This window comes from Vicia villosa, linkage group LG2 (assembly GCF_029867415.1).
Source record: "Vicia villosa cultivar HV-30 ecotype Madison, WI linkage group LG2, Vvil1.0, whole genome shotgun sequence".
Classification (NCBI taxonomy): Eukaryota; Viridiplantae; Streptophyta; class Magnoliopsida; order Fabales; family Fabaceae; genus Vicia; species Vicia villosa.
In genome coordinates, this window is record NC_081181.1 from 204778289 (window position 1) to 204850377 (window position 72089).

General features: G+C 34.0%; 5 protein-coding genes and 1 non-coding gene across 6 annotated transcripts; 2 read left to right on the forward strand and 4 right to left on the reverse strand.

Annotated features, from left to right (window-relative positions):
• Positions 1-8644: 8644 nt before the first annotated feature.
• LOC131651127 (uncharacterized) lies at positions 8645-9274 on the reverse strand. Its single transcript, XM_058920794.1, has one exon. The coding sequence runs from the start codon at positions 9272-9274 to the stop codon at positions 8645-8647; it is 630 nt and encodes a 209-aa protein (XP_058776777.1).
• A 3067-nt stretch (positions 9275-12341) lies between these two features.
• Positions 12342-21822, forward strand: LOC131653670 (myosin-2). Its single transcript, XM_058923926.1, has 24 exons — positions 12342-13414; positions 14249-14350; positions 14449-14592; positions 14680-14830; positions 14945-14972; positions 15106-15274; positions 15641-15704; positions 15846-15859; positions 15949-16033; positions 16247-16350; positions 16461-16599; positions 16830-16948; positions 17337-17489; positions 17569-17658; positions 17762-17839; positions 18014-18172; positions 18357-18554; positions 18851-19056; positions 19132-19267; positions 19662-19791; positions 20009-20119; positions 20215-20327; positions 20784-20996; positions 21075-21822. The coding sequence occupies exons 1-24, from the start codon at positions 13001-13003 to the stop codon at positions 21558-21560; spliced, it is 3606 nt and encodes a 1201-aa protein (XP_058779909.1). The 5' UTR covers positions 12342-13000; the 3' UTR covers positions 21561-21822.
• A 1903-nt stretch (positions 21823-23725) lies between these two features.
• On the forward strand, positions 23726-32444 carry LOC131653671 (uncharacterized). Its single transcript, XM_058923927.1, has 16 exons — positions 23726-23963; positions 24053-24151; positions 24321-24412; positions 24791-24891; positions 25169-25259; positions 25882-25940; positions 26064-26184; positions 26636-26704; positions 27627-27679; positions 27788-27896; positions 29248-29418; positions 29498-29656; positions 30188-30280; positions 30399-30584; positions 31004-31191; positions 31682-32444. The coding sequence occupies exons 1-16, from the start codon at positions 23831-23833 to the stop codon at positions 32046-32048; spliced, it is 2091 nt and encodes a 696-aa protein (XP_058779910.1). The 5' UTR covers positions 23726-23830; the 3' UTR covers positions 32049-32444.
• A 1010-nt stretch (positions 32445-33454) lies between these two features.
• LOC131653672 (chlorophyll a-b binding protein 13, chloroplastic) lies at positions 33455-34785 on the reverse strand. Its single transcript, XM_058923928.1, has 3 exons — positions 34594-34785; positions 34324-34485; positions 33455-34117 (listed from the first exon to the last, which is right to left on the reverse strand). The coding sequence occupies exons 1-3, from the start codon at positions 34717-34719 to the stop codon at positions 33608-33610; spliced, it is 798 nt and encodes a 265-aa protein (XP_058779911.1). The 5' UTR covers positions 34720-34785; the 3' UTR covers positions 33455-33607.
• A 3553-nt stretch (positions 34786-38338) lies between these two features.
• Positions 38339-38411, reverse strand: TRNAF-GAA (transfer RNA phenylalanine (anticodon GAA)). The gene has a single exon. It is a non-coding gene; the product is annotated as a tRNA-Phe (tRNA).
• A 1254-nt stretch (positions 38412-39665) lies between these two features.
• LOC131653673 (double-strand break repair protein MRE11) lies at positions 39666-56908 on the reverse strand. Its single transcript, XM_058923929.1, has 20 exons — positions 56463-56908; positions 56251-56341; positions 54659-54778; positions 54474-54542; positions 54301-54392; positions 51354-51456; positions 51159-51266; positions 50996-51058; positions 50457-50528; positions 50132-50209; positions 49718-49780; positions 49559-49619; positions 43721-43803; positions 42924-43037; positions 42648-42725; positions 42276-42347; positions 41908-42143; positions 41027-41147; positions 40639-40830; positions 39666-39940 (listed from the first exon to the last, which is right to left on the reverse strand). The coding sequence occupies exons 1-20, from the start codon at positions 56759-56761 to the stop codon at positions 39908-39910; spliced, it is 2148 nt and encodes a 715-aa protein (XP_058779912.1). The 5' UTR covers positions 56762-56908; the 3' UTR covers positions 39666-39907.
• Between the last annotated feature and the right edge of the window lie 15181 nt (positions 56909-72089).

Genomic DNA, 72089 nt, shown 5'->3' on the forward strand with positions numbered 1-72089 from the left:
CGAGCTAAAGTCCATTTTTCCTCTTTCATCTACATTTTCTGAAAACGAGCAAGCAAAGCAATTAAGAGCCCATGGCAAACCATGGATGCAAAGGGTGCCTTACACCTTCCCTTTGCATAAATTACCCCCCGAACTCATATTTCTTTAAAAGGTTTTTTTCTGTTTCTTTTAGCCTTTCTGAATTTATTTGGATAAAATAAAAGTCGGTGGCGACTCATGCTTAACCGCGATATTTCGATCGATAAAAAGTCAGTTCACCGTATTACAGAACTGGCGACTCTGCTGGGGATTTATTTCGATAAAAGAGGGGTTACCTTAAAAGTTTAGGATTCACCTTAAATGTTTTCTATTGTTTGCTTTGCTTGCTTTATTTTTGCAGGGTTGTTTTGGGTATCTTGATGTGTGAAAGATCCTAACCCGGATCTGAGTACCTTAGGTATATGGCATGAGATCAAGGAGACTGCACAGCGTATACTGATGTGGTTGATCTGATGGCCATCGTTAGTGTGACACATTGGTTTGTCCTGGTGTTCCTTGGGATCCGACCTGAGGAAATGCTTGGCTGCCGCGTGGTGTCATTAAGCACTAATTTGCCCTTAGAACCTTAGTCGAACTTGACTTTAGCCTATTAGAAAGTAGCGAGATGGCTGGCTTTGGTTCCGACTGAAGTTGGTTGATACTCGAAGCTACACTCATATGGACTGGACTTTCAGGACCTTTTCGATTGGCGATTCGATTGCCGAACTGAGATAAGCGCCTTCGAGAAAGGTCAATGATATGAGCTCCCTAGAACCCGATCTTTATATAGGACAGGTTTGAACCAACTAAACCTCAGGGGGAGGGTACATACCTCATGACCACGTGCAAGCCTAACCTTAAGGCTAAATTGTGTGACTTGCGTGACTTATGTGACTTGTTTGCGTTTGCTACTAACCTTTGTTTCATCGCGGGTTTTTGTTAAAAGGACTTGTTTGTCCTTACTACCCCACACTATGCCTAATGAACTGCATTCGCATAACATCATGACATCATAAGCATAACATGATTTAACTAACCCTTTTAAGGATCTTAGGAATTTAGGGCGCACAATTTCAGGTGCCCTTATCAAAGGTTGATTTCCTAATCAAGGGGCAAGAGGATTTATTTTTCTCTAGCCGTATACCTTCCAATTCAAAGACACAGTACCTAATCAAGGGGCAAGAGGATTTATTTTCCTCTAGCCATGTGCTTTCAAATTCAGAAGTATCCCGAATCAGAGGCGATGACCCACTCGATATGGTGAGCTTGATTCTCAAAGAAAGACGTTCAAAGACAAAATTCAGAATTCTTCAGACAAAGACGCGACCAAATCATTTTTTAATATTGCTAACTAAATTCCTATAGATCCTTGAAAACATTGCATTTGCATTCATAACATCGCATAACAGGTTTCTTACAATAGGTCTCTCATCCTTCCTCGCTGTTCATTTCAGCATCATGGATCTCGAGCAACCAGTTAGAAATCTTCAGGCTCAGAACAACCAGTTCCAGAAAATAATCTTTCACTTGGCCCAGGGGCAAAAAGAATTAAAGGCACTCCTATTCTTGGGGTACAATTACAATGCGAGATGCGCTTATTATTCGAACAATCCTGGTTATGGTGTAAAGGATGGTAGACCATTGAAGCGTGCGATTAAAGATTTAATCATGACACTCAAATCAGAAAAGACCACGACAACAAAGCCACGACAACTGAGTCACGATAATGGAATCACGACAACTGAGTCACGACAATGAAGTCACGACAACTGAGTCACGACAACTGAGTCACGACAACAAAGCCACGACAACTGAGTCACGATAATGGAATCACGACAACTGAGTCACGATAATGGAATCACGACAACGAAGTCACGACAACTGAGTCACGATAATGGAATCACGACAACTGAGTCACGACAACAAAGCCACGACAACTGAGTCACGATAATGGAATCACGACAACTGAGTCACGATAATGGAATCACGACAACGAAGTCACGACAACTGAGTCACGATAATGGAATCACGACAACTGAGTCACAACAATCAATTCACTCATATGATCCAGATGCTCAGGGCAATCGAGCCAACGAATTCTAACACCACCCTCCTCCCCTGTGGTGATCACCGCTCCTATGCCTAGTCATGACAAGATTGATTGACGTCTCGACGGACGAACTTTTGGATCATTAGATCTACTTTCATTTGCAAGTATCCTTTCAGTTTGTTTAAACATTTGACTCATGATAGACATTATTTGTCTTAATAATCATCATCAGTGCATTGCATATGTTTGTCTTGAATAAATTATTTCGTTATCACTCATTTTAAGTTATGTCTTTACTTTACATATGTTTTATGATATTCAACTCCTGCTAAGCTGTAAACCTTTTGAGGGAGGATGACGAAAATGATACTGCAACCTCATACAGTATGATTTTGAACGGACTGTGTTGACGATGTACAGGCATTTTTTCAATTCCTAAACAGTGGAGATATAAGGATGTTAATCCCTCGTCAACCCCTTTGAGCCTAAGAAGTAGAAGTTTCTTTTTTTGTATTAAAACCCTTGATCATAACCTGGGGCAGGGTAGTTCTCAGTTTAATTTGGCTGTGCATTCTATTTTAAGAGAATCACTCAGTACACCTTTCAACAAGGATTTCAATCACAAGCATTCATCCGCACACATCAAAGGAGTGTTGAAGATGTCAATGAAAAGACAATGATGGTTCATCAATCATCAAACAAGGCAGTCAATATCTTTCAAAAGGGAAAAAATGAAAAAACATATACACCAAGAAAAGCCTGCTAAGTCAAAAATAAAAAAGGTGACTTAGGCAAAAATCAAGGCATCCCGCTGACTGTAAGCTCAAAATAGACAGTTCAGGCAAAAGTTAGGGATATCAAAAAGACGAAAGAAGAGAAGTCAATAAATTCCTAAACAACACAATGTTGTGACTACCAAAAGGAAGAAGTGACTGCCATCTCAAAAATTTCTCTTTGCTTGTGAACCATCATCATTATCAAAGGTGCAAATCCAAAAAGTCTCTTGGAACCTGAATGCATAAGTTGAATTAGTTGAGCTTAGGACTGAAGATCATCACGAAGGGGATGGGTACAATCAAATTTTGAGCCTTTATCTTTTGTTTCTTAAACCGTGAACCAAGCCACGTTACAACCCTTAAAAGTCCTAACTGAAGCATGGTTAGTTCGAAAGCATACTGTCATCAAAAAGGTATCCTGACTCCTTAAGGTTTACCACAAATGCTGAGTTGACACTTCGTTTTTTACAAACATCAAGTTTTTATAAACATCATGCTTTTACATATCCAGTTTTAAGGTTTTTCAACAAACTCAAGACAAACGTATGCATTGCATCTCATGAATTCATTATTAAACATATTCTGCTACGTAATCTCAAATGTTAGCATCAGAATAAATTTGCACAGGGTATGGCTAATGACTGAAAGTTATCCCGACAAACAAAATCACTCCAAGAAGCCATGTCTCTTACGTATACAAGGGGCATGACATGCTTTGCCCAATCAATCTGGGGCAATCAAGTCAAGATTCGAAGAATCTCTCAAAATGCCAAAAGTCAAAGGCATTCATCCCAAGTGGACTTCAAACTATTTCCCGATCAATCTGGGGCAATCAAGTCAAGATTCCGAGAATCTCTCATGGATGCTCGAACAATCAGGGGCATACATCCAAGTATATATAAAGCTAGTCCCCAATCAACATGGGACACTGTCTTGAGCCTATGATTACTGGGGGCATATCGCCCATAGTGTACATCTCATAAAGCCCTCGCGAGGCGAATCTTTCCAAAGATCCTACTAGCAGGGGCAAATCTATGCAAGTCTAGTTTTACATCTTTATCAAATACTCAGTGGCATGTCCTAATCAAATCTAGGAATGGTAGTCACTATAATACTGGGGGAAATATTCAAGGCATCCATGCCTTCCCGCAATTCCGATTTCACAAAATCATATCCCCACAGAACAATCCTCTAGAAGATATCTTCAAACATACTCGGCCCGACAAAGACATGGCTCCCCAACAGAGTTTACATCTTCAATACCACCTGTTCTCCGACAGTTTGCTCTTCTCCAACATGATTTATTAATACCCCTAAATCAGGGTACATCAAACTACTGATCATCCCCAAGCAGAAACCATAAATCCCCAGCTGAGCATCTTCAAGACGAAATCAGATATCAAAATCACGAAGACATGGAGATTTATTTTTTCGACTAAAAATCATAATCACATACCATATGACACAAACATATTCATGCATTGCATACATAACTTCATAATAAATTCATGCATGACATACAAAATTTCTTATTTATTTTGAGAGACTCATTACATAAACACATGCATCATAACATAAGAAAACTAACCTCTACTTTTCAGGATACTACTACCTCTATTTTCAAGTATTAAGTCGACACCTTTGACGGTTCCTTAATATATCAAGAGTTAAGTCGACACCTTTGACGGTTCCTTAACAACATACTTCAGATATAAGTCGACACCTTTGACGGTTCCTTATACAATCTATCCGCATATCTGAGTCGATACCTTTGACGGTGCCTCAATGATATGCTTCAGATATAAGTCGACACCTTTGACGGTTCCTTATACAATCTATCTACATATCTGAGTCGATACCTTTGACGGTGCCTCAATGATATGCTTCAAAGTTAAGTCGACACCTTTGACGGTTCCTTAACAACCCACATCAAGAGTTAAGTCGACACCTTGGACGGTTCCTTAACGACGTATTTCAAATTTAAGTCGATACCTTTGACGGTTCCTTAAATGACCCAACACAGACTTGAGTCGACACCTTTGACGGTTCCTCAACATTCAAAAAAGGGAAGACAACAAAAGCAGAAATTTCGCAACAATCCATACTCCAACAACTACCAGATGGCATCTACAAGCCCATCTCCGACAAAAAGTCCCTACTGCAAACAGGGCAAATTTCTTAGTATTCTAGTGTTCAATCACCTTCTACCTTCAGATACCGACTGGCATACAAACCACTCTACATCTTCAGGTCTAAGATAATTGAACAGGGGCAGCTGTCATACCCCAAAATTTGCCCTCATATGTTTGCAAATGTCATTTTTATAATTGACATAACACAATTGGTAAGAATTTGGGCGTTAAAGGTACAAGAGCGAGAGGTCTCAAGTTTGAATCTCACTTCTAACTGTTTTGTTGGTTTCCAACTCAGTTTTTAATTTTTCTATTTATATTCAAAACAAAAAAAAAAGTTTTTAAGTATTTAATCTTTAATTTTTGTTTAGCACGTTAAAAAAAAATCTTTTATAGATCTAAAAAAATAAATAAAAAAGGAAGTTTAATTTTAGCATTTTTTTTTAGGGGATAAGTCAATTTCTTTGAATTATTTGATTTCTATTCAGAATAAAAACAAGTAATTTTTGGGCTTGAACTTGGTCCATAGTTTTATCTATCATTTAACCTAATTCTTTTAGTATAAATAAAACCAACAACTAACCCTGATGGGGGGACAAGGATTGGCAACCAAGGGACTGCAACCAGAATCCTATTTCCTAGAGAAAAAAAACGTGAAGAACAGTGAGTTTGCAGAGGGATTTGTAGGCCGATTCAAGCCATTCAAAGCATCAAGGAAGCATTCTCGATATCCTCAGAAACAATTCCAGTCCTCGCTCATAGCTGCAGCGCCCTAGATTGTGTTCATATCCCTCACGGTTTGACGTACTTTCTTCGAAACTCAATTTCACCAAATTATGCATCATACATGATTTTCGTTTATATATTTAGGTTTATATAACTGTTTGTAAGATTTCTGGATTGGTAATTGCGTGTTTAGTTTCAGGATAAAGGAATTGCCATGTTAGGGTTCCTACAACTCAGAATTTGGGAACCGTAAATAGAGACCGAATTAGGCGAAATTACCAGATTTTTTATGCTCAGAGTATTCCCTTTAGTCGATCTAGGTTATTATTTGCTATTGTTTGAGATTAATTTGCAGGTTTTAGAATGGGGATGCCATGGCCACGAAAAAAGCGTGGCTAAAAATGTTGTTGCTGTTTCAGAAAAAAATCCGTGAGGAAGGAGAAGGCTGGGCGCGGGTTTTGGTTTATTTAAAGTTTCTTTTTTGTGTTATATTCTAATGGATGTATATTATTGACAACTAACAAGGTTGGCACAGTTGGTTACGTCGCCTTTGGGTGACTCGATGGGGCTTCAGTTCGATCCCCAAGGTAGACAATAATTTTTGAACATATTTACACATTGATCCAATGCCATGCTCAAACGTGAGACTACTGCGCGCCGTCAACGTGAGGCCATTAGATCATCAGCGCTTTGGATCCATCACACCATGATTGAAGGACTACCATATGGACCTCCAGTTTCACCACACAGAATCCAAAGCCAAAGCTGAGTTCCTTTCTTTTTTAATTAATTAATTTCTTTTACTTTTTTTTATCATATAATTTGTTTTATTTATATTTGTTGTTTATTTATGTTTTTGATTTCTTTCAAAACCAAACTTCTCCAAAAATTCTTTATTCCATAAAAACATTAAAAGCCAAAGATATTTATTTATTTTAATAGTTTGTTCCTTAAATTGTTAATTAACTTAATTTGCTTAAATTATTTATTGGGGTTAGACAAATTAACCAGAAAGTTATTTTTTGCCGATTTAATTAATTAGGTTGAAAACCAATAATTAATTAATTCGGTTATTAATTATTATTTTATTAACCATGGTTAATTTGTGCCCTAATCAGGGTTTATGAGAATTAACCCTACACTAAATACTTCTGTTTTCTGTGTCTTTTCAGGGTTACCAATATGGTTCACTCCGACAATGCGCCCGATCAAGACTCGGAGCTAAGTACCTTATTTATTCTTTTTCTTAAAGTCTATTTGGTTTCCTTTAAATCTAGGGTTTACCCCGCCTTCATTTTTTTTTTCTGTCTGCCTTTGCCTCTTCAGGGTTAACCCCGAGGCTTCCCGCTAACCATATCATATCAAATCCGAGCTAAGTACCCTTACCTATTTAATTATTTTTTATATATATTTATTTATTCTTTATTTTAGGGTCAATCCTGTTCGCCTTTGAATTAGCCATACACTCACCCTATTTTGTTTGCCTTTTCCAGGGTTTGTCAATTGCCAAAGCTACGTTGTTGGTAACCCTAAACCCTATTTTTATTTTATGCCTTTTATTATTATTACTTATGTCAAACCCTATTAAGGGATCCGCTGGTTACAATTTCCCTCCCCCATATCTGTTTTGGTTATATTATTTAAATGCGTGGTTAGTAATCCTAGGGAGTGCAACCTTTGAATTGAACATAGAATCACTAAACTTACAAGATAAATATTATCTGAACATAACCACGTGAATGTTGCACACACGCACGCTTTTGGGTAACCTCTCTGTTGCCTTGTTGCCTGTTGCCTTGTTGCCTGTTGCCTTGTTGCCTTGTATTTTGTGCAGAATAGCCAGTCCCTCGAATACGAGGATACCTCAGTCATGTTGCCTCGATTAAAGGTCATGGTCCCTAATGATGCTGCCTTCGATACACTAACATGACCTCGACCCTCGGAAGTTGCCTACGGAAAAGGCTGAGGTATCTTCTGGTTGCCTACGAAAAAAGGCTATTCTGATCCTTCCTCTTAGACTACCTGCCCCTTTATGGCATGGGTCAATCTTTGAGCGAATGATAATTCGATGACCCTTCTACCTCCAAACGAAAGGCTTCCTGCCCTCTTATGGCAAGGACTGACCCTTTCATTCTGAAAGGCTAAAAAGAGACCTATCATCTGAGTTTAAGGTAATTGCCCCTAATTGCCTTGCCATGCTCTATTTTCTATATTCTTTCTCAAAATTCTTCAAAAACTGGCTACGCTCATTTTACGAGCTAAAGTCCATTTTTCCTCTTTCATCTACATTTTCTGAAAACGAGCAAGCAAAGCAATTAAGAGCCCATGGCAAACCATGGATGCAAAGGGTGCCTTACACCTTCCCTTTGCATAAATTACCCCCCGAACTCATATTTCTTTAAAAGGTTTTTTTCTGTTTCTTTTAGCCTTTCTGAATTTATTTGGATAAAATAAAAGTCGGTGGCGACTCATGCTTAACCGCGATATTTCGATCGATAAAAAGTCAGTTCACCGTATTACAGGCACCGATAATAGCGTTGAAATCACCGTACAGAGCCCAGGGCAGAGGAAAAGAATTCATAATACCATCCAGCTCTTTCCAAAGATCTTTTTGCTTGTATAGATTCGTGGACGCGTACACAGCAACAATAGCCATCAAACAGTTGTCTACAGAAATCGTAAAAGCCACAAATTGCTCAGAGGACAGAAGAATGCTCGGATTTAGATCCCCTTGCAGAGACACCACAAGGAAGGTTGGTCCAAAGAATTACATGAAAACAACTTAAGCCCAAGTTTAGTGAACCAAAGATGAGGTAACTTTGAAAAAGCCACTTTAGGCTCCGCAATGAAAAGAAAATCAGGGTTATGGAATTTCACCAATTGTTTCAAGGCTAATCTCGATGAGGCATTAGCCACGCCTCTGATGTTCCAAAAGATGCACTTCATAAGGACCTCTTCAAAGGTCCTGCTTGAGACCTGATGGAAAGCTTTTTCTTCAGCCTAGCCGAACGTTTATGTTTCAGATTATCGACCGCACAAGTGAAAGCCCCAACCGTGACTTCCTGGACCTCTGCAAGATTCCCCCAAGAATTAAGAAGAAATCCTTCATTGCGATCCACCAAGTCCTGTGTATTATCGACATAAGCTGACAGAGGTGAACCGGGTTCAACAGAAGGTTGAGAAGCAAAATTTTGGGGATTAGGAGTCACAACCATCTCATTGCCAATCACCCCAGGATCAATAATGTTTCTTGCACTTTCATCCCATAAGGTATGTTCGGAATCCTGCACACCTGCTTGACTACTTTGATCCGCCCCTTCCTCGACTACCGGCGAAGTAACCACCTCAGGTGGTATAGGAGCTGATTTTGGAACGAAATCAGGTTTTGGTTTTGGAATTGCCACACTGTTTCTGTTTTGTGGTCTCAGAACTTTGCAATCCTGAACCAAGTGACCAGCTTTCCTACAATGATTGCAGAATGCTGGTAATTTCTCATACTCTATGTCAGAGAAAAAGGCAAACCCTTCCCTCTCCACCAAGACATTTTGATTCAAAGGCAAGCTCAAGTCCATGTCAACTAGAACTCTAACAAATTGCCTAAAAGTTCGGTCCACCCTAGCTTTTACTGAGGCAGAGTCAATGCAAATCGGTGTCCCGACGCAGCTTGCTATAGCAAAGAGGATCCTTGGTCTCCAATACTCCTGTGCGAGCCCATAGAAACGAACCCACACCTGAGCAGATGTGTTATTTTGTATTGCCGGATTAAAATCTCTCGTCTAAGCAAACAATTTCAGAGAACCTGGGTTTAGACTAATGGAGCCAGTAGTTCGAACCCTTTGCATATCTTCCGTGTTTGAAAAAGTGAATTCGTAAAAACCCTTTCCCAAAGACTGATCGTTAATAGATTCAATAGATATTGGATTGTTTGTTGGAAACGAAAATGTATGTTGAACGATAGTTAAAATACTAGAAAACTTTATAGATTGCATAACCGATTGATATCTTACTTTCTTAAACTATTATTACAATTTCTTTTTTATATTTAAGCTTATTTGAGTTACAATAAAATTAATTTCTCAACTTCACTTAAAAATATATAAATATATATAAATGTAGTGAAGAGTTGAAGTAAACATAAAGTCCATATAATACTTTGGTAATGCATTAAAACTTTTATTACTCTCATTAAATTTTATAGAATTAATTACTTCTTTAAAAAACTTTTTATAAAATGAAAAATATGTAATAAGTATTTTTATTCAATCAATAACAATTTTTCTCTCTAAAAAAGTATACATTTAATATCCCAAAGAGTAAGTTAACAATTTTTCTCTCAAAAAAAATATACATTTAATTGTTGATAAATTCAATATCACAAATAACTTTCTCAATTCTTGTTATTTTTTTAATTTTTTTTACATTTAAAGAGTGAGTTAATAGTATTTTTAATGTTTTCTAGAATATATGACAGTACGTTTGAAAATATTCAAGATAGTCATATTTTTACTATAATTTTTTTAATAATAATATTTTAACATAATTATTAAAAATATATTTTAATAAAATTTGACATGACAAAAAAATTTAAACCGACTACATCCACCCAAAGCCGTTTTAAGTTTTAAAAAAAATTCACTTTAATAGAAACAAAGGAAGAGTGAGTTTTCCCCCCTGATAATCAAAGTCGGAGGCTGGGGCAAGACGATGATGTTTATATCATTCTGTCCATGCCTTGTCCATTTAATGTATATATTTTTATATATGTGTCTATTAATTAATTTAATATCTTATTATATATTATAAATTTTATATGGTCTGTTCGGTTACATCAAGAGGAGAGAATGAAAGAGATTTTTATTAAAGGGAGAGGAGGAGGAGGAAAGAGAAAAAAAGAGGAAGAATTTTAATTCCATACATGTTTGGCTTAAAATTTGAAATAGAGGGATATGTGAGAGATTATAAATACAAACATGTCACAAGGAGTGAGGTATTTTAAAATTAATTTATTCTTCTATCATAAAATCATGATATTTACTATTCATAAGAACATAAATTTATTAACGAAATATAATGATATTTATCATTCATATTTCAAACATAAATCCATTAATAAAATATAAATATTCAATTATAGAACATCATAAAATATTTTGTAAAAAAATAATAAAAAAAGTAATTTTAAAAGAAAATCAAATATAATAAAGTATAAAGAAAATTATTGTAAAGACAAACATTAAGATAATTAAAAAGTGTCATAAAAATTTAAAAAATAAAATAAAATATAACACATTTAATTAATAATAAGAAGAAGATATAAAACACAAGAAAATTCGTCCAACATAAATTTTTTAACATTTAAATAAATTAAGTATTATATTTAAATTAAATAAGGGTAAATAAAAATGAAAATGATGTTGATTTGAAAAAAAAGAAAAGAAAAAAAAGAAATAATCAATGCTTGTAATATATGTGATTGACTTGAGGCAAATTATAACATATGTGATTGACTTGGGGCAGAAGCAAACTAAGAAAAAAATTTAAAGGTAAAAAAAAAAAAAGAATAAGAGCAATTACAGAGAAAATCTAAAATTTAGTATTTTCACAAGGATAAATTATGATTTAAAAAAACTGAGGTTAAATTTATCAATAAAATAAGTTATATATTGTTGCATCTCTCTCATTTCCTTAAAAAAATTGATTCAAGAGAACGAAAAATCACTCTACAAAGAATTTCCACCCTCTTTATTTCACCTCAATTCCTCTTTTAAAATATTAAATAAAGAAACACTGATATGAGATAATCATACACTGTCATTTAAATATTTTTTCTCTTCCTCTCCCTTCTAAAAATCTCAAACCAAACATACTCTTCATCTTATTTAGATAGAAAATATATAGTTTCTATAATATTTTATTTTATTACCGTTTATAATAAGGATTTTATTATATTAGTTAAAACATAATATTTTTATTTTATTATTTAATATATGTAACGGAGATTGATGAAAAATAAAAAAAAAAATCGACATTCATGAAATTTTAACTCCGATAAAATATTAGTATGAAAAATAAAAGCAACTTATACCAAATACAAAAGTGAAAGACACAAAAACCATCTCCAATCCAACTTGTCATAAGTACTTAAAACAAATCTTTAGTTCAATCTCTATAGATTAGTAGTTAAAGTAACCATTAATTATGCTGACCCCATTAGCCCTTCTTGTTTTGTAATCTTCTCATCCAATTTTCCTTTTCAACCATGCAATTTCCTATTTCCCTTTCAACCATGCAATTTCCCATTCCACCAAAAGCAAACACAACAACACTACATGATCAAATCTCACCTTTGCCTCACTTCACCTCAAAGCATTACTATAGTAAATTAAACTCTAAGAAAATAATATCTTCTATTCATATTTTTCAATATTAGTTTCTCCCTATTCCTCCCATATCTAAACTACCTTTCCAACACTTTCTTAACCAACCACAACATACTAAAAAAAAAAACAATATTTAACTCATTAAATTAATATTATTCAATAAAAAATAAAAAATAAAAAAATATTAAATAAAATTAAATAAAATTACTATTATGACTATGGAGTGAGATCCAAACGGTTTTATGAAGGAAGAATCTTTATTGTTCCTTCCTTGGCCAACTCATCTGACAAAATATTCAAATTTTCCCAACAAAAAAATAAACCATCATCATCATCTTCACCACCATCACCACCAAACACTTTCAAGCTCTTTTTTTTTTTTTTGCACAATCACAAACACAGCAGAAAAAAAAGCACTTCAACAACAACAACATAAAATTCTCATTTTTTTTGGGTGTTTGGTTTTTCGTTAACATCATCATCATAATCATTATCATTATAACAATTTTCTCTTTCCTTTCTTTGAGGGAGGTTGTTTTTCGCAACAACCTCAACCTCCTCGCTTCCAACCTCGTAACTTTCGCTTTCAGTAATGGAATGCTTTTCGAGATTTGGCAAATGCATTTCTGGATTTTGTTTTTTCACTTTTTCTCCGTTTTCTATAACCACTTCATAACCATTCAAACCCTTATCCCTTTTCCTTTTTTTTTCTTCAACATTTTCCCCTTTTCATTTTCATTTGCATTTTCCTCTTAAAATCTCAAATGTGTTCTTCTTCAATTCCCCTCTTTTACACAATTCGCAACATGGGTCGGTGAAATCTTGACTTCGCCATGTCAATTTGAACAAAAAGATTCAATTTTTCTATTTGTTTGAAATTTTCCATTAAAAAAATTCATTTTTTTTGGTTTTACGAACATGATGTTATCAGCTTCACCATCTTCTCTTGCGAGAAGCTCTTTGGAAGAGATGCTTGAATCTCTTCGGCAGAGAGACGAAAGTGAGAAGCCTAAAGACCTACCTCCGGCATTGCCAGCTAGGCCGATGTCGAGAGGTAGGTTGCCGCCGGCGAGAAGGTCTTTGCCTAAAAGCTTTAAGGTGGATGGAGAAGGGCAAATGGGGCATAGGAGGAAAGGGAGTTTTGGGAACAAGAAGTTAATGTTGGATGTTGAATCTCCTTACGTGGTTGTGTCTGAAGAGAATTGTGTTAGTGAACAACCTTCACCTGTTCCTGTTTTTTCTGTTGCTGTTGATGATTCTTCTGTTGCTTCTGTGGCTCCGCCGTCACCGGAATTGGAGGAGGATGACAATGTTTCTTATTTCATCAAAAAGGTAATTGTGGACTTGAAATCTTTGTGTTGTTTGTTAATAATTGATGTTGGAACTTGCAGTGGTAACTAGGTTTTGGTTCAAGTTTTAACAGTGGTTTCTTTGTGTTAATCTGTTTCTTTTTTTTTTCCTTCATATATTTTATAGCACTTGAATTATGAAGGTTTAGATGTTTGGATTGAATGAAACTGAAAACAATTAGCATGAGTAAAATATGAAATGTAGTGCAAATAAAAACACATTCTACACATTTTAACAAGATTAAGGGTTTTGCTAAACAATGCCTTTAAGTTAAGGAACCAACATTTAAATGTATTCTACATGGCGAAAAACAACTGTAAAGTGGAAGCTCAGTTTTGTTGCTTTTGAATTTTCACGGTGGAATAGCATTCGGACGAGAAAAAACGTTGCTGGACGCAGATCCAAGAATATACTTAGATGATTAAAATTGATGCAAGGTTGTTTCTAATTTAAATTTAAAGATATCATTATACCTTGTTATTTATCTGCTGGTACATTGGTTCAGAGCCTTTATTTGGCTGATACTTCATATCGGCGGCACCCCTTAGGTTAATATTAGGCATAGGTAAATTGTGTGTCATTGATAAATCTAGTCCAACTTTCTTTCTGTTTCCGTTGTTTCCCCAAAGCCTTCCTATTGCTGGATTATGTTATTGAACTACATCAGAGTTACTTTGAACATATTATCAATTTAGTAATTTATGCATCAGTGGTATGTTTTGGTTTTGCATATTAACTATTGGCATGGATTTCAATTCGAGAGTTTGATGACATGTGTTTCTGTTAAACTTCCTTTTTGTTTTTGTTTTTCCACAGAAACTTCATGTTTGGTGTAGGCAACCAAAAGGGAAGTGGGGTCTGGGAAGAATACAATCAACTTCAGGAGAACAAGCATCGGTTTCACTCTCAAATGGAAATGTAAATTTCTAAACTATTCGTGTCATTGTAAAGTAGTATTCGATGTTGAATATGCAAGATAATAACATGCTATTTTTGTCGGCGAGTTGTTGCTGCAGGTTATGACAGTGGCTAGAACAGAGCTCCTTCCGGCTAATCCTGATATTTTAGAGGGTGTGGATGATCTTATACAGCTCAGTTATTTGAACGAGCCCTCGGTTGTTCACAATCTTCAGTTTAGATATTCTCAAAATATGATATATGTATGTCCGCTGCCATTGCTTGTTTATCTATTCAGATGATTATCTATATATGTTTTCTCATATTCTACTTTTGCGTTATGTATGCAGAGTAAAGCAGGCCCAATTTTAATTGCACTCAATCCCTTCAAAGATGTACAAATTTATGGAAACGAGTATGTCTCTGCTTATAGAAATAAGTCTCTTGATAGTCCTCACGTTTATGCTATGGTAGATGCAGCTTATAATGAGATGATAGGAGGTAAATGAAATTCCTCTTTCTTTCTCCATTTTTGAAATCGTTAGAATGTTGTTATATTGTATGATATATGATATGTTTTATAAAGGTTTTCTGTTTACTTGTTGTTCATTGCAGATGAAGTAAATCAGTCCATTATCATAAGGTCAGAACTCAATACATTAAAGGCTCTTTTTGTATATGTTCCTCAAATTGATAGCATCAAAATTTTATTGCAAAAAAGTAGACATAGTCACTTGAAAACTTGTTAATAATCTCGGTTACAAATTTGTTTGCAGTGGCGAGAGTGGAGCTGGGAAAACCGAAACAGCGAAAATTGCGATGCAATACTTAGCTGCTCTTGGTGGTGGAAGTTGTGGGATAGAAAATGAAGTTCTTCAGACAAATGTTATACTAGAAGCTTTTGGCAATGCAAAAACATCCAGGAATGACAACTCTAGCAGATTTGTGAGTTTTTTTGTTTCTTTTCATTTTGGCGAAACTTACTCCTGTTGTGTTGCTTTATTACAGTTCTGCTTGAAATTTGCAATTACGATCTTCCTGTTACTTTTCTGAATGCTGTGTAGTGCAGTGTTGTGAAATAGAAGCTATAGTAACACTAAAGCATTATAGAGTAATGGAATTAATTGCTATTATTGTCATGCGATACACTGTTTAGTATAAATTGTTGACAGATAACGACTATTGTAGTAGAATTTTAACAAACAACTATTTTCTGCAATCTACAATTGACTACATTGGCGGAAAAGTTTGTGGCTGGGGTATCTAATTTGCTGAGCAGTTTAATTATTTTTCATTTTTAATTTGCTTCAGGGGAAGTTGATTGAAATTCATTTCAGCGCAACAGGAAAAATGTGTGGGGCTAAAATTCAAACCTGTAAGCATGTTCACGTGAAATATTTTTTCCTAAAGTTTGTTCTTTTGTGATATCCATTTTTTTATTTATAAAGTCTACTGACTCGATTTATTCTAATGACTTCTTTTTCATACGCTGATTCCCATATGCGAACACAAACAGTTCTATTAGAAAAGGTAACACGTGGTTCTTATTTGAACATAAGTGTGGAACTGAAATATTTAACTTTCTCAATTTCTTATATCACGTTGTCTTCTGTCGGCAGTCAAGAGTTGTTCAATTGGCTGATGGCGAGAGGTCATATCACATATTTTATCAACTTTGTGCTGGATCTTCACCTGATATTAAAGGTGTGTTTTCTATACAACCTATTAATTAGTCGACATACTTCTATACTTTTTTCTCATCTCCTCTACTGTTTAATTTCTTACATGGAAATTCATTAACACCGATTTCCACATGCGAATGCATAGATTACATTTGCCTTTTGATTTCTTCATCATCTTAATTGAGCTAGCCTGTACGAATAATTACTCATGAAATCATATTCTTTTTCTATGCAGCTAGACTAAATCTTAGAGCAGCCAGCGAATATAAGTATCTAAATCAAAGTGACTGCATGACAATTGATGGGGTTGATGACGCGAAAAAGTTTCATAGGCTGAAGGTATATTATTTGACCCGTCATTTGTTGAATAATAACTTCAAGTTTCTTCACAGCCTCTTAAGATCTGATGTTATGTTTTTTCTCCTTCTGGCATCTGTATATTTCCCCAGAAAGCATTGGATGTCGTTCAAATGTGCAAAGAGGATCAAGAGCGAGCCTTTAAAATGATTGCTGCGGTATTGTGGCTGGGAAATATATCATTCCAAGATAATGATAATGATAATCACATTGAAGTGGTGAACGATGAAGGTAGGATAAATGTGCATAATGTTTCTAAATGGGCTATTTGCACTTTATCATATTTGTTTGTGTTAATTTGGTGGCACTGATTACTCGAACCTAGTTGGAATTGGAACTCACTTGGATTTTTACTATTGCCATATGTTGCAATTATATTTTATTTTGATTTTCCTGGACAAGGCCAAATATTATGAAAATAAATCTTAAAAGTGACTTTTGTTTATATTTTCTGTTGGCAGCTGTAAGCAACGCTGCTTCGCTGATGGGTTGCAGTTCTCAGGAGCTAATAACAGTATTATCTACACATAAAATTAAAGCTGGCAAGGATACTATCACCAAAACACTGACATTACGACAGGTCCATTTATTACTTGCCCAATTCAGTTAGGAAATGTTTGTTGCCATTTCTTTAATAAAAACCGATCACTTTTAGGAGTTTAGATCCATTTGTTACAGTTTTTTGAAGGAAAAAAGAAGAATCTGAGAAAAAAAATCTAAAGACTATTTAAAATGAGAAACTGTTTTGAGTAGCTTTTCTTGAACCTTTTTAATACATGTTTGGTTTTTATAAATTCATTATGATAATCAAACAGAAAATAGTTTCTGCTTATGTTAAAAATCTCTAAATTTTTTAATGTCTTAATACTTTTTTCATAATCTGTAACAAACACGTTGGGAATCCATTCTTTAATTTTTATAGCTAGTAGTTGTATTTCATTAGGTCTAACATCTGATTCAATATTCAGGCAATTGATGCAAGAGATGCATTAGCAAAATTCATCTATGCCAACTTATTTGACTGGCTTGTAGAACAAGTTAACAAGTCACTTGAAGTTGGTAAACGACGAACTGGGAGATCTATAAGTATCCTTGATATTTATGGGTTTGAGTCATTCCAGGTTTGCAATTTCTATTAATGGGCTTATTGTTCCTTAGATTATATGTATATGTTCTAATAATAATTTAATTTTCCTGTAGAAAAACAGCTTTGAACAGCTTTGCATAAACTATGCCAATGAGAGGCTTCAACAACATTTCAATCGGCATCTGTTTAAATTGGAGCAGCAGGTCAGTGATTATGTTAAGCTTCAATTTAAATTAAAAATTATGAAATAGATGGCATTCTTGAGTAGGCTTGATATGCACCACAACTTATATGTCTATGTTTCAGGACTATGAAATAGATGGTGTTGATTGGACCAAAGTAGACTTTGAAGACAATCAGGAGTGTTTGGATCTTTTTGAAAAGGTATTCATATGGTTTAAGCTTTCTAATTTTTTTGCCTAAGCTTGCATCCATTTTATGGACAATATGCATTTATATTTTTCAAAAAATAGTGTTCTGGTCTCAAAACTTTGACTCACGCTAACATTAGTCTGTGAATTAGTATAAACTCATTATGTACTGTTTGTAACTGTGCAGAAGCCTATTGGGCTACTCTCTCTGTTGGACGAGGAATCAAATTTCCCAAGGGCCACTGATCTAACACTTGCCAACAAACTTAGGCAGCACCTTCAAGCTAATCCCCGTTTTAAAGGGGAATGGGGAAAGGGTTTCAGTGTTTGTCATTATGCAGGAGAGGTTAGTAACTTCTCAGTACTTAAGATGCTTTGTCATTTGGTTGCTTTAAATTTTATTTGTTGCGTTATTTTTAATAGTCAAATTGATCCTTCCATTTAGTATGTATGAAATACACTTCCTCTGCTGTTTCGTTTTAACTTTCAGTTGTTATGTTTCTGATTATTCTAATCTGGTCTTCAATCAGGTCGTGTATGATACAAATGGCTTTCTAGAAAAGAACAGAGATCCAATGCCTTCTGATTCTATTCAACTACTATCGTCATGTAGTTGTAAACTGCTGCAGTCGTTCACCAAGTCGCTTAACCAGTCTCAGAAGCAATCAAATTCTCAGCATGTAGGTGCTTTAGATTCACAAAAGCAGAGTGTTGGCACAAAGTTCAAGGTATTCTTATAGCAACTCTTGACCTAGCTTTACATCTTTAATATTTCCAAAGAAATGATTTTGACATTGTTGATTTGTTGGTTATAACTGTGGATGCTGAACTTAGATAAATGACATTGATAAATAAGAAAAATGGCATAACTTGAGGTGAATTAGGACCAAAGTAGCACCGACAAATGTAGTTAAATTCAAACACTTATATTTTCTTATATTATTATCAGTCTATGTGCCGATGTCAATGCCGTGCCTGGTGTCCGTGCTTTTTAGATTAGGACTGACATCTTTTTTTCTATTAGGGTCAATTATTCAAGTTGATGCATCAGTTGGAGAGCACGACGCCTCACTTTATTCGCTGTATAAAGCCAAATGCTAAGCAACTTCCTGGCATATATGATGAAGATCTTGTTATCCAGCAGCTCAAGTGTTGTGGAGTTTTGGAGGTTGTTAGGATTTCAAGGGCCGGATATCCTACTCGAATGACACATCAAGAGTTTGCCGAAAGGTAATGGTGAAACCAACTATATTCTTGGATCAGCTTTAGTAGTATGCTGATATATACATTCCTGCGTATATTTAGGTATGGCTTTCTGATATATGAGGCTTACACATCTCAAGATCCGTTGAGTGTCTCGGTTGCTGTTTTGCAACAATTTAATATCCCTCCTGAAATGTACCAAGTTGGCTTCACCAAACTATATCTTCGAACGGGGCAGGTATGTCAAAGTAATTTTGTGTTTTAACGGTATATAGTGCAAAGAACCGTGGTATTGGTGGATGGTTTGTGGTTTCGCTGGCAATCAGATTTATGCATGGATTAAACTGTATGGTTTTAGCAATTTTCAGTGGACCCTAAATATAATTCATGGTTTATGGTTTTGTTTATTCATTCAAAATTTTAGTTACAATTGATTTGAGCTTATTGTTGATACGTAGGAAGTTATTAACTATTCATTTCACCACGATTATTTTGTTCTGAAATTTCATTGCTTGACTAAATCTTTAATTATATATTGACTTCAAATAGCTTTGTTTTAGCTGGTTTTTATATCAATTCCTAAAGTGGTTTCTCTGATGCGATCACTCTTGTGTTTTGGTTGATTTTTGTAGGTTGGTGCACTCGAGGATAAGAGAAAACATGTTATGCAGGGTGTACTCGGGGTTCAAAAATGTGCTCGCGGTCATCAAGCTCGCAGTCATTATAATAAACTTAAGAATGGAGCGGCAACTTTACAATCATGTAATGCATGGATATCAATATTAACTTATTTGCATCAAAAGTTTTCAGCTGGCTCTTCGTTTTATGCACTTTTTCTATTTTTTTGTACATAATTTTCTTGTTATTTTGCAAAAAGAGTAGTTAATATTAAACAAAAAGAATCGTTGGTACTTTTTTGCTTAACCTCGGTCGTAGTTTGTGTGCATATATCTTAATTGTTATTTTGATTATATTGTAGTTGTTCGTGGAGAAATTGCGAGAAGGAAATATGGTGTTATGGTGAAGTCTTCTATAACTATTTCTTCTGAAAATATTGAGGAAATACAGGCTATCATAACACTACAATCTGGTTAGTGTGTATTTTTTTGTTGTTGTTGTAAAGTTTATACCTTTGGTACACGCATGACATATGATTTTCTTAATATTCATTTTCTTTTTATGTAGTAATCCGTGGGTGGTTGGTTCGAAAGCATGATAGTAGATTTAATAAGTTCAGGAAATATCTTGAGAATGGAAAATCTAGGCGAAGATCGCGTTCGAAGATTCCAGAAGACAAGGTATTTTACTATGCATGTTATTATTTTAAAGGAAAAAAAGCAATAAACTCTAATCATATGTCCTTAAAGTTAATTTAGATAAAGTCATTGATTTGCGTCTTTTTAAGTTGATTTATACATGTAAATAGTATTCTCCTTTTTATTACCGTTCAACTAAATTGTCAATTTGGAGTTTCAATCCTAAAGTCATGTATTTTTCAGTTATTTCGAACCCATCATTTTAATAAGACAATTGTTTTTGGAAGTGTTTGATATGAAAAATCCTTTAAGGCCTGATCGGTTTCCGAAAGGGTTTTTTGTTTTGCACTTTTTCCTATTATTCAGAGATTTGTACACGAAATAGCGAAATATGAGTTCCCTGCCCTGTGTCTGGTTTGATACTGAGTATTGAGTTCCATTAGATTTTGAAATTCTCAACCTTTCAATGTGATAAATGGCTTGTTCTTTTTTTAACAGGATTCACCGAAAGATCGGGTCCAAAACCTGCCTTCGGCTTTAGCAGAACTCCAAAAGCGGGTTGCCAAGGCCGAAGCAACTATAGAGCAAAAAGAAGAGGAAAACACCGAGTTGAGGGAACAGCTAAAACAATTTGAGAAAAGGTGGATTGAATACGAGAAGAAGATGAAAACAATGGAGGAAATGTGGCAGAGACAAATGTCATCTTTGCAAGTATGTTTTCTGTTTGTTAACTGTAAGCTTATGAAACCTAAAAATTTTATGGAAAATTCTAATTGCAATTTCATGCAGATGAGTCTTGCTGCTGCTAGAACCAGCCTTGCATCTGAGAACGTGAACGGTCAACCTTCAAGACATGATATTGCACCTACATTGCCTTTCTGTTATGATTCTGAGGACGCCACGTCAATTGGATCTCGAACGCCTCGAACTCCCGGTTGCAGCACACCTTTGAAATATACTAGCAGTCTTTCTGAAGCCAGAGCAACAGTGAGAGACGGCCACAGTACTTTAAGCAATCTGATGAGAGAGTTCGAGCACCGCAAACAGACGTTCGATGACGATGCAAGAGCTTTGGTTGAGGTTAAATCAACAGGGCATTCTACGCAGCCGAATGCCATTGATGAATTGCGGAAACTCAAACACGTGTTCGAAGGGTGGAAGAAAGATTACAAGACTAGATTAAGGGAGACAAAAGCGAGAATTAAATTAGGGAATTCGGAAATGGAAAAAAGTCGGCGGAAATGGTGGGGGAAATTGAGCTCTAGAGCACTATAACATTACAAAATGTTCTCTTTGCCAAAACAAAATTGGAAAATGATTGTTACACTAGTGTGAACTAGTTGGTGAAGGGAAAATGTATTGTAAATCTATCAATTTTGTTACATGGTGGAAATTGTGTTGTATAGCTGTAGTAGTTTAGGTTTGAATAGTTGTAATGAGTAGTCTAGTTTTACTGTGTACATTTTTGTTGTTACTGTAATGTAAAACATTGCCTAAGGGTATAGATAGTGAGTGTTCATATCTTCATTGTAAGGAATATTCATGACATTTGTTTGGTTAAGTAGATAGAAAACTTAATTGCAGGTAAAAGAGTTTTCTCTGTTGAAATTCTCTCATTTTTTTCTTAATTGCATGTTTCAACCATAAAAAATGAGAAAATATAGGAAAGATAAAATTATATAGAAAAGAAAGAGATTGAATTGGATAGCCGAGATTGAATTTAAATATGTTGATATTCATTTAAGGAAGGTTGTGTCGAAGTTTTTTTTTTAGCAATAACCAACGTTTTCAAATTAATTACACAAACAACCAATTTTTCAAAATATAGTCAGGTTTGGAAAATTAGTATACTGCGCCACCCCAGATGGCACCTATGACCTAATTTTGTATGTATGCGCCACCCCATGTGGCGGCTAAGGTCATCCATAAAGTAATGCGCCATTCCAAGTGGCACGGCGCCTATGTATATCAATTGCATGTATGTGACACCCCATGTGGCTCCTATGTGTATTTGCGTTTTCTATAAATACAACTTCCATCATCCACCATTTTTTCACATTTCTTTTCACTTTCTCTCTAATTTCTTCTTCATGGCACCTGACGTGATTTTCAAAAGGGATGAGTATGTTTGTTTCTCTGCTGTCAAACCCCATATTAAAATGAAATTTTGGAACATCTATCCTATGAACCATCTTAAGAGGTCCATTATCCACTGGTTAGCAAGGGAGTCCGAAGATGGTGAAATCATCCGAAGAATTCAGAGACTTAGAACAACCACCTCAATTATGACATCAAAACTAGATTTTGGTGGGATGAAGTCAAAAGTGACAATGATGTATGTTCTCTGATGCATGACACTGATGATATTGTTTTGACAGTTGTGATATCTTAGATATTTTATTGCGTTATGTATTTTTATTTGTTGTTTGTGTTATTGTTTTATTCTCGTTTGCGTTTGTTTAGTTGTAACAAATATGTTTAAGGAATAAATAAAGTTTAGTTGATTTCTAAAAATATATTACAAAGAGTGCATACAATTATTAGGTTGCGGAGCTAGTTCCACGATTGAGACAATTATTTCGATTGTGTCCGACCTGACGACATATACTGCACTTCTTTTCTATTTTGTCAGCTACATCCATTTCGGTTCTAATATGCACGCTGTTTGGACGACCTTTCTTCTTTCTTCGCATTCTGTCGTTATGCCAAACTACTTTCCCTTCATACGCATGCCAGTAATCCTCTTTTGCTATCACTTTAAAAACATTGTTGTATACGTCGAGCAAAGTTTCGGCCTTGTAAGTGGGAGATAGCAGCGTTAAGACATCTCGGTGAGAATATTTCATTTTACTCCCTTTAATTTTTAATATTATTAAAAGAAAAAAAAACGCAAATACACATAGGAACCACCCTTTATGACTCCTATGTATAAAAGATATACATAGATGCCACCTGGGATGGCACATTACTTTATGGATGAACATAGGCGCCACCTGGAGTGGCACATACATACACAATTTGGTCATAGGCGCCCCCTAAGATGGCGTATGCACTCTATTGGTTTTCCAAACCTGGTTATTTGGATAAATATTTTGAAAAGTTAGATATTTATGTAATTAATTTTAAAAAGTTGGTTATTGCTGAAAATTTTTCTGTGTCTAACAAAAAAGGATAAAAATCATTTAACGTTGCTAACTAAAGTTTAATTCTGGGTTATGAGATGTATATAAATTTAATGTCTAAAGTAGTAGAGTGTCAAAAAAAAAAATGAACCGAGCCGAACCAAATGAAGTAAAAATCTATATAATTTAATTATTAATTTAAAATATTTTAAGATATATTTTAAGATAAAACAACACGAAAGCCCATTTAAATTTCGGGTTAGTTGTTTGGGTCACGGGTAACCCGCATTTAAAAACACAAAGTTTAACCAACCGGCCCTAATAATTATCAAACAGAAATCATTCATTCGTCCCTCACACCCTACCACCTTATAAACCCGAGCGCCGCCATTCACCGCCGTCGAATCTTCTCCGGCAGCAGCCATGGCGACTCGTGATGGCGGCATCAAGTCATCCTCTATTAATGGCGTAAAAATGTACACAATAGCTTCACAGCAACCCTCACTTGCTTCATGGGTTACAACAAAGAAGCAGCAATCTCACCGCCCTGTCAAAAGTACCTCTCTTCACCTTTTTCAATTCTGTTGCTCTTTTCCTTTTCCTTTTCCCTAATTCATTGTTTGTTTTGTTTTCGTTTTCCGTTAGGTTATACTCAAAACGTGCAGCTTATTGAAGACCTGAGGTTCACTACTGCAACAACAAAGATTAAAGCAACTCCTGATGGCGAGTTTGTCATAGCTTCAGGTGCACTAGTAATGATTAATTCGGAACGGTTACTTGATTTTGTGTAGGATATGGAAATTTGTTCAGTATTTGATTAGATGAAACCATAGGCATTGTGGGAAGTTAGGAATGATATATATTAGGTCAAAATTCATGGCATTCATGTTGTTGATTTGATTCAATATTGAAGGTATATATCCGCCGCAAGTAAAAGTGTATGAGGTCAGGGAACTGGGACTAAAGTTTGAAAGACATTTGGATTCAGAGATCATTGATTTTCAGGTACTTTCATTATAATTACTGAATGGTTCATGTGGCACTAGTTGCCAATTATCCAATTGTTTTTGTGCTTTATTTCGTTTATATTGATATTGATATTACTGTCTCATTTGTGTTTGCAAGAAATCCTTTACAAACGAATTAGGCGGTTGACTTGAGTTTACCAATGTATAGCTATAATCTTCTAATTTGATAACAAGTTTTTTTTTTTTGGTGTAGATTTTATCTCATGACTATTCAAAATTTGCATTGATATTTGATACTAATGTTTCATTTGTGTTTGCAAGAAATCCTTTAGAATGAATTAGGCAGTTGACTTGAGTTTACCTATGTATTGCTATAATCTTCTTATTTGATAACTTAATATTTTTTCTGGTGTAGGTTTTATCGGATGACTATTCAAAACTTGCATTTTTATGTGCTGATCGCTCTGTTAATCTACACGCAAAATATGGAAAGCACTACAGTTTGCGAATACCAAGGTTTCTTCCTTAGGCTTTATGTATGTGTTTGTGTGTGTGTATTTTGCATTATTTAAGATATCATTCAATAGAAATTATTTGCCCATACTTTAAAATAATTTCCTTTGTAATACTTGGTCAATGCATTTCTTTATGTATTTCTAGTTTTTACGAGTAGCTGCAACTGATTATTTGGGTAAACATGTATGTTACTTTACGCAACCTTGATAAAATCAGATTTTTTGGGGGGTCAACTCTTACAAGTGCGGTAACACAACTTGATGTTCTCTTATGACAGGATGGGAAGGGATATTACTTATGATGATTGGTCTTGTGACTTGCTTTGTGCCGCCTCTTCCCCAGATCTGTACAGAATTAACTTAGAGCAGGTGTTTAGCTTTTAACTTGCTATTATTGTAGCATCACCAGTATCATACAAATGTTCTTTTTCAGATTGGTTGAATTTTGGTGCAATAGTAATTAATAAATATGGAAATCTGCTGTATAATAATTATCCTTAATTCCATGTTTAAATTATTGTTTAATTATTTTCATAGATAATCTGGAATTTTAGAGAAAATATTAGAAATGGAAAAGCTGTTGTATGATTATCCTTTAAATCTGACTCCATGTTTAAATTATTTTTTAATTAATTTTATTGATAGTTTGAAATAGACCCTTATTAAGCTTTTCTGAGTGAGCTGTTGTAACTACTCCTATTACAAGAATAGACCCTTTGAACTACACCAATCAAAGGGGTTAATCTACAACCCTGTAACTTACTGAGTGAGCTGTTGTAACTTCTCCTATCACAAGCTGCCACATTGGCAGAACATTCTAGAAAGTAAGCTTGAAAGAATAACAGAAAAATAACAGCTAGTAGCCATGAATGCTATTCTAATAATACATGACAACTTTTGTTCTCTATCTTGTAATCTTCATCTCTCTTTTATAAAAGAAAACATATTTGATTTTTCATATCAATGTTTGCCTACTTTTCTTACTTGTCAGGGGCGATTTCTCTCATCCCTTAACACACAATCCCCTGCATTGAATGTAGTTTGTCGAAGGTAAGCAGTGGAACTTAAATACTGATTTTTCCTTCTTTATTTTCTTCATTCATAAAAGCTTTGCATATTTGTTTATGTACTCTGTATTGAATTAGTGGAACTTGAATCTTACCTGAATTTTAGCAAGCTTCATGGGTTAGTTGCCTGTGGTGGTGAAGATGGTGCTGTGGAATGCTTTGATACACGTGTGAGATCTTCTGTTGGTAGAATTGATGCTGTCGGACCTAGTGGCGATGTTGACCAGGTAGCATTTGTTCTCTATCACAGTAGACTATTTTAAGCCCTATATTGTTGATCCCAGATAACGGTGGAGAGCAGCCGGCGGATCCAAAACTAGGATAGTATTTTTGCGTGTAGTCGGAAGACTGCTATTATAATTATTTTACTACAATTACATAATTTATACTATATATACTAACAATATAATATTACTTTTTAGTCATTTATATTCAGTATAAAAAGTTATGATAATATGATTATTTACACTGGAAGGGCTGAAACTGTTATTATGAAAATATGATAGATCACAATCTTGTGTACATGGCCGCTAACCATTTATGTGCTTTAAGAAGTTCCATTTAGGCTGGAAACGTCTAACTTTCTCTTGTTTACATATCATAATTGAATCTGAGGATTTGAATTTCTTAGTAAATTTTGTTTTGTTGTAATTGACATCTAACTTTCTATATTTGTAGGAGGTCACAGCATTAGAGTTTGATGGTGACGGGGGCTTTTTAATGGCTGTTGGAAGTAGTGCAGGAAAGGTATGGTTCTATTTTTATTGCAGTTTATTATAATTCAATAGCCAAAGAAATCTAGAAAAGGTGATATAAAGAAATGATGGTTTTGTATGAGAGAAGATTGAAGAGAGAGAAGTCAAGATAAAGTGATAGAATGAGAAGGAAAGATCTGTTCGTTCAGTTCAGAGTTCTTACGAAGCAAGTGAGCTGTAGAACCCTTCTCCTTGAAACTCATGGTGGGTAAATCAAGTAGAATTATAAATCACTGAGTTTGTCCTGCATGTCATCAAACCTGCAAAAGATTGTTTTGGTTAGAGTGTGAGCTTACCAAGCTTCAGCTGGGATGTGACCTTTTGAGTGGCATCTTTTCTCCAACAAGGAAAAGGTTTTAGTTCCATGTACTTGGTTCAGGAATGTGGCACTGGTGTATGTGATAAGGATGCTGTGCTAATGTTATCACAGTAAATGATTTGACGGTGATAGGCATTTACAGTTCTGTAAGCTTAGTTTTAATTAAAACAAGTGCTTGATTTTTGGACCATAGTAAGTAGATTGGGTGTTTTAGGTTGCCTAAGTAAATACTGGATTTTGATGTATTTTGGGAATGCTGTTATATCTCTAACAGGCGCTATGATATCTTCGCAGTCAGAGAAGATACGCTATTATTCCTTACACTGCCCATAGATTCATGATTTTTTGTCTAGAAATGATAAGGACTTACAGTCTCTGCAGAGATATAGCTGATTTAAGTTGTGATTACAAAATGGATATAGGATAACCTCTCCTGGCAGGATAGAATAAGGAAAAGTTATGGAAAAGTTTTCTGTATTTTTTGTAATTGTTGTGGTGTCACAGATTCACAATGTCACTATCTAAACTAAATCTCCATGGTTATATTTTCCCCCTTCAACATGGTTATTATTTACTTTTAATATTGCACATGCAGGTACTCATCTATGACTTGCGCTCATCACTTCCTGTACGAATACAGGATCATATGTAAGTTGGCATCCTCATTTTAGAGATATGTTTGTGATTTATTTGTATAGCATATATATGTGTGTGTGTGTGTGTATTAATGGTTGTTGGTTAAAAATTGCCATGCAGGTATGGCAGCCCCATTTTGGATATTAAGTGGCATCGTACTCTTAACTTTGAACGACCAATGTTGATTACCAGTGATAATCATGTCGTTCGGATATGGGATCCTGACACGGTAGGTGAATTGGTTCCTGTTCTCATATTTTCTGACTTGACAGTTCAACACCTCCAAATTCACCTCTACCCCATTTGTCTTGGTTGTTTTCAATTTTCATTTATTAAGTTTGCTTGTTCTAGTGTCTGTTATTTTTAATCATATACATTCTGTTAGGACAAAGAAATATCAATAGTGCTGGAAGACATGATAATTTTCAAGCATTCCATATGATATAATAATTCATAGAAACATTGAATGACTTTTTCAAATGTAGTGATAGTGGGAGATTGGCTGCTGTAGGCTAAAAAAGAGATGATGGATGTTGGAAATTTTCAGAAATAAATATTAGGTTTGAGTTATAAATTTTGATTAATCAATCGACAAAAAAGTTGAAGTGTAGAATAAATAGGCAGAAATGTCGGACACTAAGTTGAATATTATCAGAAGTTGTGTTCAGATGTTGAGGAAATTAATAAAAATAATCCTTATAATCCTTATAATATGGAAGAAATGAAATTATTAGCATATGAGTGGATAAATCCCTGCATTCAATAAGACGTGTTTGGAATATCTACCATACCATACCACATCCTATCTTTTGGAGATAATTGTTGGGACATGTCAAACTGTAAAAATATGATCTTAGTGTGTTACTTTGTACAAGTTTTACTAACCAGTGTTACAAATTAAAAACCACTGAGAAAATGCTGGAAACCATGAGAAAAGAAAGTAGGAAATGGAAAAAGAGAATAGAGCAACTTTCTGTTTCTGAGAAGCGGTTAACGTCTTAACTGAACTGTACTGGTTCTGCTATAGTGTTATGTTTTATGTTAGGGAACCAATTCAAACTCTTGACAAAATTTGTAGCTTCTCTAACTATGTAGCAGCTGATATGTTAATTTTGACTGCTAAACATAAGCTAGGTGAGTCTAGTAAGCTATTATCAGTAAAGCAGTTCGAAAATCCTTTTTAGAAGATTATAATAACTATATTCAAGTCAGAAGTACCTTCATATTGTGGTTTGCTTGTCACTTGTTTGTTACTTTCAACATATTTTTATAATTAATGTGTTTGCAATATCTACACTAAATTGTAAATTCATGCATGTTATGTTTAGATGGGTTTGGAATGTGATAAGTATCTAAACACCTGTGGAGCCCTCCCTTAGAAGTTAGCTATCAAGGGAGAAGAACCAAGCCACTTAAATACTCCACTCCATCGAGCATCCCATACTATTTGATATGGGACTTGGACACCCCAAAATACCCAATTCCCTTTCAGAATTGCCTTCCCAAGTGCAATTGCAGCATTTATATTTCTGCGTTCATTACCATTTGTTGTCATATGACTGATTGTAATCTGTCTTCAGGGAGAGGGCTTAACCAGCATTGAACCGACAACAGGAGCAATAAATGACGTGTGTACATTTCCTGGTAGTGGTTTGATCCTGTTGGCCTTGGACTGTAGCCAAATACCATCTTACTTCTTACCATCCCTCGGACCTGCTCCTAAGTGGTGTTCTTCTCTAGAAAATTTCACAGTATGATCATAATTACTTCGGTATTTCTATTACACTACACTCTCTCTTTTGTTTATTGACATCATAACTATTTTTACAGGAGGAACTAGAGATGAGCGGTTCTACAACTATTTATGATAATTACCAATTTTTGACCAAGGAGGAGCTTGACAGGTTAAATTTGACCCATCTGATTGGCACCAATGTACTTAGAGCCTGCATGCACGGCTACTTTATTAATTATGCATTATACAAAAAGGTAGGTTGGCTTTGACATATTTTCTTATTCATGGAGACATATTTCACGAGTTCCTGAAATGCTGTGAACTTTATTTATTATTTTCCCCCCTATTTGTAAGCATCTTCAGTCTTTCGCCAAAATTTGTATGAAATGAAGTTTATAAAAATGTATTTACAAGCCTAATGGAATGATATTGTTAGGACAGTTGATAATGAGCATAGCAAAAAGCTTTTGCTAGTCTATCATAGAAGAAATATCATTTGACTACCTTTCGAGTTAGGTGGTTATATAATTCCTGTTTTTAGTTCCATTAGTTTGTTAATCAATATCTAGGTTGTTAAGGGATTTGGAAACCTATAGGTAAAGGTTTGTTATCAGATGGATCCACTGCTTGTTATACCCTCCCTCCTGTTACTTTGATAAATCTTTACCTTTATGAACAATCTACTATATCTTGCTTGATTAGAAAAATGCCATAATGGTTGTTTCTTAATTATTGCCAGACCTAGATTCTGCTTTTGTTCTCGTATATGACATTAATTCTTGCAGGCAAAAACTTTGGCGGATCCTTTTGAATTTGAAGCTTATTATGAACAGCACAAGCGAGATAAATTAGAAGCTGAACGGGCCTCAAGAATTACGGTTGACTGCTTTACTAAGCATTTTAGTTTTCTATTCATATTTGATGTCGTTAAGGGTGATTAAGTGGTTCATAATGAAATATTAATCCATGACAATGCATCAATCACGTTCCTTGCAGATCAAGAGAAAACTACCCAAAGTTAATCGGACTCTTGCAGCTCGCCTGCTTGAAACTGAAGATATTGAAAATGAGAAGAGAGATGATGTTGAAGAGAATGAAACTAAAAAATTATCCAAGAAAAAGAAAGGGCTTAGCATGCAAGATCTTGAAGATGACAGATTTAAAGATATATTTACAAATAAGGTACTTTGATCTGAAATGTGTTGGGATTTTTAGCCTTTTTAATAATTCATGTTCAACCCTCAGCCCTTTTCTATCCTGAAAAGTGAAGGTTCAAACCATCACTCCTAACTGCAACTTCCCTTTTTCCAACGGGCTGGATGGGATTTACTTTAAATCTCATGTAGTCCTAATTAGTGATCTATTGAAATTTTCTGCTTACAAAAATATCATGTTAAGCTCGCATTGATTGTCGCTTAGTTTCATTTAATGGTTCTTGTGGATGCTTGATTTAATCTTATGCTTCCAATGAGTTTTTTAACAAAAAATTCAAATTTAACTGCTGCATAAAAATAAGTTTTTTTTATGCATGGTTATGATGGCATCGTCTTTAAATGAGGCACGTTTCTCTCTGACATTTATTACTTCACATTTGGCTTCAGGAATTTGAGATTAATGAGAACTCTGAAGAATATCTGGCTTTGCATCCCATGGGTACTAAGAAGCAAACATCCTTGTTAACAGAGCATTTTGAACCTGTGTCTGATGACGATCGAAGTCAAGGCGAAGATGATGCATCATCTGAAGACGAACCTGCAAATAAAACAAATGAGAAAACTCGAGTTCCAAGGTGAGAATCTGTTACCAATTTGTATGGTTCCTTTTCCTATTATGGTAGGTAAATGTGTTGATTCATCATATTATTAGGTGCATTTTAATAGAGTTTCTGTAATAAATGACACTTCATATACGGGAAATAATGTGGAGTATCTTAATTTCGTTCTTTAATAAATTTACGTGTTAAAATGAAAATGTTGTGTTGGATGTATGGTAAAACTTGGCAAAATATGATTAGAAATGACAACAAAGATGGTGGAAACTTGGCTTAGGTGGTTTGGTCACGTAGAAAGAGGTAGATTCTTTATAGTAAAGAGGGCTTAACCAGCAAATGAAGGGTTGGAAAATCAATAGAGGCAGAGAAAAACTTAAAAAAATTATTAAGATTTAGAGATTAATGAGATAAAAAATATTATATATGATAGGACCTTATGATGTTGTTTGAACATGTAACGGAATTTAGTGAGTGTTTGATTTCTTAACCATTGTCACATACTGTGTAGGATGTATGAAATTAAGAATGAGCAGCATGCAGAGGCATTCTGGAGCCAAAAATCACTTGCAGCTGAGGAATCACTTCCTATGGGAGATAGAGTGGCAGCTCTCAAAGATGACCGAAGAACCTCTAATATTCCACGAGGTGTTAAGCAGGGTCCTGGAGGATCACGTGAAATAACCTTCACTTCTAGAAACAAAGCAACCTACAACGAGGATGACGGAGTTAAAGCGGAACCCCGGAAAAAGAGGGGAGTTCAATCATTGGGGCTCAAGCCACTGGGATCAGGGTTTAATGGTCGTGGTCGCGGCCGCGGTGGTGGCCGTGGCCGTGGGAGAGGAGGCCGTGGGCATGGCAGAGGAGGACGTCGATAGTGGCTTTATACACAAATATAAATGGCATTTGATTTCTTAGATCTTGCTTGATCTTTAAGGCAGTGTCGTTGGTTGAAGAACAGCGTGGTTACATAGCTGCATGACCTCTAATGATCATTGATACCTATCATCCTACGTCCTAATATAGTTTACTTGTTTACGTTTTTGTTCTCTCCATATATTTAGGATTCTCTATCAAGATAAATTTTGCTACCTGTTAACCTCATCTGACTTCTTACCTTGGTAAGGGGAAAGGGGAGGAGGTTTGAGTTGTCAATTTTGTAATCTCAATTGTGTTTTATGTAATCATGTCCACACTGGATGAGTTGTTACCTACTGAATATTAGTTTAGATTGAGAAAGAAATGCCAATAGAATGTGGTTGATGATTTCCCAATGTTTTTTGTTTATACATACTATACAGAGGAAATGATGTGAATTAGTATCTAACAAATCAGTACTTTTTACCCTTCTAGTATAATCAGAGTTATAAACATAAGATGATTTTGCATGATACCAGAGTTCAAAAGATTAGATAATAATGAAACAAAAACTTAAGAGACTAAGGAAGTAGCCATGAATATAGATAACATTGTTGTTTAGGTGAGTGTCTAGAATATTCTTACCGTCATTGATCATAGAGCTAATTTTGAACAATGAAAGTCTGTGTAAGAGATTGTATTTGAACTAAGATTTTTTTTTTTTAATTTCTAGATTTATTAAAGGATCCTTGTGTTTGAATTACATATAATTTAAATTCATTGATTCTTCAATGAATTTAAAAAGTAAACTTTTTTTTATATTAAGGATCAGAGGGAGAATAAGAGATTATTTACTCTTAAAAAGTAAACTTTTTCTTATATTAAAGATCAGAGGGAGAATAAGAGATTGTTTTCTCCTAATAAGTATACTTTTTATACTTATTTTTTATAAGGAATTGTATTTATATATTATAACCCAATACATATAATTGACTTAGTTCATCATTTCAAATAGATTGAAAAAGTATATAAATGAAAAAGAGAATAATGCTGTTATTAAAGTTTTTCTTATAAGTATTGAAAATGATGAAATTCAATTAAAGGGTAAAATTATAAGAAAATAATAAATATCACATTGAGAATTGAAAAAGAAAAAACATTCATTTTGAGATAATTATAGTATTTTACAATCGGGCAAGTCATTTTAGAACGGAGAAGAAAAAAGTAACATGTTAAAAATCTATGCAGTCAAATAATGTATGAGTTCTAATCATAGTTGATTCTATCCTTGAATTCATGTCTATTTTGCAACATTTCAGTTATTAATTGACCATGTTGAAGTATAAACTGTATTCTAAAATTTTAATTCTCAACAGCTAAGAACATTTATATGCCTTTCCTCGTTAATTGGTTTAAACAAATCACATTCACATAACTTTTCTCATTGATTGGTTTAAACAAAACATATTAACAAAAGATCCCCATCTTTAAAATGAACCTTAGTCCTTAAGAACCAAGAAACAAACAAGTGCACTAATCCAATAACCATCAAGATGCAATCATAGATGACATCAAATGTTTAAGCACCAGGCACAAACTTTGTAGCATAAACCCAAGCATTGTTAGCAACAGGGTTATCAAGGTGATCCAACAGATTCTCCAAAGGCCCTTTACCAGTAACAATAGCTTGAACAAAGAAACCAAACATAGAGAACATAGCCAATCTTCCATTCTTGATTTCCTTCACCTTAAGCTCCGCGAAAGTAACGGGATCGTCGGCAAGACCAAGAGGGTCAAAGTATTGGCCACCAGGGTAAAGGTCATTGCCTTCTCCTACATCGGGAAGACCGTTGATGCGAAAACCTTCTACGAGTCCCATTAGAACAATTTGGAAACCTAGTACTGCTAAGATACTTTGTGCATGAACAAGGTTAGGGTTTCCTAGATAGTCAAGTCCACCTTCTGAGAAGATTTGTGATCCTGCTTTGAACCAAACTGGTTCCTTGAAGTCAACTCTAACCCATTTTTGAAGTACTTCTGGTGTTATGCATCCTAGTGCTCCTAGCATAGCCCATCTTCCATGGATCACCTTCATTATTCAACATAATTTAGTATTATACAAAATGATAATAACTACTAAAAACTCGCACATATATTATTACCAGGGTTCCAACCCTAATGATAACAATATCGGCTTCTACCAGTTGAGCTAGAAATTGCGGACAAACTAAATATTGATTAATTAATTGAAACAAAATGAGTACTATAAACATGAAAAGTAACCAACCAACTAACCTCAAGAGCCCTATTCTTGGCAAATGCTTCTGGATCAGCAGATAAACCAGCAGTGTCCCATCCATAATCACCAGGGAATTCTCCAGTTAAGTATGAAGGAGTCTGAGCTGAAAATGGTCCTAAATATTTCACTCTGTCTGGTCCATACCACAAATCATTTCCCTTCACAAAATCACAAACAAATTGCATGCATCATATTAGAGCCATACATTTAAAGACTAATGAAAATTCAACAATGTAAATACTATGTTAACATAGTGAAAATAGTACCATGGTGAATCTAGAAGTTCCCATGGCAACCACATCTCTAAGAGGATTAGCACCCCTTCTTTGACCAAGGAAAGGAGATTGCTTGACAACAGTCGCTGAGCTTGCTGTGGCTGCCATCAATGCCATGACTTTCTTCTTCTTGTTAAGTTAAGTTTGCTCACAAGCTGTTGTTAGTAGAAATGTGTGAAATGAATGGCTGAGAGAAACATCATATGTAGGGAATGAAAATCAGAAGAATGTGTGGTTAGAAAGACATGTGGAAGTTTGTGGTTGAAATGATGTTGTTTGATGCAACCAATGAGAAGGGTTTTAAGGATTTTATGTATATCTTGCTATATCTTTCTATCCACATTTTATCCTTCTTATCTGAGCACTGATTAATTTATTTTTTTTATAAATTTAATTGGTTACACTTTCTTTTGAAAACCATTCTAAAACTAGCAAATACTAGTACTTTTGCACGGGATTGTTATTTCTTATTTTTATTCTTATGTATAATTTTAGTAAAATAGGAAATGAATGATATATTTGATGATTAAAGAAATATAATTGATGTTTAATTGATATAATTAAAATGAAATAATAAATAATAATATGTTGGAGCCTATTGAAAATTTGACATCTAATAATGATATGAAATTATTGAACAAGAATATAAGTCTCTTAATTTACTTTCTTTCCTATTAGTATTAATTAATTTCAATGGAATAACTTTACATTTCACTTTGCATCTTTTCATATTTAATTTTTGCTAAATATTTTAACAATTCTCCACCTCGTTTATAATTTGAAATATTCAAATTTTGAATGAATATAGAAGAAGGCATAGCAAGTTTAAGCAGTATTGAAATTTGCTACTTGACACAATCCTAATTAACATGTCTACATAATTTAGTTTGTACATTCATAAGAGAAATATGACTTTCATCTACGATATTCCGTACAAAATGACATCTTATGTTGATATGTTTGATGCGAGTATGATGAACCTAATTCTTAGCCAAATGAATCTCACTTTGGTTATCACAACTAAGATCCACATATTCTTGCTCTATCCCTAAACTGTCTAGAAGATTCCACCACCACAATGCTTCCTTCACTCTTTCTATTACAACCATGTACTCGACCTCCGTAATAAATAGTGCCAATGTAGCTAACATTGATCTCCAACTAACTGGAGCACCATATATTTTTAATACATAACCAATAGTATATCACCGTCTATTTAGATCACTAGTATAATCAAAATCAACAAAGTCATTTTATCGACATGTATTATCACCAAAGCACAAACATGTGTCAGTGGTACCTTTTGAGTACCTAAAATTCATTTCAATGTTTTCCATTGTTCAATTCCTTGATTCACCATGAGTCTACTGACAACACCAACCGCTTGTGAAATATCTGGACGTGTACACACCATGGTGTACATTAAATTACCAACTGCAATTATGTGAGGAATACATTTCATTAATGGCTTATCTTTTGCTGTTGTGGGAGACTGTTTACTATAGAGCTTAAAATGTGGAGCCAATGGAGTCTCCTTATACTTAGCAACTTTCATTCCAAACCTTTCAATAACCCTTTTAATGTAGTTTTTTAACTCAAGAACGATTTTTGGCTTGATCTCTCTCTCTCTCTCTCTCTCTTAATATCCATATCCAGTATTTTCTTTGTAACTGCTAAGTCTTTTGTCTCAAACTCTTTACTAAGTTGAGTTTTTAGCCTATCTATCTCCATCTTGCTCTTCGAAGAAATAAGCATGGCATCCACATACAATAGAAGATGAATATAATCACTTCCACAAAGCTAACAAATGTATACGCAACAATCATAATCACTTTTGGAGAAACTTTGCTTTAAGATAAATGAGTCAAATCACTTGTACCACTAATCAGGAGTTTGCTTCAATGCATTAAGTGATTTCATCAAACAACATTAAGTTGGATACTCTCATCCAAATCACTATGTAAGAAGGTTGTATACACATTAAGTTATTCTGGCTCAAGATCACCATGAGCGATAACACTAAATAACACTCTAATAGAAGTAGGATTTACCACAGGAGAAAATATATCGATGTAATCAACCCCTTATTTTTGTGCAAATCTATTGGCTACTAGCCTAGCCTTATACCTTATATTGTCGGACTTGTTAGGATCCTCCTTTACTTTAAACACCCACTTACAATCAATAGCAGTCTTTCCCTCGGGCAATGGGACAACCTCCCATGTAGGTTCGCGGTGCAGTTTGGATCAATTTTGAGGTAAAAACCTATATGGCCCAAAGATAAATTTACTCGTGGTTCAGTTTTAAATGATTGATAAAAAAAATGATCCGATCCAATCCAATTTTATGCGATTTAATTTGGATCAATTTTTAAATATTCAAATTACAAATCATATTTTTTATTATGATTATAAAAATGTTAATAAATAATATACTTGATATAATTTATAAAATATTAAAAATTAATATTACAAATATTTTATTTTAATTTCGAATATTCTATACCAATTTCGAACCTTATAGTTTTCATTTTTTATTCATTCTGTTTTCGACCATTGCTTTCCAACACTTGAAAATATTAAATACTTATGTTTAAAAAAGTATATCTAAACATACATAAAATGATCGTCAATGTTAAAATATTGTGTTACAATTACTCTTATTTTTTATTAACGATATTAAAAGATATTTAGATTAAATATTAAATATTAAATAGTGATAAATATTTGGCTAAATATTTATTATAATTATGCTGTATATAAAATTAATTATAAAATATATTTTATTTGAATTTATTATTCTTATTTAAAAAATATAAGAAATATTATTAAATTAAATTATGAAAAATATATTAAATTAACTTATAATAAATATTTGAAAATATAGTGATAAATATCTGGCTAAACTTTTAAAAAGTATAAAAATATGAAAACTATATTAAATTAACTTATAATAAATATTTATTTTTAATTTAAGAATAAGAATTAGGCTAAAGATATGAGCAATTGAGTAAAGAAAAACAACACAATTTATATCATAAAAATAAGCATAAAAAATATGAGCAAAATAAATTTATTATAGAAAAAAGAAAATAATTTATATAAAACAACGCGTGTCAAAATTACAAATAAGGATAATTTTATATTTTGTAAGTATGTCAAAGGAAAAATATAAATAATTTATATAAAAAAACATTTAAAAAATGTAAATTTTGGTATTTTGTTAATATGTTGTTTTCTCACGTTTATAGGATTAATAATTTTGTCACAAGTTGTTTATTACTGTATTTAAGATTTTACACAATCTAAATAATATTTTTTATGTTGTATAAAAAATATAGATTATGTAACCAAAAAAAAAACAAAAAAAAAATATAGATTACGTATCCAAAAAAAAATATAGATTACAAAATTAATTAAGTATATTTTATCAATGATACGAAAAAATATGTTGAAATAAATGGAGTAATAAAAAAGACATAATAGAAAGAAATGTTATTTTTTATTAATATTCTAAAGTAATATATAATTTAAAACAAATAAATTTATTAGAATGATATGTGCTTATAGCAAATATATATACTTCAATTAAATATGTTTCTACATTTGTATATATATATTGTTTAAGGAATGCATCAAGATTGAAGAATAAATGCATTTCCTTTTAGGTATAGGCTATTCCTTGAAAGTGGAAGACAAGAAGACTTTGACATGAAGAAAAACTGTAAAATTGGGTGTGCGGTGAGCGTGGATCGAACACGCGACCTTCAGATCTTCAGTCTGACGCTCTCCCAACTGAGCTATCCCCGCATATTGTTAATTATCAATTATAATATTATCTAACAACATATATTTTATGCATTTTGTTGAGTTAAATTTCGTGTATATGTTTTGCTAAAATTTACCTTCGCCTGATTCATTATATCATCTAATTGCTCTCTTAACTTCAGAATTTTATTTTCCAATACTAGATGATTTCTTTTTAATGTTGAAGTTATTATTATTTTTAATCATCCATGTGACCATAAATGAATTTTAGTCTATTAACTAAAGTGGCAGACTAAGGTTTATTTTTTACGTAAAAAAATATGGTTATTGATAGAGAAAGTGGGGTCCTAAGTCAACTTGCGGGAGTGGACTATGATCAATTCAAATCTAGTTTGTTATTAAGATTAGGGTTGTGAAACTATTTGTGCTCTTAAAATATTTGAAAGTTGAGGATAAAATTATTTTGACCAAAAAAAAAAGAGGAGCTTTTATAAGACTTTATCTATGTTAAGTTGACAAAACACTCAAATTGTGGTAGGAAAGGACGAGTGCTTGATCTCCATAAAATTATTGATTAGTAGTTCAATCTATTTATCATTCATTATGAATATGCACATAACTTAAAATGTAGATGCATTACAAGATACAGATGAAATGGATTAACTTATATTATCTGTTTAGAACTTAAGGTTAAAATGCTTTAAAAATTGGAAATAAAAGCATGTTCAATAATTTTCAACTTTTAGCTACACTTTTATTTCAAATGATTGGTGAATTATATTATATCAAGTCTCAAACATGATTTTTGTACCAAGAATTCTAACAGCATCTCAATAGAAGTGCTTGCTAAGCAATTGTTCAAATAGCTTTCTCATTGCAGGGTCAAAGTGCTTGGCCTTCAACACATTGCAATGCTTGCACAACTAAGCTTCTCTCGTCTTGTATGCACATATGTGCTTCAACTTTATAAAAGAAAACATAAATATATCTATAGTAGATAATAAGTCGTTGAAATAAATTGTAGAGTTATAAGTGGATCCATTTAATTTTATGATAAGTGCTTCTATTGACTTTCAAGTCGACTAGTAGAAAAAAATGATTTTCTATTGCCTGAGAAATATTTCTGCTGACTGGTTCAATCATCGACTTGAAAGTTTATTTTATTTGTTATTCATTGTCTGTGGGTTAATTTTCTAGATTTTGCTGCTATAACATATGCAATTCGGTAATCATGTTTTGCAGCAAGACACACGCTTGTAAATACAGTAAACGAAAGAAAGAAATACATGCATCCCATTACAAATGAAAAATAAATTAAAAACACATTCAACATAGCATAAACAGGGTTGGCTGGGGATACAGGGTTTTGTTTCTTGCACTCCTAAACCAAACTATCTATGAATCCCAGGCAAAAACGTTACCAACTAGTTAACAGACTATTCTGATGTTTTTTTACAAGTAATGGAGCTAAATTCATCATATGGAAGTATTTATCTTGTTAGTGAGGCCTAGTGAAAACATCAAACAAAACCTACTTTTCACCTTCTTAGAGCTCCATAGTTTCTGGTCACCTAAAAACAAGAAAAATAGTTTAGTTACATGAAAATATCACAATTCCAATGATGTTATGCATCAAAATGCACATTCTAGGAAAAGAGATTTCAACTATCAACCACTGAGTATGATCAATGGAGGGTGACAAATTATGACAGTTAAGCAAAAATTTATCATATAAACACAAGGTTACAGCCTATGGCAGAAATTTGGCAAATATAATAGATGTTGGGGCTGGGAGAAAATCCTCCATGTCATAGCACCATGCCACAGCTTGACAAAACTAACCGCAGCTGCATTCTATTATTCACTAGAGCTATATCAGGGATGAACATTTCCCAGCAACATGGTGATAAAGATACAAATAAAAGTATAGGAGAACAAAAGTCAGCAATTAGCTCCTTCAATTCATCTTAACAACATTGATTTAGTTCGACTGAATGAGTATACTTATTCGTCAATACCAAAATTTATTTGGACATGCCAGATGCAGAAACTTCAGAGAATCATGCAGATTTAAAGGTGATCAATCAAAAGTATCCCTAGCAACTAAATCAATAGCTAGTTCAAATTCTCCTGCCCTGCTAGCTATAAGGGCAATAGCTAGTAAATGTATATGAACACAAGATGGATCACCATCTGTTCAAATACACATTTCGCATTGGTAATATAGATCCTATCAGAAACAAGTGAAGAATTGAAAGAGGGCACAAACCCGAGGTTGAGACGGATTAAATCTCTTTTGAACATTGTCATCATCGTCATCGTCGTCGTCATCATTGTTCATGAGCATTCTATGGATTGAAGAGTTATCTGATTTCCTCCCCCGTTTAGAAGACTGTGCAGCACCCTTACCTCGTCCCTTTGGAGCAGCTCTTTTCCGTGCCGGTAGATTGGATTCATTGTCCTATGCAATATAAGATGCAGCAGATTAGAACGTCAAGGATATTGGACAAAAAATTACAGTCCAATGCGAATATAAAATTGTCAGGTTGCACAAAGCAAACTGACAAGCACTGAACCAAAGATCCCAATACACTTCATCATTGACGGGGCTGTAAACAAAGGAAAGCAAAAAATGAGAAATTGGTACTAATCCATACCGAACTGTCATCAATCTCTTCGACTGCATTTCCTTTGGCATCGTCACTTGAACCAGAAGCCATATTATCACCATCATCGGCACCACTTCGCATGGCAGTTGTTGCAGCAACTGATGCAGACCTGCATTAAATCATGAAATCATGTAGAGTTTATATTCACAGTCAAGGCACTATCAAGGGAATATCAGAATGACTTTGTATAATCCTACAATGTTATTAGAAGCGCTTTGTCCTCACTGGCCAAAGCAACGAGGACGCATGAAGCAGCGAAGAAATCCAAATCATAACTCTAACCAACAATAAAAATATAAATATATACTGAGATGGGATAACCGAGTAGAGCTGATATCCCGATCAAGGAAATTGTGAGCCTTTTTTTCTAATCTTTATCTTTGAGAGACATCAATTTTATTCAGCAACAAAACAGTTTCCGGCATAATAGCTTGTGGTCATTGGCCACCAGCAAGCATAAAAAATAAATGTTATTCCTATGTGCTATATACTAGCATGATAATATCTATATACTAGTTTGATATTGACTTGATACAAAAGACTAAACAATAACCTTAATTATAGGGGCGTGTATAAGACTCCAAATCCTAAATAAATAAGAAAATTAGGAAGCAAATCGTGATAATAATGAAGTGTTATAGAAACTAATCCAAGATTCTCTAAGATTAGAAGCTGGTCATAGATGATAAACTAAGATACTCTAATATAATACCAACGATATTTAATATATATATATATATATATACACACACACACACACACACATACATTAAATGAAAATGGAAGTATTCCATACCCCCTCTGGATTTACTTTGCAGCATAGAAATAAAAATATATACTAAAATGACTTATTTCTTAGCAAGTGCAACCTTTGAGAAGAGCGAAACCCTAAAGATCCATCAAGGGTAGTCTGCTTCAATGTGCTGGAATCCTTGCCTTTGCCCCTACCCCTTCCCCTGCCCCTTCCTCTGGTTGTAGTTTGAGATGCAGAGGATCCTTTTCGACCTCTAGTGCTTGGCTTTGAGCTCGATATTGGCATTGCATCTTCATCATCACTGAAGGAAACTGCACTATCAGCTCCAGCAGCACTCCTTCCTTGAAAATCCTACATAGAATAAAGAGAGAAGCAAAAAATAAAGGTCATGAATAATATCACCTACCCAAAATTCTACTTTTTCCATCATATTGCAAATTGCAATAGCAAGTATCAATGTATAATATCATTTGTCGGGTTTACCTCAAAGGAGTGAGCACCTGGAGTGAACTGTGTAGATCCTTTGGGGCGTGTGGATCGTTCCTTAACACGTTCCTAGAACAAAAAGGAGAACGATAACAGTCACTGATGACACGTATGTTCCGTTCATCAAACAATTGTGATCACAATGACCTAATAAAATAATCACAACAGCCCAATAATTGCAAATATAGCAACAAACAAAAAAGGAGATTGATGAAGGTCTATAGATTATTTGCAACCACTATAATGCTATTTCATGAAACCCCTAGAAAGAAAAAAAAGGCCTTCCAAGGCAAAGTGAATTTTAAACCGAAATTCAATGGAGAACAATTAATTCCTAAACTAATGAAAAACATTGATGAAACTTCTAACCTCAAAGCACTCTCCAACTTTAACAACTAAATCTTCCTCCTCAAACTTTCGCTCATTTGAATCCTTAGCAATTTTATTCTGCGCAAGCATAAGAGTTAGTCATCATGGGAATTGGAAGGAATATGACATTAACATAACACGTACAATAATATGAAGAATAAACAATGTACTCGTTCTTAGTATAAAGGATGTGGAATATAATATGTACTAGATGTTCCAGCATATCAGTATCACAGATAAAAGCATACAAAGGATAAATGCCATAAAGAAACTAACCCGTGTTTCCTCAATATTGGCGTGTACACAAGTGTAAAATGCCATTTTATCATCCTTATTCACAAAATTGTGTAAAGCAATATCCAAATCATTGACTGGAAGTATCTCCATTTTCTGCAAAATCACTAAAAGTTAGATACATTCAAAGATAGAATAAAATTATACTAGCATTTTTTTACATTTATATTTTTTACCTTCAACAAAAGTAAAGTCAATCTAGAATTCCAGATACTAATGAAATTGTCCGGTAAAAGATGGACATCCCTAAGGTCGACTTAAGCCCAATGCCCAACCCAGGTTCTAAGAGTTCCCAACAAAATTCAAGAAAATTAAATTAACTTTAAAATATAATACTAGTTAGGATTTGTTGGTTAGGATTATTTGATCTCTTATAAAATTTGTTTTAAAAGTTTTTTGTCTCGACAAATTCTGCATAACAGAACCTTTATCAATAGTAGTTTTCTTTTTTATTTCTTTATATTGATAAGATTCTGCGTAACAGAATCATTCCTTATCGGAAGTAGTTTGATTAGGATCTTTTCATTATTGTGCCCTTTTGATAAAGGCAGACTGGTATTGAAACAAAACATGAAAGAGATAATTTTTTAGAGAGAAATTGTGTTAGTATAGGAGGGGTTCTGTGTCTGCTTCTTGTTTTAACTATAGATCGAAAGAAAGATTCTGCTGCATGCCACATGAAGATTCATAACAATTGTACGGTCAGTGAGTCGCAAGAAATATCCATAAATCCATATATAGAAAGACTAAAGGATTAATGTACTAAATGATTTAAATACCAGATTATTTTCTGCAACCAAAGCCTCTATGTTCTGTTGGTTTAATTCTTCTGGACGGAGTCGTTCCGAATCATCAATTTTTCCTACCAATGAAAAGTGCAGGGGTAAACAACCAAATTCCCAGATGCCAGTTAACCAACATGATGTATTTAAGTTTGCTTTTAATAAAGATTGCATATGCCTTGTAAGCAATTATTAATATGGACAATAATATTCCTTCAACATGACCTTAATGTGAGTATGTAACATTTATAGCATAAAATAATTATATATATATATCCTGTCTAGGTGGTTGCATCCTCTCTGCATTTCTTTTTAAATTAAAGGTTTTGAGTCTTGAGAATTATAATCTGGGTCACTAATATAACAGAGAAAACTGATTCCTAAAACAGATCACAAGGGGACATGTCACACTCAAAGTAACTGTCAAACGTGGGAGTGAACAAGATTAAACTGAACTTTAAGAAAAATAAATAACTGTAAAAAAAATATGTCATGGATATTGTAACTGTTAATGTCAAATGGACCGATATCCACGGCACACATCTTTTGTTGAAGGTAAAAAATTGAAAGAAAGATAAACTAGGTCGATAATAGAGTAGTGGTTACATAATATTCTATTATGTGTGTCAATAGAATAGTGGGCAGAGTAGTGGAGGATGCGTTCCACTACCACTGCTGAGCTGGCACTAGCTGTTAGAACTTTTGTCAGTATTTGATTACCTTTTGCTTGCCTATATATAGCAAGTTCCTTGTATCTTTCTTATTAAGATATACAATGAATATTTCTCTTATCTTATCTATTCCCTATTGCTTAACAAACTCTAACATGGTATCTTGAGCCTCTTTTTCTTTTTCGTTTCTTTTCCGATCCATGGAGTCTCTTTTTCTTTCCTCTCAGGTGAAACTTTCTCACCTGATCTCTGTTAAACTCGATGACAGAAACTTCAAACAATGGAAACAACAGATTGATGGGGTTGTTCGTGGACATCGTCTCCAAAGGTTCGTCACTGTTCCGGTGATTCCTTCTCCCTCTCCTTCAGATCCTGCATCTCACAATGTATTTCTGGAGTGGGAGCAACAGGATGCTCTCATCTGCACCTGGCTTCTTTCCACCATCTCTGATTCTCTTCTTCCTAAACTTGTTGAGTGTAAACACGCGTGGCAAGTCTGGACAGAGGTCCACCGCTACTTCGACACCCTTCTTTCAACCAAAGCTCGTCAGCTGCGTTCTGAGCTTCGTCGTCTTACCAAAGGTTCGCTCACGATTGAGGAGCTTCTGAAGCGTACTCGTGAGATCAGTGAGTCGCTTGTTTCGATTGGGGATCCTGTTCCTCTTCGTAACCTAATCGAAATAGTTCTTGATTCCCTTCCTGAGGAATACGACTCTATTGTTGCCGCCGTCAACAGTAAGGATGAGCTGAGCTCCTTGGATGAACTTGAGTCGTCTTTGCTTGCTCATGAGTCGCGTCTTGAGAAACATCGCAAAGCTGCCGTTGCGGAGCTAGTGACGGTAAATCTCACTCAATCTGCGTCGTCTCCTTCAACTGTTACCACTGGTCAAGCCTCTACTGAAGCTTTTCCTCAGGGAACGAGTCACGTCACTGCCAATGCTGATAATCACACCTATGGCTCCCGTGGAGGTCGTTTTGGTCGTAGTAGTGGGCGTTTTGGTCGTGGTGGAGGACGCTTCGCCAAACAGTCATGTCAAATTTGTCACAGGTCTGGACATGATGCTTCAGTATGCTATTATCGTTACTCAAGTGGTGTTGGTTATCCTCAGCAAAGAGCTCCATTCAATCCATTTCATGTGGCTCCTCGTGCTATGTATCCTGCTCAATTTGCTCATGGTTCACCCAGAGCTGCTTCTCCTAGATCCACAGCACCACAGGCCCTTTTTGCAGGTACTGAAGCAAGCAACCGCAATCAGTGGTGGTATCCTGACTCAGGTGCCTCTCACCATGTTACTCCTGAAGCCTCAAATGTGTCTGATTCTTCTTCTGTGCCTGGATCCGAGCAAGTCTTCATAGGAAATGGCCAAGGTTTGTCTATCAATCTGTTGGTTCCATGTCTTTTCCTTTACCACACAAACCTCACCTGTCTCTCACCCTTAGGAACCTCTTACATGTACCACAAATTACCAAAAATCTCATGAGTGTGAGCAAATTTGCTCAGGATAATAATGTGTTTTTTGAATTTCATTCTAAATTCTGTGTTGTTAAATCTCAGGCTACTTCTGAAGTTCTGCTCAGTGGTCATGTTGGAGATGATGGCCTCTATAAGTTTCCAAATCCTGCTGCATCTCCAGTGTCAAAGTCTTGTCCTAGTCTTCACTCTTGTAGTACTAGCAATAGGGTTATGTGTTCTCCTGCTATAAGCAGTTGTAACTCTTCTAATTATATGTCCAATGCTACACTTCCTTGTAATGCTCCTTCCATTAATAAAACTACAAGTATCTTTCTCAATTCTTCTCTTAATTCTGCAAATGCTAGCACTAATTTATCTTTATCTCACTCTAATAGCTCTACTGCAATAGCAACAAATCCTTATGTTCTGTGGCATACTAGATTAGGTCATCCTAATCATCATGCCCTTGTTGAAATCCTGAAACTTTGCAATCTTACTGTCCCTTCAAAACCTCCTACTGATATGTGTCATGCCTGCTGTGTTGGCAAATCTCACAGATTGCCGTCCTCTTTATCCACTACTGTCTATACTCATCCCTTTGAACTAGTTGTGTGTGATCTCTGGGGTCCAGCCCCTATGATATCTTCAAGTGGCTACACCTATTTTCTTACCTGTGTTGATGCCTTTTCTAGGTTTGTTTGGGTTTTTCCTCTCAAACTCAAGTCTGATACTATGCTTCAGTTTATTCAATTTAAGAAAATGGTTGAACTACAGTTTAATTGCCCCATCAAGTGTGTTCAAACTGATGGAGGAGGGGAGTTTAGACCCCTCACCAAGTATCAAACAGATTTAGGAATTGTTCATAGATTCACTTGTCCTCATACACACCATCAAAATGGTCTTGTTGAACGTAAACATAGACATATTGTAGAGACTGGTCTCACTCTTTTAGCTCAGTCCACTCTTCCCTTGAAATATTGGGATCATGCCTTTGTTACTGCAGCCTACCTTATCAACAGAATTCCCAGCCCTACCCTTCACAATAACTCACCCTACTTTAAATTACTCAACAAACCTCCTGATTATTCCACTCTCAAAGTTTTTGGCTGTGCTTGTTATCCTTTCCTGCGTCCTTACAATTCTCATAAGCTTGATTATAGATCTCAACAATGTATCTTTCTAGGCTATTCCTCATCACATAAAGGCTATAAATGTTTGGCTTCTGATGGTCATATCTACATCTCTAAGGATGTTGTTTTTCATGAATCTTTGTTTCCCTATTCCTCTTTATTTCCAGCCTCTTCTAACCCTTCTGTCCCCTCATCTCTTCCTCTTAATCCTTCATTTGTTCCTCCCTTTCCTGTTACTGCCAGTCAGTTCCCACCTCCTCTCTCTCCATCCAATGCTCCCTCTCTCTCTTCCTATAATCCTGATACCAATCACAGCTCTCCTTCTAGTTCTTCCTCTTCTTCCCATATGGCTGTTCCCTCCCCTGAATTTTCTACATCTGCAAGTCAGCAGGTGTCAAATACCATTCCTCAGCCTCTCACTGCTATTCCTACCTCCTCTCCCTCTATCTCTCCTGCTCTTATCCTCCATGATCCTGCTGAAACTAGCACCATTTCCCCTACTTCCTCTCATGTTCCTTCTGAACAGTCTAGCTCACACTCAAATCCCAGCCCTCCTGGTTCACCTTTACCTTTCATTCATCCTGAAAATGTCCATCCTATGCAAACTAGAGCCAAAAGAGGTATCACTCAACCTAGATTACATCCTACTCTCCTTTTAACCCACATGGAACCCAGTTCTGTTAGTCAAGCATTGGCATCTCCTCATTGGTTTCAGGCAATGCAAGAGGAATACAAGGCATTGCTGAGAAATCAGACTTGGACATTGGTGAAAGCTCCTATTTCCAGGAAACCTATTGGTTGTAAGTGGGTTTTCAGAACTAAGGAAAATCCTGATGGATATATAAATAAATACAAGGCCAGATTGGTGGCTAAGGGGTTTCATCAAAGAGCTGGAAGTGATTTTCAGGAGACTTTCTCCCCTGTTATCAAACCTGTGACAGTCAGAATTATTTTAACTATTGCTATTAGCAACAGGTGGCCCATTCAGCAGATAGATATCAATAATGCTTTCCTCAATGGCACCCTTGAGGAAGAGGTGTTTATGCAGCAGCCACCTGGCTTTGAAGCTGCTGACAAGTCCCTAGTGTGTAAACTAAACAAGGCTATTTATGGTTTAAAACAGGCCCCAAGGGCCTGGTTTGACAAACTGAAGAGTGCTCTTGTTCAACTTGGTTTTCAAGCAAGCAAGTGTGACCCTAGTCTCTTTCTATTGCATCAAGGCAAGCTCCAAGTCATGATCTTGGTCTATGTTGATGACATAATCATCACAGGCAGTTCAGCTCCCTTCATCACCTCTCTAATCAACCATCTCAACAATAAATTTTCTCTAAAACAATTGGGACAGCTTGACTATTTCCTTGGCATTGAAGTCTCTCACCTTCCAAATGGTTCTTTGCTTCTGTCCCAAACCAAGTATATTTCTGACCTCCTAACCAAACTCAACATGCTCAATGCTAATGGAATGCCCACTCCCATGGTTTCCAGCAGCAAACTATCAAAAATTGGCTCAGCAGCTGTTGAAGACCCCACTCATTTTAGGTCTGTTGTTGGTGCATTGCAATATGCAACTTTAACTAGACCTGAAATTTCCTTCTCTGTTAACAAGGTTTGTCAGTTTTTATCCAATCCCTTAGAGGATCACTGGAAGGCAGTCAAAAGGATCTTAAGGTATTTGAGTGGTACACTATGTCATGGCTTACTCATTCAGCCTGCCCCTATTCAGCAGCCTATGCAGCTTTTAGGATTTTGTGATGCAGATTGGGCATCAGATCCTGATGACAGAAGGTCTACTTCAGGGGCATGCATCTATCTTGGTCCTAATGTTGTTTCCTGGTGGTCCAAGAAGCAGCAGCTTGTTGCCAGGTCTAGTGCTGAAGCAGAATACCGCAGTATGGCTCAATTGGCTGCTGAACTCATTTGGATACAATCTCTGCTTCAGGAACTTCACTGTTCTATTCAGGTGCCTAGGATTCTATGTGACAACTTGAGCACTGTCACCCTTGCTCATAACCCCATTCTCCACAACAGAACCAAACATATGGAGCTTGATATATTCTTTCTAAGAGAGAAAGTTCTCAGCAAACATCTCTCTGTAGCTCATGTTCCAGCTCAAGATCAGTGGGCTGACATTCTAACCAAGCCCTTATCTGCTGCTAAGTTTGTACCTTTGCGTTCTAAGCTGCGTGTGTTTGACAAAATCACTTTAAAGCACCCCCCTGCAGCTTCTAAGGGGGACTAATAGAGTAGTGGTTACATAATATTCTATTATGTGTGTCAATAGAATAGTGGGCAGAGTAGTGGAGGATGCGTTCCACTACCACTGCTGAGCTGGCACTAGCTGTTAGAACTTTTGTCAGTATTTGATTACCTTTTGCTTGCCTATATATAGCAAGTTCCTTGTATTTTTCTTATTAAGATATACAATGAATATTTCTCTTATCTTATCTATTCCCTATTGCTTAAGAAACTCTATCAGTTGAGATTCATAAAGAGAACTGATAAAAGATGTCTACCGTGGATATTGTAACTGTAAATGTCAAATGAACCGATATAAAAAGTTAACAAAGATAATTTAAATTACCTGCACCCTTCTCCAATTTTGATGCCTTTGAAAATATAAGGATGTCTTGCGGGTTTGCAACCTAAAATAAAGATGACGAATAATCAACAATAGAAAACAAACTCCAAGTAAAATCAGCATTAGCACACTTATTTAGGAAGAGTGATAGAATGAAATTACCTTTCCTACATATTTCTGCCCAAATCTTTGAGGATTTATAGTCATAAATCCAGAGTAATCTACCTGTAAATTAAGCTTTATTAGTTGGAGACTTGAAGTTATGCCAGATAACATTATGTAATACCTAATGATACTAGATGTCTGTTAACGCCAATGCACTGAACAAAGGTACATATAAGTACTGATGACAAACTGTCTTCTGAGGGATCCATGCACGATAGATAGAGTTTAACTGGTTGGGTATCATGAAAATTACTACCTTTTGTAGAAGAAAAGTGTCAGATCAAAACCAGTAAGATTATAGAATCATGAATTGCAGATCAATCTTCCTGCAAATTGAGGTGCTAAAAGAAAGAAGTGCACTGGAATATAGAAGTGGTTTTCAGAAGTCATGCCCCAGTATATAGAAATTACCTTAATACGTATTAGTGGAAGCTTCAGTTCTGCTCTTAGGACAACTTTCTTACTAGATTTTTCCAGAAGCTTCTCAACCTGTACAATGATCTATGATCAAAATAACATTGATACACATATGACCCCATATCCCCGCATACGTATACAACAAAACCAAGTTTTATCACTAGGTGAGGTCGGCTACATATGTCAAACAATACATCCATTTTCTATCACAAATCATGCCTATAGCCAACCAAACCATTGACCTCTAAAACTTTTGAGAAAGGGCACAGCAAATTATACAGCATGAAAAAAAATCGTTCAATATCAAGAACCCACATACCACTTTGTCGAGATGTTCAAGAATAGAATTCTGATCATTGGAGTCAATATCAGGAATATCTTTTAGTATTATCTGCATTATAAAGATTTAAATGGTTATTGAATAACCAATATGGCTTTAAATGTCAAGTATTTAAGAGATGACTTTTGTTATACTTAATTGATATTTGATATTCCCTGCATCCTTTTATACAGTTAATACAGACTATTTTGAGAAATTTGTAGTTACTTTTTATTAGACACCCTCCAAATTGTCTCTTGCATTAAATGTTTTGTTTTCCAAAATACCTTGGTTATTTCATCATCTCTCACTTGTGAGGATTGGAGAAAGGAGGAGTGGAGTGGAGTGATGAGTCCCAGTACAAATTAACTAAGTGGAAAGAGTGACTCAAGTCCCAACAATTTTAAGGGGAGTTTTAGAATAATACAAATTATTAACAAAGTTAATGTTACAAACAAAATTAAACAACTTTCTTAGTTCTTGTGAATTAGTTCAAAGAGGGAGTATCTACAAATGAAAACAAAATAATATCACCTGACCTCCGTATACTCAAAAGGCCGCACAGATGTTAGAGGTATCTTAGTAGGCCGATATTGATTTCCCTGTTAAGAATCATTAATTCAAGAACTTATATATAATATGTAGATATGACAATAGTTGCTTCTATAAAAGAGTCATTAAGTTTCGCACTATATAGACAACCTTAATTTCTAAAAGAAGTACATGCTTTGGCTTCGATTCTCCATCAATAAGTGATGTTGCAACAGACGACCCTGGTTGTGAAATGTGAAAACCCATCCCTGGAACTTCCTGAAAAAAATTAAAATCCATATTAAGTTTGCAGAACACAGCATGTAGACAATCTAAACCCATATAAGAGATGTTTAATCAGTGCACCTGTGGGTCAACCAGACATTCATGCTCATGTCCCCACACAATGAAGTCTAGGAAGCGTGGCAGGAAGTGCTCATTTATTGCATTTTTGGGATTTGTTTTAACTCTGCATACCATTGTTCAAAACAAGATCAATTGTCATGTTGATTAATGTTGGAATTAGTAACAATTATTAGTATTGGAAGTTGTTACAATCTAGTTAGTCATGCATCTAGGAAATAACATACTACCTCCGGACACTATTATAAGCAAAAAAGCGACTTTAAATCTTGATCACTATTATAAGCAAAAGTCAATAACTTTTAAACTTAATGTTTGTATTACTAGTATACCCTGGATTTAATTCAAAAGCATTTAGTGTTAGTATTCATCAAATATAACTAAGGATATTATAGTAAATTTTCCTTTGATGTACATGAAATCAAGAAAATTAATTAAACTTAACTAATTTTCTTAATCAGTGTGAAAGTAGTTATTTTTGCTTATAATTGAGACTGGAGGGAGTATGTGCATATAGGAAATAGAATTGCTATTAATTTCCTTGTAAATGTAAATTGCATGTATTCCTAGTAGTATATAAATGATGGATCAGCTGAGTGCAAATCACTCGAGCATTTCATAAATCTCTTAATCCTCAATCAAAGTCTCTTGATATGGTATCAGAGCAGGTTCATTTTTCTGTTAAAGGTTTTTACCTCTAGTTTAGAAGAACCCTTGAATCCTCCTTGGTTTGTAAAATAATAATAATAATAATATCCAAACAATACTTCTTCTGTCCAAAAGTCACTGTTACCTGTATTTTCAGATCTCCATCTCTAGTTGTTGCTTATTGGTCCATTCTGTTTTTGAAAAAAAATGGACCGTCCTCAATGCACAAATTGCAAGAGATTAGGTCACACTCAACAGAAATGCTGCTCTCTTTATGGTTTTTCGGGAAAAATCATCTCATAGGTCGACTGCCACAGGTGTTCATGCTTCAGCAGCCTCCTTATTCAATCTTGTAACAATCTAAATCTTTGGATAATTGATTGCAAATAATTGTTCCTTATTCTCTTCTATATCCTTTCCCAAATTTCCTCACTTCATAACTCTAGCAGATGGTTCTAAGGTCCCTACTAAAGGAATCGGTTATGTTTCTGTCACTCCTTATATAACTTTCAAATTTGTTGTTTATACCTAATTTCCCTTTTAAATTGATCTCTCTTAGCCAACTTACTCACTCTCTAAACTACTCAGTAACCTTTGATGTTGGGTCATTTACTATACAGGAACGTGGTACAGGTGGGATGATTGGTGCAGGACAAAAATCACATGGTCTTTATTACCTCCAATCAGTTCCTTCTGTAAGTTGTACTGCAATTGAGTCTCCCAACCTTCTTCATGAACGATTGGGTGATCCAAGTTTGTTAAAATTAACACAAATGGTTCCAAATCTTGCAGAATTTGCATTCTTAAACTCAGTCGTGTCAACTAAGCAAGCATGTTCGCTCTTCCTTTCCAAGCAAAGTTGAAAGCCAGGTTGATTCTCCCTTTTTTGTCGTCCATTCAGATATATGGGGACCAAGTCGTGTGTCTTCTATTGGCTTCCGATATTTTGTTACTTTCATTGATGACTTCTTCCGATGCACTTGAGTTTTCTTAATGAAAGAACAATCTGAACTTTTGTCTATTCTCATCACTTTTGTCAACAAAGTTAAAACCTAATTCGGTAAGAAAAACAAAATTCTTAGAAGTGATAACGCAAAAGAATACTTATCTTATAGTCTTTCTTATTTTTTTGTCATCAAAGGGTATTCTCCATCAATCCATTTGTCCTCATGCCCCTTAGCAGAATGACATTGCTAAAAGGAAGAATATGCATCTTGTTGAAACTACTCGGACCTTGTTACTTCCTAGTCAGAGGGGAGCCTTATTCTAATACAAATGATATCGGAAATTGGTTGAAAAACTCATTTACCTCACTATAACAAGGCCATATATTTCCTTTGCGGTTGATGTAGTAAGTCAATTCATGCAGTGTCCGCATAATGATCATTGGAATGCAGTGACTTGCAATCTGTAGTATATTAAAAGGACACCACGACAAGGACTACTTTATAAAAACAACTATTTTGTGATGCAGATTGGGCAGATTTGCCTATTGATAGGCGTTTCACTTCAGGATATTGTTTTCTATTTGTGGAAATCTTGTCTCTTCGAAAGAGCAAGAGGCAAAATGTGGTTGCAAGGTCCAGTGCAAAGGTTGAATATAAAACTATGGTTACACCCACTTGTGAACTTATCTAGATTAAACAACTTCAAGAGTTGAAGTTTGGATATACTCAACCAATGAAACTTTGTTGTGATATGATAATCAGGCAACTCTACATATATCTTCCAATCAAATATTACATGAGAGAACTAGCATATTGAAATTGATTGACATTTTGTTCGTGAGAAATTTCCTTCTAAAGAAATCATCACTGAATTTGTTACTTCAAATGACCAAGTAGCGGACGTCCTCACAAAACCTCTAAGGGGACCTAGAATTCAATACATTTGTTTCAAGCTTGGAGCATTTGACTTATATGCTCCAGCAAGAGGGGGAGTGTTGGAATTAACAACAATTATTAGTATTGAAATGTTGGAATTAGTAGCACTATTAGTATTGGAAGTTGTAAAAATCTAGTTAGTCGTGTATCTATGAAATACATACATGCACCTAGGAAATGTTATTGTTATTAATCTCTTTGTAAATGTAACTGCATTTATTTCTAGTTGTATATCAACGATGGATCAGTTGAGTGCAAATCACTCAACCATTTCACAAATCTCTTAATTCTCCATCAAAAGTCTCTTAATAATTAAAAATCTAAATCTCACACACTGAACACCATTTACATGACAAATAATTTTTAAATATGTAGATCTTGGGTTAATCTTTCTAAAAAGCTACACAAAGATAGACAACCTGTTTTGATGAAGAACCAGAATATTGAACCAATCAGAAACTTCACATCCTTCCTGAGATTCAGGTCGCATCCACTGCACAGCATGTGGTGTCTGAAAAAGAATAAGAGAATATATCACATCCATATTTGAGTACACTTTGAGGCTTGAGAGTAAAGTTTATCAGTTATATACTTGAAACATCCTATTCAGTCTTTCGTCTCTAATGTTTCCCAGACCATATAGAGCCACAGCTGTTGAACCCTGCAATGCAATTCATAAAAATACATATCAGGACAAAATGAGATTTATTCTGCTTTTCTCATATCTCCCGTCCCATTTTAGTGTCTGGATCAGTTTAACAGTAGTCAACAACAAACCTTCTTGATAAGAATAGGGTTAATAGTGATCTGACCAACACCTGAACCCCCAAGGACCGTTTTCCCAAAGTAGTTGACTAAATTACATGCTGAGAGAATATCAACTACAGAAAGGTTGTCCTGTCACAATAATTTGACAACAAATCAACTTTTCGTAGTTTAGAATAGTTGTGAACAAAATAGGATTAAGTAAACAAAATATTAATGTGGCCAAGCATATATCAAGTGAAATAAAATCAGTTCACTTGGAATGTAAGAGAACTTTTTACCACATATATATCAGTGGGAAACTAATAGAAATGGATTGGAAAGAACACAAAAGGCCAATCTTTACTGTAAAAACCCACCTCAGACTCAGTATGGAGACCTGGTTCTCTTAATAATTTTCACTCCCACAAGGTGTCCCACGCTATTCTCCTAATTACCTTATAACAACTACCCCTGTACAAATCCAACCAAAATTGAAAAGGTAGTTATTATTCTGCTATTATGATTATTTCTATTTTTATTAATAGTCACTGAGGATCTAAATCCCTAGCTCCTCCTACTCTTACTATTCTTTCTACTATAAACCCACTTATTCAGAGGTCATCTGTCAGAAACCTGAAACCTAACAAGTAAAATAAGTAAATAAATCAAGATCATCAAACCTTCACCGCAATGCCTTCTTGAAATGAAAACTAAATGGTGTAATAAATGAATACTTAATTACTTATCTAGATATAAATATTTCATGTCTGTCCAATGTTAATAACCAGTAAAAAAACACTCGCGTTCTCCAAGTCCAAGGAAAATACTAACCCTTTCTGTGATCTCTACCACCCACCCAACCCCAAGTAAAAGATAAAATATCACTCCCTTCCCCTCCTTGACAAACACTTCGAGCCCCCAGTTTATAATTGATGGATGCCCTTCTTCCTACTTTGAGCTATTTAAAGTTTATCTTAACTAGCTGCTACTATGGACGACTAAAGTAATGGAATCAACATGGCAAGTACATATGTGTTTTAAGTTAACTACCACAATCTCACCATTGATCGTGTCAAATGTTAGAAAATGCCAACTTACAAAAGGACCAATAATTTCCAATAAACATAGAAATTCCTAAAACATTATTTCTTCATATCATCTTTCTTCTTGATTTACCATGTTAAAGTGCAGCAATTAACAAACTAGAAGCCAAATTCTATATCCTATTAAAAAGACTCCACCGATAAAAACTAGAATAGCACCAACTATATAAGGTCTTGTTTGGATAAATAACTTAACTAAAAGCTTCTAGCATTAGCATTTATCATATATGTGCTTATGTGTAAGCTATTTCTATACAAAATATAAAATAAAGTCAAATGTTTCATATAAACTTTAAGTTGTTTCCATAAGCTATATTGCATAGCTTATACAAATAAGCTGAAAACAACTTATAGACTTATCATAAGCTTTTTTCATAAGCTCTTTCAAACAACCTCATTAGTATTTATGCAAGTATATTATCTAAAATAAGTAAATCCAAACAACCAAAAGTAAGTAAGAGTAACTTAAAAGCAAACCAATAGATACAACAAAATACCAAAGGTGCACATGACTCATACCACTCCAGCAGGATCATCATGATTTCCATGAATAGTAAATACAGGCAAACCAACGTTGAAATGAGGATCTTCATAATTTACATGACCAAACCTGTGAAAACCAAATTCAAAACATAACACTCAATAACTATATAACACATAAGAACTACCAAAACTACTATTATTCAGCAAACAATATAACAGTGAAAATAAACGCAGTGTGAGTAACAAACGTATTCTGAAAATTGAGAGTCTGATCGCTAACAACTTGAAAAGGAACAGGTCGATCACTGAGGCAATAGCGACGGAGAATCTCAATAGCTTTGACTAAAGTTGACCTAGAAGGTTTATTTTCGTGGAAAAGGTCACCGCCGAGAAGCATGAAATCGACGTGCTTCTGTTCGGCTATGGAGCAAATCTCTTCGAATGCTTGGAAAGAATCGTGGCGGCGAACTTCGTCTTTCTCCATGTAACCTAGATGGCAATCCGTTGCTATTAGGATTCGGAGTGTGTTTTCTTCAGGGTTCTCCATTGATAATGCTATTGCTGTTGCTGTTGCTATTGCTGCAACCACAATGGGAGGAGAAGTTGCGAGAGTGAGGAAATTTGTGTGTAGTTCTAGGAGGAAACAAACGTCGTCGTTTTGCCGCTAAGAAGGGCGGGACCTTTTCTTTTCTCTCTGAAGACGATATAAAATAGATTTTATTTTATTTTTTATTTTAATATAAGCATAATATTATTTCTTAAAATAAAGTAATGACAAAGTAATATATTAATAAAAACAGAGAATATAAATTCTAGCTTTTGGAGGAGGGGAAAATAATTTTAGAAGTGTGAAATTGATTTTGAATTGATTTTAAGGTGTTTGATTCTTCTAAATATAATTGATTATGTCTTTAGAATTGATTGTATTTAAAGGTAAAATTTGTAGTTTTTTAGTTTAAATATGATTTTTCCACTGAAATATTTTGTTCAAGTTACATTTACATAAATGTAACCAAACAGAAATTATTTTACATTCAACTAACTTTCAATCAAATTCAATTCACTCATAATCAATTCTCGTTCCTGCATAACCAAACACAAACACAAGTTAATTCAAAATGCACACGAAGCTGGCTTATGAGTTCATTAATGGGCATCCTAATTTTGTCTTATGGAGCAAGTTATTATAGGAGATAGTAGGGATAGAAAGATTGCATTACATAGTTAGCCAAGTTTAACCAAACGTTAGATTAGTCTTGGTCCCAAGAGGTCAAATATAATCGTTTATGTTGCCCAAATAGGAAGGCTTGTATATAGAGTCGTTGCACATCGTTAAGGCGTTGATCAAATGTCTTGGGGCGTAAGCTTGGACTAATTTAACTAATTAGACCAAAGATTTGACCGATTAAATAAGCCAAACTTTTCTCTTAGGCCATTTCTTCAGCTCATAGGTCATATGGTACAATTTTAAGGCATTTTTTGAAATTGTTTTCTTTTGATAAAAATGTTTTTTGTGTGTGTGTGTGTGTGTGAGTTGCCTTAGTATCTTAGGAGTTACTTCCTTACTTTTACAAAACTCTATTCACCCAGACAGACACAAACAGACGAGCTTTCACATTTCCTCTATTTTCATAACTCTGAGGTCTTTAATGTTATTTGTCGAATATATTAATCATATAAGCACTTCAATGAAGTCTCGATTCTCTTAATTGATGAAACCTGAGATGTTCTTAAGTTTAATCACCTTCATCAGAGAGTTGGAGAACCTTTACCATCGACTTTAGTGACTTCAACAGTCATTGGTGTTGTCGTTATCAAAACTTTTAGAAAGGTTACCAGTAGGATCGTCAACTTTATACTTGCAAACACATGGATCCACATCTCGTGTTTGAGGAATTATGAACAATTATGTTTTCCTTAAAACACTTCACGCATGTATACCTCATGTGTTCAACCATAAATCTGACTAACTTAATTAATAAAACTGGAAATTGGACAATTTTCTCGTTGATTCATACTCATATGGAATTGGATTGATGTAGGTTGAATTATATTGAACTGTAGTTGGTACGATCAATTTATTTTGTTTTTTTAAATAATTATGTATTAGTTGCATTATATTTGATATTATAATTTATTTTGGGCTTGCCAAACAGCCCAATAAAATTGGCTTAACCTAATTCAAACATCAGGCCTACTCAAGTCGGTGAACAGGTGTCTCTCATTGTGCAACCTACACAAAAACAAGGCGTTACTCCATTTCAACTGTTTTGGTCCATCTAATGGTCATCCATGTCTAATTTCATGTCGACTGAGACGGTTATAACAATCAGTATTATATAAGTGTGACTCTATGTCACAAAATACAACTTATTGCACACATGTGAATATCATCTCTTTAATTTTGCTGACTTGCGTGTGGAGTGTTAACTTTACAGGTACACCCCTTTCTGACCACCAAAGACATTCAATATTAGGGGTTACAAAATGAGTCCGACCTACATGGCACGTCTGTTAGGTACGTGCCTCTACTATGTTTGTCCACCCCGCCTCGTTTTTTGTGGACGCGAACACTAACATTAATTTTTGCAACTTTTAAGCTTTAAGGGTACATGATTCGGCCCCGCCTTTTTTTGTGCAGAGCGAGCCATGATTTTAGGCTCACGCCCTCTATTATGCTCGTTTCGTCATGTTCTATTATTTTAGGAACTTTTGCGGACAAACCTAAATATGAAGGACAAGTCAGTTTGTCACCCATATTCATTGTTGCGCTAGAGATCTTTCTGGATTGACTTCACTGATATACTATATAACCTTGTTGCTCTGCACTAATATATAGCCATATAAAAGTAATTCCAATTCACATAAGTAATAGTAAAAGCAACATATTTTTGAGATCAAATAACACTAAGAGTGGGTTTGGATGGAGCATTTTAACGAGGGAACGTAATTTTTTGAGAGAATTGAAAATGATTTGATCAAAATCCATTGTTTGGATGAAAAATATAGAGAATTGTTAAAATGATGTAAATTTATGAAGTATTTTATTCAAGTTAAATTTAAAGAATTTCAAATGACACCAAAAAGTAAAGAATTTGAAATTGCTTCATAACTTGAGTGTTGAATTGTTTATTATTAATTTTTCAAAATGATCCAATATTTTATTAAAATTTCAAATTTATCCCAAAAATTTTCATAAAATTGCAAATAAGTCCCTAATAATTTTCCAAATTTACAAAATGGTCCTTAAAATTTTTTAAAATTGCAAATTAGTCCCTTTTCAAATTTGGCTAAAAAATTTTAAAATTGATGAAAATGACCAAAAAATTTAACAATGAATCATTTTAATACTACATCCAAACAAAAGAATTTAAAATTGAATGAATTTCAATTGAATCATTTGAATTGCTTAAAATTTTAAATTTCTTGAAAATTCTTAATTGTCTCATCCAAACACACTCTAAGATATTTAAAATGTCAACTATCCACTCTCACTAGAAATAGAATCCTCAGCATTTGGGGTTTTGACACACTCACATAGTCAAATTTCTATTAATCGTTTGATTTTTTCGTAAAACTAAAAAAACATATTTTTTTTTAAATTATTAATTTTAAATTAAAACGATTTAATTAAGATCGGACAATCAAATATGAATGAATGCATGATAATTTGACTATAGAGAATCAAGGTCCCTCTCACAATACGAATAGATTTTTGGAGTAGGAACAAAATAGACTAAACTAACACATCCGTAGTAATCGTTATACGCAAAAGCTCTTGTTGGTACATAGAAAAATGGTCGTTTAATATTTACTACTAATAATTTGTCGTGGTTATAGACCAGATAGAGTAGACAGTTCCAATTTCAACTTCATGTTTCTTCGATGTTTATAATCACATTATTTATATGTAACGTTTTTCAATGTTTATAATCATATTATTAATGTATATAATATAATAATATGATATAATATAATATAGGCTAAATTACAGTTTTGGTCCCTCTGTTTTGGGTTTTTCACGATTTTGGTCCCTCTATTTTCTTTTTAAACAGTTTTGGTCCCCTATCTCAATTTTGATGCAACTGTTTATGCACTATTCATGTACGGACATGTACTGTTCATGTACGGACATGTACTGTTCATGGACAAAATTGGGATGGGGGACCAAAACTGTTTAAAAAGAAAATAGGGGGACCAAAATCGTGAAAAACCTAAAACAGATGGACCAAAACTGTAATTTAGCCTATAATATAATATCAAATACGGTATAGAAAAATTGCAAGAATGTATAGAAAGGGTTTAGACGTATACGATTAATTAGCAAACAAACAAAGGAAGTTGCTCTGAACCTCAGCTCCTCAAACTTATTTGTTAACGGGTCATTTTTTCAGTGCATCACTGTATCCTTTAATTATTTTATTAATACTCTGATTAAGTATATGTATTTACTTTATAATCAAAACACCATGCAGCGACCAAAAAGGTATGGCAGAGTTTGTTAAGCTTCATATCTTTTTTTTTGGATAATTAAGCTTGATTTAACATGTTAGAATTCTACTTGCCACTCCAAAAATTAACTCTGGCATCTCCCAAAAGATTGAAAAGATCAAAATATCCAATCAAAATCATTTATTCTATTTTTAAAAATATGTGGAGAGCACCGGGAATTTCAAATTTTAGGGCGATACCGAAAATTCTGCGAAAACAAGTAAATTTCCGGTATTTTTATGAAATTTTCGGTAATTTTTATCGGAAATTGTTAAATTTCCGATATTTCGTACCGGTATTTTGTACCGAAAATTTCAAAATTTCCAGTATCTTTATAAATTTTTAAAAAATACCGTAAATTTTGAAATTTCCGGTATTTTGTCAAGTACCAGAAATTTTGAAATGTTTGAAATTTCCGGTAGTTTGTTTTTTTTTAATTATATTTTTATTTTTTTTCCAGTGAGGACTAGAGGCAGAGATGGTACAGTTATGGGTCGGGCCATCGATAGAGCCGAGGCTTGTGCTCGGAAAGATGCTGATGAGGCTGATACGACAGTCTTACGTGCTGGGCGCGTTGCTCCGACTGGTTCTAACAGAAAACGGAGGACCGAGGAGGCGCAGGCGGGTAGGGGGTTCCGTGCACCTTGGCGCAGGGGTGGTAGAGCTTCCACTACTATGGACGGGCAGGATGAGGTTGGTCAGGATGTTAGGGTTAGGGATGTTGTTCGTGAGAATGCTAGGGAGGATGTTGGTAGGGTTCAACCGGTGGTTGCTAGGGTTGATCCGGAGGTTGCTAGGATTGAGCCGGAGGTACATGTTGCTGATGAAAGGATGGTGGTTAAGGAGCAAGTGACTATGGCTGATGAAGGGGTTGCTGAGGAGGTGGTGAAGCATGATACGGACACCACCACAGGTGCATCTAATGACAAACAACAAGCATAAAATTGACAATCAGACCCTCCAAATGTGTCGCCAAAATCTCAACCGTTTAAAAAACAAAAAAGTTAAACATACCGGAAATTTAGTTTATTTTAAATTTCTGTTATACCGGAAATTTAAAATAAACTAAATTTATGGTATGTTGTACTAGAAATTTAAAATTAACTGAATTTCTGGTATTTTTTATCGGAAATTGTGAGGTGCATACCGGAAATTTGCTTCGGAAATTCTTTGTTTTTCAAATTTTTTTAACTGGGGTAAAATTGGATTAAAAAAATTAAGGGGTGGCAGGACCAAATTATGGGGTGACAAGTTAATTTCTCTTAACAAGTGCATACGATAAGCCTAAAAATGAAACCCGACCAGGCCCAAATGCTTATTGCATGGGACTACTTGAACTTGGAGGAATTAACATGCAACCCCCAAATTATACATGCCATCCCCTAAACCTATGAAAAGACTAAATTGTCCAGCCAATTTTTATTACCACATTTTCATAAATTTACAGAGAGAACTGGATTTTTCAAATTTTTTGACGATACTAGAAATTTCGAAGACGTACTGGAAATTTGGTGAAAACAAATAAAGATTTATGGTATATTTTGTGAAATTTCAATTTTTCCGGTATTATTATTTACCAATATAATTACCGGAAATTTTGAAATTTTCGGTTCCTATTATCATATTGGAAATTAAAAAAAAGTATTTTCCCTAAAAAAATCTCAACCTTTGAAAAAACCTAATATCAAAACATACCGGAAATTTCAATTATAATGAAATTTCTTGTACTGCCCGGAAATTTGAAATTCTCGATATACCGGAAATTTCAAATACACTACCGGAAGTTTGGTAGGGTGTACCGGTAATTTCGTCCGAAAATTCTTTGTATCTCATGAGGGGTAAAAATGAAATAAAAAAATGGGGGTAGGTGGGGGTGGGGGAAGGGTTTGGCATGTTAAATCCTCTTGAACTTGAAGTACTTCATCAAAGCACATTTGACTTTGATAAGCTGGAGAACCCCACCGTTAACCATGTTGTTTATTGGACATCAAGGACACTAACAATCAGCAAAGAGTTACATGTCGCACAAACAAATGTCTTATCACAATTAATCGAAAGCGGTGCGCACCCTATATAAGATTCACATGCAATTTTAGGTATTTTTTCACTCTCACTGTAAATTGTTTTTCAAATATTTTAGTGACTTGAGCGTTAAAAATAATTAATCGAAAGCGGTGCTCACCCTATATAAGCTTCACATGCAATTTTAGGTATTTTTTCACTCTCACTATAAATTTTTTTTCAAATATTTTAGTGACTTGAGCGTTAAAGCGCTAATCTTGCAGGTTCATCTCGCTCTGTCGTACCAAAAATGATCACCACCGTATCAGAAGATCTCATTCCTATCTCGCTTCTTATTCTTGGTTCCACCCGAAATAAGACGTCGTATGCGGGATCGACATCTAATTCCCCCGAATCTCCACGAGAAACCACTATCTCTTTACCATAATTTGACAACAATCAATCTTATTCTTGTTCGAACAATCGATTGATCTCGTGAAAGCCATGATAACATCAAAACCTACTCAATACTCCTGATCCCGTGAGGGAGGCTCCACTTTCCAGCGGTCGAGGAAAATCTAGTCTTAGTGAGTCATCTTTCATCTCCTACTCCTTAGAATCAAGTTTCTTTGATGATCGACCATGACACGTTCCAAGTTCTCCCAACCTTTCAATATTCTCCACAACTACTTCAAGGTTAAACCTCAGAGCAACCTCCAATACAACCACATGTTCCCATACAAGGAAGGAAGATATGCTCAATAATGTTTACAATATGGTACAATAACATAACTCATACTTCATGGCGGAAAACTACTATAAATTGAATAGAATCCACAATACGCTCATCCTTGAGACCATACTGTACGTGAAGCAACTTCACGTGGCAACTAGAGAGTCACGTTAGAATCTATCCTCTTCAAAATTTTATCTCCATGCAAATTTGCTCATAGATCACTAAAGTGTATCCATCGCCGAGGACGCCAGACTTCTCCACGTGATTTTGGAGGAAGAGGCAGTTGTCACACTCCACTGAAGGTTCATCATTCTCACCGATCGCCATGACACCATTCTCGAAGAGAGGATAAGCGTGACATCGAAGCACACGTTTCGGTCAGAGGAAGAACCCAATCTATAGCTGCATCCTCGACACTAGGATTCAAAATCTCTCGAGAAACCTCCAAAATTGAATAACTATAATGGAACGGGAGATCCAAACAAGCACGTATATACCATGCTTGACTACCACTACTCATGTGGAGTTATGAAATGCAAACTATTATTGGTGGCTCTTCAAGGAGCCTCCATGACATGGTTCAAGACCCTGCCCAACGGTTGTATAAATTCCTAGAAAGAGCTCTACGACTCATTTATTGCCCATTTCACTTCCCGAAAGCGACAACCCACTATAATAACCATATTTAGTGGGATCCAACAAAAGAGAGGATAAGCGTGACATCAAAGCACATGTTTCAGTCAGAGGAAGAACACACTCTATAGCTACATCCCCGACAATAGGATTCAAAATCTCTCAAGAAACCTCAAAAGTTGGATAATTATAATGGGTCGGGAAATCCAAAAAAGCACGTATATACCATGCTTGACTACCACTACTCATGTGGAGTAATGAAATGCAAACTATTATTGGTGGCTCTTCAAGGATCCTCCATGACATGGTTCAAGACCCCACCCAACAGTTGCATAACATCCAAGAAAGAGCTCTACGACTCATTTACTGCCCATTTCACTTCCCGAAAGCGACAAACCACTATAATAGCCATACTTAGTGGGATCCAACAAAATAAGAAACAAATCCCACGAGAATACATATATCGGTTCACCAAGGTGGTGATAGAAGTTGGAGGGTCAAATAAAGGGTTTAAGTGTTGGATATTCAAGAAGAGTCTGAGCAAATTGCATGTTTGATGAGAAGCTAGGGTTGTGAAGACCTGGAAGCCTAAATGATCTCCTAACTAGGGTCCACCATATATCAACTACAAAGAAGAAATTTTGTCCAAAATGATAGAGAAAGGTTGAGGGTCAAGGAACACGAGAAATGGAACGACAATAGAGAGAGAGAGGGAGAGAGAGAGAGAAAGGGAGAGAGAGAGACAATAACCACCATCGGGATGATGGAAACTGAGGACCTCGGGCCAAGTTATCATCATACACTCAATTGAACACATCAAGAGAGAAGATCCTATAAGAATGTGAAAATGCTGACTTCTAGGAAGTCGAGATAAGAAACCCATGTCCGATGAATGAATCAACTGGGACACATTAAACATCATTTTGTCATTTCATTAAGAGCCATGGTCTCAACACCAATGATGAAGTACACTTGAAGGATGCAATCAAGTAACTGATTAAGAAAATGGGACTTAAACGATACAGCGTGGGGGATGAGTAAAAATATGACAACGGGAGAAAGAAAGTACAAGAGGAAGGACATATCTCTAAGGAAAAAAATGACTCCCTCACAAAGGAAAATAATCCCCCAATAAGACCATTGAGGTCATGAAAAAAGTCGAAGGTAGCAAAGATATCAATGACAAATAGGAGGAGGTCCAAGGGGGGGGGGGGGAATGCCAATACATCACATCCAACATAAAAGGTCTTCCTATACCAAAGAACCCAACTAAGGGAACACTTAAGAGAAGAATGATTGAACTGATTGTGGTTAGTAATGAGGGGAGTATGACCTCTGACACAAAATCATAAATGTCTATCCTTAAGTTTTATGATAGTGAAAAGACGAGTGGTATCCTTAACGGAATATTACTTTTGGTGAAAACGATAACTATGGTAAACTTTGATGTATAGAGAATCCTCATCGATGGAGGAAGTTCGTGAAACATCATACATGCAAAGCTTTTCAAGAAACTTGGGATGTGGAGAGAAAGAATGTCACTGTATGATGGATCAAACTGCAAGCCTTTAATGACATGGATATTCGCCCCTAGGGTATATCGAGCTGACATCACCAATGTGGATGAGATAGATATCAAGAGTATAAATCTTCAATTCTTAGTGGTCTTTTGTGAGAACGTATACAACTGTATCGTGGCCGCAGAGCTAGACGTTGTGGCTTCTTCAGCCCACTTGAAGTTAAAATATTACAACGTGTCATACCCCAAATTTGTCCATCCTTCATATGTTTTTAAATGCTACTTTATTTCAAATAAACGAGATAGCACAAGTGGTAAGGGATCATGTGTGAGGAGTTTAAGCAAAAGGTCGTGGGTTCAAGTCCCATTGCACTAATTTTTGTATGTATTGGGAACTCTATTCAGGACATTTCCTGCTTTACCATTCATTTTAGGAGAATATGATGCAGACATTTCATGTACAATTTTACGCTGTTTATAAAATTCATTAAATAAACTGGGATCATATTCAATTCCCTTATCACTCCAAAACCTTTTTAATTTTCTTAATAACTTAATTTTAAATTTTATTCAAAAAATATCATTCTTATTGATGGTGTACAAATCTACACCAAGATAGTGACTAAACCCTTCCTTGTTCAGAAGAAAACCAAAAATAAGATTCTTTATAATCTCAGGAGTATGCATGGTATCCTTCAAGATTAAAGTCTTTTCGGTGGTGCACTTCAGCTCCACTTCTCCAATATCAGCAATATTAGTGTGTGGACAACTGCCAACAACACTTTCTTATTCGTGTATGTTCTGAACATTGTACAATCATAAGAGACATGACGAGAGAAGCTAATATCTATCCACCAACCATTGGATTCACCAATCATGTGGATTTCAATGATCAAAGCAATAAATTGTTGATTTGTCAAGTTTAGGAGCAACACAAGGTTTAAGCTTGAAATTAATCATATGACATAGTTTTCCATAATTGAAGCAAGAGAAAAAACCAGTTTTATTTTTTTGTGGTGGTGGTCGTTGCCTATTAATTGGAGTAATTAGAGCCCTTGAAAGGTTTTTTTATTATTAACTTGGTTCACAACATTGCGGTTCTGATTCTTTAACCTTTTGTCAAATGGATTCAGAAATACACCAAATTTCTTATTGTTGTTTGAAACAACAAATAGCCCGTATCACGGACATTGGTAAACACAGTCAATCTGTTGCCGCTGAAAATTATATGGAGTTTTGTAAAATCTTTTGGAGGACCTGATGTCACCGGAGGTTTCAGTTGTGGCCTTTACTGGGGGAACCCTTCCTTGCACTTTTTCTTTTTGATCTTATCAAAGGCAAATAATCAGGCTCTCATTAAAAATTCTTTTGTTTTGTGGGAAAGAATTTTTTTAAAGGCTTTCAAACTAGAGAGCAGTTTGTCAATAATAAAAGCAAATTAAAATTGTTCATCTAAAGACATACCTTCAGTGATGATCTCATGAACAATCTTTTGAAATTCATGACGTTGAGCCTCCACAGACCTTTCATTTATCACATGATACTTCAAGTAGCGACAACATACTTTTTTGCTTTAGCCTCTTCAATATTATACTTCTTTTTCAGAGCTTCTCAAACTTGTTTTCCAGTATCACAACTACTGTAATAGACATACAAATCATATACAATTTCATTTAGAATATGATTTTTTAGAGATAACCATTCTCTTTCCATAAATCATTTTCTGTCCTTATATATAAATCATTCGCTTTAATCTACGTAGTAGATTCAGCTTCAACAATATTAATTGTTCCATTTAAATTTACAATTTTATTACTGTTAGTTTGCTCGATTGTTCCAAAAGGAACAACAAGAATGCCATCAGTCACAACGTCAGCAACCTTTTTTTTAAGGTTAAGGAAAATCACAATTTTTATTGCCAGCGTTTGAAGTGACTTCCCTCAAATTAAAACGGTTTGTTAGAGACATAAGCAAAAAAGATATCAATAATTTCTTTGATAGTCACGGCAGTTCGAAACGTCTTAAAGAGCATATACATATTGTGTGTGTGTATATATATGATATTTTAAATTTTTTTAGTAAAAATTGATTTTTATAATAATAAAAAATAAAAATATATTTTATTAATATCTATTTAAAAATAATATGATTTATTATTGAACTAGATTATATTTAGATGACCCTCTACAAGTATATCAAAATAAAATGAAAAATATTTCATGGATGCCCATTTTTGTGTTACTGCGTGAGGCACTTTGGGTGAGAGAAGGAATGAGAGAGAGAAGTATTGAAAATAAGATTTATTATTGAATGTATATAAAACTGATATATATATATATACATATATATATATATATATATATATATATATATATATATATATATATATATATATATATATATATATATATATATATTCATAAAAGTTACAATTGAGTTGGATAATTTTTCCCATAAACGTCCATTTCCAAACCAACTCTTTAATACTCCACATGATATCGTTAACATTCCACATATCATTACTAAAAACTACGCCATTCCTTATGTTCCAAAGATACCAACAAGTGGCCATCCACACGACTTCTTCCTTGCCTTTTTTCACTTTCACAAGCTTGCAATACTCGGACCAAATCAAATAACTCTCCTTAAAATTCTCCCGACTATAATCTATCAATCCAATCCAATCCGCCAAATCCTTCCAAATCAAATCTGAAATCCGACAAACCACCAGAGAATACAAAGCAGATTCATCGTAATTATCACAAAAAACATGACACATTAGATATAGAATTAATATCTCTTTTCACTAATAAATCCCACATCGATAATATATTGGTTAAAAGGATTGAGAGAGAAAAGTATTGAAAATATGGTTTATTATTGACTTTATATCAAACTACATATATATATATATATATATATATATGTATATATATATATATATATATATATATATATATATATATATATATATATATATATATATATATATATATAGGGGACGACTCAAGTGAGAACACTTGGTTATCATGAGAAATGAGAACAATGAATCACGATCATTAAATTTTGATTTTGTTGATTTTAATGGATTGGATTGGTTTCTCTTTCTATGATCCTTAATATTTATTTTAAATCAATATATTCTTACTCCAAGAGTAAGTTGTTAACACTTATTCCAAATCAAGACCATTGATTCTTCTCAATCTAGTGGTTAAAAATAATAAGTAATTTAATATGGAGAGAGAAAACTATTACTTATTAATGGTCCATATTTGGAGTAAATGTTAATAACTTACTCTTGGAGTAAGAATATCCCATATATATATATATATATATATATATATATATATATATATATATATATATATATATATATATATATATATATATATATATATATATATATATATATATATATATATGTGTGTGTGAGACTTGTAGTCTAATAAACAAACCCTAAACTCTATTTAACTTGACTTGTGCTATACAACTTAGATTATATCACAACATTTCGTACACCGTGAAAAGGTGTGGTTAACCATTAGAAAAAAATATGATTGAAAATTTAAAATGTCACGTTTTTAACCCATGTTTGGCTTCTACAAAATCACTTCTATATTATTTAGGGACAAAAAATACAACCACACACACATTTTCAAACACGTGCTAATTCAGTTATAAAAATAATATAATTATATGAATTAACCATATTTTACCGATGTAAATTCAATCTATAATATAAGAAAATAAGTGGCTCTGGTTTTTACAAAATTACCCATCCTTACTTTTTGTACACCTATTAAAATTATTGGTTTTTTGGTCTATCCACACAATTGTCCATTATATCTTAATATTTTATTCAACTATATTATAACTTATTTTCACCATTCTTTCTCTCTCTTCACCTTTTTAGTTTTCTACCCTAATCTCTCTATACTTCATTTACTCTTAAAAAAAAATGATATTTATGATCCACAAAATTTTAATAAAAAATAATATAAGGGAAAAAATTATTATTGATCTAAATATTTTTGTATACAAAAATTTACTATTTATTCAGATATTTTTGTAAATGATACCTAAACATAAATAATATTTGTATCAGAAAATTTTATTATTGATTTAAATATTTTTATATAAGAAAAATATTATTTATGATTAAAAAAAATTATTCAAAAATGGTATACAGGAAAAAATCTATTATTGATCTAAATATTTTTTATCCAAAAATTTACTATTCACTCAAATATTTTTATAAATGATATCTAAACAAAAATAATATTTGTATACGGAAAAAATTTATTATTGATTTAAATATTTTATATACGGAAAATGATATTTATGATCCAAAAAAATTTATTCAAAAATGGTATACGGGAAAAAAATCTATTATTGATCTAAATATTTTTATATACGAAAATTTACTATTGATATAGATATTTTTGTAAACATTACCTAAACATAAATAATATTTGTATACGGGGAAAATCTATAATTGATCTAAATATTTTTCTATATGAAAAATGGTGTTTATGATCCCAAAAATTTTAATTCAAAAATGATATGCGGGAAAAAATTTATTATTGATCTAAATATTTTTATATACGAACATTTACTATTGATCCAGATATATTTATAAACGATACCTATACATAAATAATATTGTATAGGGAAAAAATCTATAATTGACCTAAATATTTTTCTATATGAAAAATAGTATTTATGATCCAAAAAAATTTAATTCAAAAATGGTATACGGGAAAAAATCTATTAATGATCTAAATATTTTTATATACAAAAATTTACTATTGATCCAGATATATTTATAAAGGATACCTAAACATAAATAATATTGTTTACGGGAAAAAGTCTATAATTGACCTAAATATTTTTCTATATGAAAAATAGTATTTATGATCCAAAAAAATTTAATTCAAAAATGGTATACGGGAAAAAATCTATTAATGATCTAAATATTTTTATATACAAAAATTTACTATTGATCCAGATATATTTATAAACAATACCTAAACATAAATAATATTGTATACGGGAAAAAAATCTATAATTGACCTAAAAATTTTTCTATATGAAAAATAGTATTTATAATCCAAAAAAATTTAATTCAAAAATGGTATAAGGGAAAAAATCTATTAATGATCTAAATATTTTTATATACAAAAATTTACTATTGATTCAGATATTTTAGTAAACGATACCTAAACATAAATAATATTTGTCTACGGGAAATTTTTTTTATTGATCTAAATATTTTTCTATATGAAAAATGGTACTTATGATCCAAAAATTTTAAATCAAAAATGGTATACGGGAAAAAGTCTATTATTGATTTAAATATTTTTATATAAAAAAATTTACTATTGATTCAGATATTTTTGTAAATGATACTGAACATAAATAATATTTAAATACGGGAAAAATCTATTATTGATCTAAATATTTTTATATACGAAAAATGGAATTTATGATCCAAAAAAAAATTATTCAAAAATGATATACGGGAAAAAATCTATTATTGATCTAAATATTTTTTTATACATAAATTTACTATTCATTCAAATATTTTTATAAATGATACCTAAACAAAAATAATATTTGTATATGGAAAAAAATTATTATTGATCTAAATATTTTTATATACGAAAAATGGTATTTAGATCCATAAAAAATTTATTCAAAAATGGTATATGAGAAAAAATTTATTATTGATCTAAATATTTTTATATACAAAAAGTTACAATTTATCCAAATATTTTTGTAAATGATACCTAAACATAAATAATATTTGAATACGGGAAAAAATATATTCTTGTCTACATATTTATATATAAGAAAAATGATATTTATGATTCAAATATTTATGATCCAAGAATGATATAAGAGGAAAAAAAATTTATTGATCTAAATATTTTGATATACGAAAAATTTATTATTGATCTAAATATTTTTTCATTTTAAATATTCTATTTAAAATAAATATATTATGTAAATAAATGCGCGTATCAGACCAGAACCCGTGCGTATGCACGGGTTTGTTACTAGTTAACTATAAAAAATAGGTGTACTTTGTTTTTACATATTTGTATAAGAAATTATGTTAGGTGTAAAAGTGAAAAACGTGAACCCTCTAAGACCATTTAGACCATTTACAATGGTTGGTTTAATGAAACTCAACACCACAAAATCAAGTGCAATGGGGTGTTTAATGGAGTGTTGAGTGTGTGTTGGAGGAGAGAGGTGTTGAGAAAACTCAACACCATGTAAACTGCCACGTGGCTGGTATTGATTGGCTGGCCATATTTTTATCCATTTAATACTTTGAACACAATTATTTCGTTGCAAATTAATTTTTTATTTTTTATTTTTATACCAAAATTCATGATTTTTTTTTCTCTATAAATAGAGACTTGGTTCATTTGATTTGGACACAGAAAAAAAAACCAAGTTTTTCACTATCTTTCTCTATTATTATCT

Bases quoted from the DNA above. Each gene is read 5' to 3' on its own strand.
- LOC131651127 (XM_058920794.1), bottom strand. From the start codon at position 9,274: ATGGACTTGAGCTTGCCTTTGAATCAAAATGTCTTGGTGGAGAGGGAA.
- LOC131653670 (XM_058923926.1), top strand. From the start codon at position 13,001: ATGATGTTATCAGCTTCACCATCTTCTCTTGCGAGAAGCTCTTTGGAA. The intron at 15,275-15,640 runs GTGAGTTTTTTT...AATTTGCTTCAG, and splicing joins ATGACAACTCTAGCAGATTT to GGGAAGTTGATTGAAATTCA. The intron at 19,792-20,008 runs GTAATGCATGGA...ATTATATTGTAG, and splicing joins AGCGGCAACTTTACAATCAT to TTGTTCGTGGAGAAATTGCG.
- LOC131653671 (XM_058923927.1), top strand. From the start codon at position 23,831: ATGGCGACTCGTGATGGCGGCATCAAGTCATCCTCTATTAATGGCGTA. The intron at 24,892-25,168 runs GTTTCTTCCTTA...CTCTTATGACAG, and splicing joins TACAGTTTGCGAATACCAAG to GATGGGAAGGGATATTACTT. The intron at 25,941-26,063 runs GTAAGCAGTGGA...CCTGAATTTTAG, and splicing joins TTGAATGTAGTTTGTCGAAG to CAAGCTTCATGGGTTAGTTG.
- LOC131653672 (XM_058923928.1), bottom strand. From the start codon at position 34,719: ATGGCATTGATGGCAGCCACAGCAAGCTCAGCGACTGTTGTCAAGCAA. The intron at 34,486-34,593 runs GTACTATTTTCA...GATTTTGTGAAG, and splicing joins GAACTTCTAGATTCACCATG to GGAAATGATTTGTGGTATGG. The intron at 34,118-34,323 runs GTTAGTTGGTTG...TGAATAATGAAG, and splicing joins CCAAGAATAGGGCTCTTGAG to GTGATCCATGGAAGATGGGC.
- LOC131653673 (XM_058923929.1), bottom strand. From the start codon at position 56,761: ATGGAGAACCCTGAAGAAAACACACTCCGAATCCTAATAGCAACGGAT. The intron at 50,529-50,995 runs GTCAGGTGATAT...TTTATAATGCAG, and splicing joins GGCCTTTTGAGTATACGGAG to ATAATACTAAAAGATATTCC. The intron at 41,148-41,907 runs GTTGCACTTGCT...GATTTAATGCAG, and splicing joins GGGTTTCGCTCTTCTCAAAG to GTCTGCATCAGTTGCTGCAA.